We start from the raw sequence: 72089 nt of genomic DNA, 5'->3' as shown, positions 1-72089 counted from the left end.
TGGTGAAATTATCCCTGATTAGAAAGAAGACAGTTCAAACTGGAATAACCTGCTGATGATGGAAATGTTGACCTCACTTTGGATTTTATTATTCACAGGGAATTTTTTTTACTTGCTTTTGCTTTCCCCAGGCAGCCTGCATGTTAGAGGGAAGCAAAATATACTATTGATGCTTTGGTCCAAAAAAGCGATGTATTCCTCTAAGAGCGTTTCTTTAAGTTCGAGTTTGTAACATTCATCTTAGCGATCCCCAGAGGCTGCAGATACATTTGCTTGGAGACAACTCCAGCTGCCCAATCTTTAATAAAACAACTGGTGGACAATTATTTCATTTACTCCCCACTGCTCGCTGACTTTGATTCCTGTAGCTCACAGGCTCAAGTGCACCAAATTGGAGGAGATTGTGGCAGTGCATAATGTGGTCACAGGAAGTATATTGTTTGTTCTGCGAAGAGCACTGGGGGTGGCAGCTTCCTTTCATTAGAATGTCTGTTGAGCTGTAGAACTAGTCAGGGTAAAGGAGAAGCTTGTTCCCTTGGGCCCATGTTTCAAGGAGGAAGAAAAAGAAATAATCGGAAAACATGATGTGGAAATGTTTCCTTTCTTTCTCTGCTCCATGTCCTTTAGGATCTATTTGTTTGTACATATCAATCACTTTCTCAAATCTTATATAAGTGATTTCTTGCAGCTGTCAGCTAATTTATTTAAATACCGAAAGAGAAGGCATTTTAAATTAAATAGCTGTTGAGGGGCTTAAAAGGAAAATAGTCTCCATTTTTATCTGTTTAGGATCACCAAAATGCCATCCCAAGTTCAGTCAATTTAGAGGATAAATTATATTTCTGTAAATTCTGAAAGGGCCCCAAAGAACCCAATTGGTCATTATCATCTTTCAGTGTCTACCAAGCAACATGCATATATTTCCGGTGGGAAATTCAGAATGAGCAAAGTGTATGAAATGAGTGACTGTTAACTGCCTGAAAAAGGTTTTTCACTGAGCAATGCAAAGGTCTTTGCATAATAAATGAATAATCATTATTATAATCAAGTTTCATTTCTTTGAGTAATAGGTTACTAACTTAATTAGTAAAAATTTACTCCAGCCTGCAATCTGTAGAAAATTGCGTACAAATTAGGCAAGTCTCTGAACACTTTCATCCATTTTATCATACACACAATTACTTAAAATTGCCTTCATATTACTTCTTTATTATCTTGGGAGATATTTAACACCAGAAGCTGTTTCCCAGGACAGAAAATGCAAGTCCTTCTCATTAAAAAGCAAAATAATTGTATTTTTCTTTGATAGTACAATTTTGTTTTGATGAATGAACACTTCAGTCATTATCTGGGCCAAGGTTAGAGTAAGAAAAGATAGCACAAGAGATTTTCCTTTCTGGAGCTGTGTTCATACCAAGACTTATGGACTATTCCTTTGTTCTCTCTCTCTGGATTTTAATGGAAAATAGGAAAGGAAGAAAAGAAAGGTCACCAGAATCCATAATGATGATGACAATAGTAGGATGTGAATTTATTTTTAATTCTCATGGCTTCAACAGGGAAATGAATTTGCATTCCACTTTGCGAAACTGTGGGCTGAAAATTTTTAGTTTTTTTTTAGGTGGTTACAGATATCCCTATGTGGTCAAGAAACAGTGAAATGATAATATGGAAAATAGTTGCAAACTCTCTATGGAAAATCACCAGGAAAGCAGTCTAAACTGAAATATTTTTGGTTCATCTTAAGAGATCCATCCCCTTATAACTTCAGCAATAATGAACACTCTGGGGACTAATAGTCTCCAAGGTGTGACGGGCTATTAGCCCCGGAATGGTCAGATCTCTGCATTCCTCTGGTTCTCTCTGCACACTTATTTACTTTCTTTCTTCACATGCTTTCTCTGCTTCTCAGATCCCACAGTTCCTTCGTCTCCAATTTGCAGGTTTTTTGCACTTCCTCAGTCTTCTGTGAGCACCTGGTGAAGTTTGTAGAGAAAAAGCCTGCAGGAGGATGTAAACTTTCCTCTGCAACCCTTCCCTGGGGACCTCACCCTTTCTTGCCGGTGTACACTCAGCCAGCTTCTGCCGAGTTCATCCATTACCCAGCTGAACTTTCTTACTGTCCGGTTACATCCTGGAGATGCAGAAAACCCAGTCAAAGTTTCATCTGAGTGAAGGAGGGAGAGGAAGGAGGGAGGAGAGGAGGGAAGGAGAGAGATGGAGAGAGAGAGAAATATTCTTAATTTCTTTCTGTAGTCCCAGTTCTAACATTCTAGGAAAATGACTCGATTGGCTATTTTAAGTCAACTGTTCACCTCAGGACCAACAAGCCTTGTGGAGGGAGAGAAGACTGCAGGTTTTGAAAGGCTTTTCCCCTGCAATAACTATGCAAGTGAAAGGAGATGGATGTGGGCACAGTTCACAGGATGGTGTCAGAAGCTGAGCAGATGCAACAATAGGGACTAGTGTAGGAGCTTTGAAAATATGCCCAAATACTTTTGCTTTCCACTCGGATGGAGAGAGACAGAAAGAACCTTGCTCCCAAATGCTGATGAAAACCCAGCCTGACAAGCAGGAACTTCAGGCTTTTCTTGAGCTTTGATTTTCCTACCCATTGGTATGATGGCAAAGCAACCATTGTCTCCTGGAGTTGAATCATTAGATTGAAGGAAGTATGACCTTATTCTGTGGTCCCAGGCATATTTCATCTAAAGACAGGAAGCTTTTGAATACCTGTGAGCCTGTGACTCTGCCTGGGTAATGGATGTATACACTTCTATGTATCCATGTTTCTGGCTGCTATTCCTTCAGTAAAGCTAATTGGAAAAGATTGGACAGCCTTTCTTGGGAATATGACATAGGGACACTGAGAGACAATGATGAACCATGGAATTGAAAAGAATCAGGAGGCATGAAATCTGAAAGTCTTGGGAATTAAAGCCACAAGTTAGAAGAGGAAATGGACCTGCCCAGAACAGAATGAAAAATTTGCACAGAAAAAGCCAGAGAACCATGTTTCAAGAGAGGAGATGCCTGATGACTCAGCTGTTTATTTTTTTTCCCCATTTTTTGAGGTTATCCACATCTTTGCAATAAATACTTATTTAACTTGAGTTTGCTAATGTGAGTTTCTGTTCTTTGCAAATGATCCCCAAGTCTGTCTTCTTCTTACCCCCAAGTTTCCCCACTTGATTTTTCCCTAATTATCTTCCTTTTGAGAGGGTGAGTCTTCCTGAATTGCCCTGACTGGAGATAATTGAAGATTAAGATTGGAATTTGTGGGAAAACTAGGCTTTTCTGGATGGTTTTAACCACATGATCCAAGTCACACTCCTGAAAATCCATTAACATGTCACCTTCTTTCTTGGTTTATGTTGCCATTAAATTTATAGGAAAAATGGCTGCCTTCTTAATGGAAGAATCTGTCAACACTGGATACTAAACGAGCAAGAAAGAATCTGCAAAACATGTTATTTCTGATGTTTTTATTATACCATAACACTAGGAGAGGTACAACTGTTGCATTCTTCGTAAATTGCTGTTTTCAAAGACTACCACAACCAGTAATTGGGACTCATCAACACTAGAACAGACTGATCCAGCTTGTACCTCAAAAATGCTCTTCAGTTCTTTTGGCAAGGAGGTGTGAGCTTAATTGCAATTAGAAGCTAGAGCCCACAAACTGTATGTTATGTAGGTTTGCCAACCCATTCCCATCTGTGATTGTAGGAAGGTAACCATCATTTTACTCAGGTGCTTCTTTGAAGAATAAAAAGATACAGTTACACTATGATGCTGTTCCTTCTGCATATTGAAACTTCCCCATGTTTTCTTAGTCAGCTCAGGCTGTTGTAACAAAACTGTAGACAGCAGGGCTTAAACAACAGAAATCTATTTTCTCAGTTCTGAAGGCTGGAAGTCTGAGATCACGGGGTGGGTATGGTTAGGTTCTGATGAGAATCCTTGCTGGCTTGCAGATGGTCACCCTCTTGCTGTGTCCTCCTCTGCCAGAGAGAGATGGAGAGACAGAGAGATGAGCAGAGTGAAGGTGAACAATAAGCTCTCTGATGTCTTTTCTTATAAGGATGCTAATCCCATCACAGAAGCCCCTAAACCTCATGACCTCATCTAAACCTAATTATCTCCAAAAGCCAATCTCTGGGTCCAGTGAGTGAAATAAGTCAGACAGAGAAAGACAAATATCATGATGTGGCTTATATGTGGAATCATAAAATGGTACAAACAAACTTATTTACAAAACAGAAATAGAGATACAGATGTAGAGAATATACATATACACACCAAGCAGTGTCTATAAGAACATAATGTATAGCACAGGGAACTCTACTTAATACTCTGTAATGACATATAAAGGGAAAACAATCTAATGTATGTAAATATATACATACATGCAATTGATTCACTGCACTATATAGTAGAAGCTAACACATACACAACTTTGTAAATCAACTATATTCTAATAAAAATTAATGAAAAAATAAAAATTAAAAAGTATATAAGTAGATACCATCTTATTGAGGGCTAGGGCTTTAACATAAGCATTTTGTATCATGCTGCATCTTCAGTTATGTCTGACTCTGTGGAACATAGCCTGGCTGGCTCCTCTGTCCATGGGATTCTCCAGGCAGGAATAATGGAGTGGGTTGCCATGCCCTCCTCCAGGGGATCTCCTCGATCCAGGGATCGAACCCGGCTCTTATGTCTCCTGCCACAGGCAAGTTCTTCACCACTAGCTCCACCTGGGAAGGCTCAGCATATGCATTTTAGGGGGATACAGTTCAGTCCATAGAAGGTCCTAAGAGAAAAATAATTATGTCTGGGAATACCAAATCATGTTGGAAGAATCAGGAACCTAGATTTGTTTGCTAAAGGAGTTTGTTAGCATAGTTTTCCTTTAGGTTACAAATGTCACTGCCTTTCACTTTTCTCTTCTCTTTCCAGTCCTCCCCTCCCCAAAGTTTGCCAATATTTCAATTGGGTTGTGATTATTTCTGGTTTTGCTTGGATTGCCTGGTGCATTGGTGATCATAATCACCTTTCATACTTTTTACTCTACCAAAGATCCATGTTTACATTCTTTCTTTTGAGGAGTAGTAGTGAGTTTTTTAAAAAATGTATTAAATAGGTCAGTGTCAGGATCCTAATGAAACTGCATTCATATTAAGAACCTCAAGGTTTTCATAAAAGTTTTCCATTGCAGTTCAAAAGTGCTGTGCATAAGCTGAAAAACATGTTGCCAGTATTTTATTTATTTTGTTTTTGGAGGTTTGACCCTGCAGTACCACTAGCATTTTCTTATTGATTCAGTCACCTACAATAACAGCTTGAAAGCTGCCTGCTCTTTCTTGCTTTCTTTATTTTCCTGGAGAATGACAGCTTCCATTTTATGATCATTGGATTTCTACAGCAGCCCCTTTCCAGGAAGTTTACAGCTTCTAAATTTGAATAATTTGGTAGTCATGAAAATCATTAGGACAATTGGCTTCCTGAATTTTCAGAGGTTTTAAAATTTTGAGCCCTTTTCAATGAAAGGGCTCAGGTTTTGAGATCGGTAGGATCTGTGTGCTTTATGATTATGCACTGGTCATATAGCCAACAGATATTTATCTGTGTGTTGGGAATGTTCTGGGTTCTGGAGCTGCTAGAACTACATTCTAGTTGGAGAAATAGACAATACACAAATCCCTGCGAACTCATGTCTGTCTGGTAGAAGAATATCCCAAGTGTAAGAGCGATAGGTACAGAGAGCTTGAGGCTGGACCATGTTCATCATGTTCAAAAAATTTTGAGGAGGTCAGAGTAGCCAAGTCAGAGGGAGTGAAGGGAGCCAATGGAAACATAAAGGTCTGTAGGTCAAGGTAGGATTTTGGCTCCAGCCACACCAATCTTCTTATAACTCAAGTCTGTTTCCCCACCCCTGGGGCCTTACTCTTGATCTTATCCAGAAGCTATTCTCCTAGACTTTCAGATGAGTAGATCCCTGATTTTTTCTGGTGTTTATTCAAATGCCACCTCCTCAGTCACTGTCTTCCCTGCTCTGTTGCTATTATTATTGAGCATTCATTAATTGTGTTCATTCATTGCTTATAATTTGTCTTCTCCATCAAATGTAAGCTCCACCAGGGCTAGAACTTGTACTGTTTTGTTACATTCACAGCTGCTTCCTCAGTGCCTTGAAAATAGTAATTGCCATTTGCCCCAAACCTATATTTGTTGAATAAATGTTATGATTATATATTAAAAAAAAAAAACACCAGAAAGTTAACCTAATGCATAAACAATCAGAAGAAAGGGAATTAAGGTAAAATATTTAGAAGAAAAAAAATTAAGTTTTGAAGTTCATAGTAGGTATAAACTGATTCTGAAAGAAAGAGAAGGGGCCTTTCCTGGCATTCCAGTGGTTGGGACTTGTCCTTCCAATGCAGGGAGTGCAGGTTTGATCCTTGGTGGGGGAACTAAGATCCACATCCCGCATGTCACATGACATGGCCAAAAAAGAAAGAAAATGGTGATTGAAACAACGTGTGGCATCATGTGTCAGTGAGCTGCCACAGGAGTTGATACAGTGGGAAGATTTTGGTGGGTGGGGGAGCTCTGCAGTGCTTCTCATGAGATCTAATTGTAGGAACGTAAAGTTAGGCAGACCTAAGCCTTATTTAGTCTAAACCTTCCATTTCACAGATGAGGAAACTGCACCTGCTAAGTGATCCTCAGATACTTGAACTGGGATGGTAACTGAAGAAATGGGAAGGAGAGGAGATGTTTAAGAGGAGTCAAAGAATGACAAGTCAGACCAGCTGTGAGAATACTCTCTATTCACTAGCTGACAATACTGACTGATATTGAAAATAACTTCTTCTCTCAGGAGAGTAATAAATATTGGAAATAAAATTACGCTGATTTGGAAGAAAAATTGTTTGTAGGGATTCTGGGCCAGAATCACCCGGAAAATGTGCTTTGTGAATAAACAATGAAAATGCATTGTCTGATTTCATGAGGCTAATTCACAGATTCAGAGCTTTCTGGTATAAAGCACAGAATATGAGGATGTACCTAGAAGAACGCACCATCATTTGTGTTAGGCTAAGATCACAATCTTCCAATGGGAGATGAATTCAGAAAGTTCTAACTCAGGAACGTTGGGAATGCAATTACCATGTTTCTTTTTAATCACTGCTTGCTTGAGGTTAATGAAAAATTTAAGAGATGTGTTCTAATCAATGAGCATCTCCTCTGGTAGTAAGTGGAAAAATTAATTTCTCCATGGCCATCAGTATTGTTCCTAATTTTATAGCAACAAATCTTCAAAATAGACATAAAAGTATCTATAAATTATGCAGCAAATGCATTTATTTTTTAGAGTAACTTAAAGAGGTCTGACTATCATTTTTATTGCATGAGAAATTTGATTCTTGGTAGAGTGGCCATATGTCCAGTTTCTCTGGGACAGTTCCAATTCGTGCCTGTTGCCTGCTCTAATAATTAATAGTCCCTCAACTGTTCAGTCTGAAAAGCATTCCAGTTTAGATGATGAATTGTATGATTTTTAGAGCTACAGAAGAAGCTCCACTGTAACTGTAACTCACAGCAGGCTTTTAATTTCAGGCCATTCTTCTCTCCTAGTCTACACATCTCACACTTAAGAATCTATATAACCTTTAATTATACAAGTTTTTTTTCCAGTAAAGAAGATTAAAAAATGTCTCTCATTAGTTGAAGGCATATATTTTTCTAGAATGAAATTCTTCACAAGAGTGACTAAAAAGGAAAACAAATGATCTTTATCATTTGTGTCCTGGGAATGGAAAATCACGACTTCACCAGACTTGCAAATGCAATCCCTAAGTCGGTTTTTAACACTTGAGGCTTTCCTTAATAGCTGAGCACCCAGACCTGTTGAGGGTAGCTGTATTCTCCTGGTTAGTAATTTAGGGTATACATCAAGAAACACTGTAGCTTAACAACAACAAAAAAGACAGTATGATGTATTATCAGTGGGCATGGAGTAAATTCTCTCTTCGAGGATTTTAAAGTAAAGGGTGAACAGATACTTTCAGGGGTCCTTTGAACCATTTGTCTGGAATGGATCACAGAGGAAGATTCTTTGGAGTTTCTTTCAACCTCCTTATCGTATGTCACATACTTTCAATGTGGATGAGTGTCACAAAACTCTGACAGTGACTGATGACTTTCTCTTCAGAGATCCTCTGGACAGAAAGTATGGTGCCTTCCTTAGAATTCCTTGTTTAGTGCCTCTCCAGAAAATGTCTTTATTTCCTCAGAAATCTCTCTGTCTTTAGGTTAGTTTTATTGTTTATACCTGGTTGTTGTAAGCAACAGTCACTAGGTTGTGTCAGACTCTTTTGTGACCCCGTGAACCATAGCCCACCAGGATTCTGTGTCCATGGGATTTTCCAGGCAAGAACACTGGAGTGGGTTTCCATTTCCTTCTCCAGGGGATCTTTCCAACCCAGGGATTGGACACATGTCTCCTGCATTGCAGGCAGATTCTTTATCACTGAGCCACCAGGGAAGCCCTTATACCTGATAGTGGCAATTAAAATCTTCCATTGTTTTTCCCATTGAAATCCTTTTTATTTTGAAGTCAACTATTACTTATTTCTTAACCTTCTCTCTTCTAGGCTAACCTATACATTTTCTTTGTTTTCTCCTATCATTTTTCTTGGTAAGACAAGACATCCTTTGGGTTCCATTTTCTTTTGAGGACTCACTTCTCAAGCTGACACAATTTTAGATTTTTTTAAACTGAAGATGTTTCCTTCATGTTTAGTTCATTGAAAGTGTTTAATGCCTTCAGCTCATTCTTAAATGAATAAATGTTGACTTTATTTGTATTTATCTTAAGGTAAAAGACTCTATGATTATTATACTGAAATTTGCATTTTAATAAATTTTGACTTCCTTTTCCAATGACTTTGGTGCTGGCTCCTGGTTAATTCATGGTTAAATAAGACCACACAAGGTTTTCCTCATTTTTTGATCACTTTGTAGCCAGCAGGTCTTCTTCCTTCCTGAATTTAAAATTTGCCAATTTTGAGACAAACATAAACTTACTTTGACATCATCACTGCAATTAAAAAATTATGTTTAAATGCACTAAAAATAATAAAACCTATGTTGGAAGTTGAAGGAGGAGAAGAGTATGACAAAGGATGAGATGGTTGGATGGCATCAACGATTCAGAGGACAGGAACTTGGGCAAACTTTGGGATGTGGTGAAGGACAGGGAGGCCTGGTGTGCTGCAGCTCATTGGGTCGCAGAATCAGACTTGACTTGGCAACTGAACAACAACAGCAATAATGTTGTAAGTTTAGTAGACTCAATTTACATTATAACTTTCATTTATTCATATTACAAATGGCTCCAAGGAGAATAAATATTTCTTGAATGAAGAAAATGATAAAAGAAATATTGAACAACATTTGAGGTAACACCATGGAGAGAAATTATAAATGGGATGTGGCACCAAATAATAAGGCTTTTCTCCAGATTCCACATCCTTTTAGAAAAAGGATGGGCATGCTCTGTAGATTTCTCACTTCAGCAGAGTAGAAAGGAGGGGGAAGGGAAGGGAAAATGAATAATAGCTACCATTATTTTGTACCCCTCTTTTTAATAATGAAATCTCTAAATTCTCCTAATGCTTCCATTAGCCAAGTATAACTACTCTCATTTTACAGGTGAGAAAACAGAAGCTCCAAAGTTAATCAGTCCCCCAAGTAAGCATCACTCTGTATGAAGCTTATGTCCTTTGACTTGCCCATGAATTGAGAGGACCCAGAGCTGTTACAAAAGCAGAACCCCTTCACTTTACAACATGGACAGTGACTTGAATTATAGACAAATAATGGGCAGACATCGTGAAGATGTAAAGGGCGCACTGGACATGGTTAAGGAAGGAAGGACATGAATGAAAATAGAAATAGCTTTTGGTTTTGACACACAGACACTTCTCAGTTTCCCATAGAAATGGAAGCCAGCTATGGTCCCTGAAATCCAAACAATACATCTTCATGGTGCATAAATAATATGGATTTAGTATAGAACTTTTGGGTATTATAATTGATTATAGGTTTTTTCTGGCACAACAAGAAACATCAATACCCCAATATGATGTTGAAGACAGATGATACATAAGGAACTGAGGAAAAGCTTCCTAAACAATTCCACCCACCTGAGTCTTTTCCCTAAGTCCAGGGTATATAGAACATACATTAGTCTAGTCAGCTTGTTGTTCAGTCTCGGTCATGTCCAACCAGGCTTCCCTACCCTTCAGCATCTCCTGGAGTGTGCTCAAACTCATGTCCATGAGTCAGTGATGCCATCCAACTATCTCATCCTCTGTCCAGTCAGCTGGACTGACCTTAAGTCTAAAATCACATATTTTCACCTATATTTGTTAAACGTGTCCTTCTTGAGTTGGGGTAAAGGTGGAAAATGTTTAAATGACTTCCTGCTGAGTAGCTGAAAATGTGGAGAAGTAAAAATAAACAAAAAAGAATTCACTGGATAAATAGACAATGACCATGATATCAGTCAGTGGAATTTGGGAAAGAAGCTCTGATGTGAGTAATTTATTCACTTTCCAAAAGCAGTGTGTTCTGAGTTTAAAAAAAAAAAATAGCATCAAAAAATAGTATGATTCCTGTCCTCCAAGAACTTAAAAGGAAAAATATGAAGCAGGAGTTTAAACCTACCTGTAAGTGCTAAAGAGAGGAAGGGGTGGAAGTGCAAGAGGATGGAGGCAGACACAGGAGAGCCCACGGGGAGGTGTAATCCTTAGACCTGCGTCTCCAGATATTTGAGTGGCTTTTTACTGATTTGCAGAGATCAGAGCTGCTTATTAGAGACTTGGGTTCAATCTAGACTGCCAGTATGTTTTTTCTGGCTCATGCAATTTTTAAACATTTTTAATTCGTTGTAAATATTTAAAAATTAGGGGAGTTTCCACCAGATATCAGAGTTCTGGCTTCTCTCAAAAATTTTTAGGATCTGGTCACTATGGGTCTGTGTATCTTCATGGCCCACCAGAGCTGTGGCATTTGAGCTTGTCACCTTGATATAAAAACAAGGAAGAAGCAGGCAGGATGATGGGCAGAAAGGCAATTAGCCAGGGGCCTTCAGACTAATCTGAATTAGACAGAGGGTTTCCAGGGAGAAAACTTTGAAAAGACATTGGAGCCAAAGTGAGGGCATTTTGAAGGTCAGGAGAAGCAATTTGGGTTTTATCTGATAGATTCTTCACACCATGTTTCCATGGAATGTTCTTATTTTGTGACTTGTACTGAGGTATTCTGAGGTTAAAAATCAAATAACGGCAGACGTTTTCAGCTTGCTGAAATCCTAATTAATGAGTATTCTTCCCCCAATTTTGGGGGGCAATTTTTCTAGCCAAAATATTTTCTTAAAACATTTGGCACCCACTGCTACTGCTCATCTACTAGCAAATGTTTGTCAGGGTCAGCATAAGAAAAAATAGCAAAGGAATGATTTACCCTAAAATGTAGAATTAGCTAATTGGGTTTAGTGTAGTAGCTTTTTGCTTGAGAACTTGTCCTCATAGTTTATATTTTGTATTACGTAGTCACAGAGTCTGCTACAAATATTACTCTAGTCTGAATGATGAATATTTCATGATTTTCTGCAAAGAGCACAGTTTTTCACTAAAGAAGAAGGAGAGAGTCAAGATTTCTGAGTCCAAGTGCCAGGCTGGGCTAAACATTTTTTTTTACATGTAGTATCTCATTTTATCCTCTCAATAAAAGCTGCAGATTAGGGGACAAAGGCTTAAAGAAGACATGCATTCTTCTCAAGGATGTGGAGCTCAGAAAGTGGGGCTTCAGAATTTAATCCCAGGTGTATTTTTATTTACTCCTGAAGTAACATGACTTCCAGTTACTTGTCAACCTAATGTTTGAGAAACATGACTGAAGGCAATGACTGTAGCTGTTGACTATTTTGTTCTTCTTCATTTATGTTTTGATAAGCCAGTGTCCTGCGTGTTGACAGAGTGGGTTTGGTATTGCCATGCAGGACTGATGCTGGAGAAGAGAAGTGAAACAAGTGTCCTGATGCCCAGAGGGTAAATGGTATCCAGAGACAATGCACTCTGTTCCAGTCCTCTCCCCACACCCGGGCTTGATAATTGCTGAGAAATGGTAAATACATAACAGGAACACTTTTACATACTCCATGCATAACAGATGTAAAGTTAGTAACTGAAGACAAAATTGGAATGGAAACATTCTCTGGCATCTTTTACCCACCCCCCCAACACACACACATTAGTTGGTGCCTAGAGGATACATATACGTCTTAATACCAGCTTTGCCTCACCTCTGAGCAGACAGGAATGACCAAGAGGTAATTACAATGTGTTAGAAGTACAATGTGTTCCCTACAGGCGAACCTTCAGGTTGCTAGCTTTCAAAGAGGCAAACATGCGTGCCAGCCTCTATATGCCCATTATTGTACTACTGCACTTTTCAGGGTCCTGTACTGTAAGATTAAAAATGGTTTATTATTTGTGTTTGTTTCCTATGTAAGTATTTGTGTTTGTATTTTTATGTAAGTATGTGTGGTTATAAAGAGTCAGACATGACTGAGTGACTAAGCACAGCACAGCAAATAGAAAATAAGTAAATGGATGGGGGGGCTGAGCTGGATAATGGTCCCCAGATGTGTCCATCCCTGGACCCTGTGAACATTACCTTACATGGAAAAGAGACTGTACAGATGTGATTAAATGAAGGACAGAGAATCCTGGATTGTCCAGGATGATAGTCCTTATAAGAGAGAGACACGAAGTGTCAGAAGAAAAGGGGATGCGAGGACAGAGGCAGAGATTGGAGTGTGCTTTCTGAAGATGGAGGGAGGGGCTGCAAGCCAAGGAATACAGGCAATCACGAGATGCTGCAAAAAGGCCAGGAACTAGCTTCTCCCCTCAGAGTCTCCAGAAGGAATTAGCCCTGCTGATAACCCAATGAAACCCATTCCAGATTTCTGAACTGTCAAGATGTCAGAAAATAAATTTGTGTTGTTTTAGGACATTGAGTTAGTGGTCATTTGTAATAGTGGCAACAGGAAACTCATACAGGGAGTGAAATTTCTCAATGAAGAAAAATGAGAAGATTCATGAATGATCATCTTCAAGTAGGCAGGAGATGGCCAGAGATGATGTCAATGTGTCAGCTCCAAGGAGCATGACCTACAAGCTGGCCATTGTGTTTCAGATAGGGGTGTACCAGAGAGGGGTATATGGGAGATGCCAAAATACTGGCATTGATCTTTGCCTTATGCCAGGTGGCAGGTACATGAGTATTGGTGTTACTGTTTTTTATTATAAATATATATATATATATGCACACACACAGACAATTTTTAAAAAACTAAGTTTGACAGAAAGAAACAGACTCTCAGACTCAGAGAATGAACTATGGTTGCCAGCGGGGGAAGGATGGGGGAAGGCGTAGTTAGGGGGTTTGGGATTGACATGTACACCCTGCTATATCTAAAATGGATAACCAACAAGGACCTACTGTATAGCCCAGGGAACTCTGCTCAATGTTACGTGGCAGCCTGATGGGAGGGGAGTTTGGGGGAGAATGGATACATGTATATATATGGCTGAGTCCCTTTGCTGTCCACCTGAAACTACCAAACATTGTTAATCAGCTACACTCCAATATAACATAAAAAGCTTAAAAAACAAACTAACAAGCAAAAAATAAAATAAATTTAAAAAATCAGGTTTGAGTGATTGAGAAAGTGATGTTACCAGTAATAGAAACATCAAACTTCAGGGGGAAAATTGGAAGACATATAAATAGCTTAAGCACATATTATTCATCAAATCCATAGTACTTAACTAACCTCATTTATAGGAAAGACTGGTCATTCCTAAGAATTCTGGGTGGATGACAGTTAGAGGGAACAGTTTTAAGTACTTAATATGTGCCAAACACTGGGCTAGGTGCTTGACCAGCATTTGGCATGAAATTGTGACAACCTGGAGAACTGTATTGACAGACACCAACATACTCACCAGAAGCCAAGAGCAGACTACTTGGGTTCGCAGCTTTGTTCTACCAAATACTAGGGGTGGGACCTCAGACAAACTATCGAATCTCTCTGAGTCTCTTTCCTTACCTGAGAAATCAGAAGAGTGATAATGGTAGTACCTACTTCATAGAGTCGTTGTAAATAATGAATATACCTCATGAAAAGCCCTTTGAAGAGTGCCCAGTACACTGTAAAAATCAATTACTGGGCTTCTTCTGGTGGCTCAATGTTAAAGAGTCTGCTTGCCAGTGCAGGAGACACAGGTTCAATCCTTGGTCCGGGAAGATCCCACATGCCTCTGAGCTTGTGTACCACAGCTACTGAGTCAGCGCTCTAGAACCTGGAAGTCACAATTACTGAGCCCATGTGCTGCAACGACTGGAGCCCACACACCCTAGAGCCTGTGCTCCGCAAGAAAAGCCACTGCAATGAGAAATCTGAGCGCTGCAACTAGAGAGCAGCCCTGGCTCACCACAGCCAGGGTAAAGCCCAGGCAGCAAAGAAGACCCAGCACAGTCTAAATAAATAAATAAAATTGTATTATAAAAACAAACAAAAAATCAGTTATTATAATAACTGTGATAAACAGAGGGCTTCCTCTGTGGCTCAGCTGGTAAAGAATCTGCCTGCAATGTGGGAGACTTGGGTTCGATCCCTGAGTTGGGAAGTTCCTCCGGAGAAGGGAAAGGGTACCCACTCCAGTATTCTGGCCTGGAGAATTCCAGTACTATGAGGAGACTCTTGAGAGTCCCTTGGACTGCAAGGAGATCCAACCAGTCCATCCTAAAGGAAATCAGTCCTGAATATTCATTGGAGGGACTGATGCTAAAGCTGAAACTCCAATACTTTGGCCACCTGATGCAAAGAACTGACTCATTGGAAAAGACCCGGATTCTGGGAAAGATTGAAGGCAGGAAGAGAAGGGGACGACAGAGGATGAGATGCTTGGATGGCATCACCGACTCTATGAACAAGAGTTTGAGTAAACTCTGGGAGTTGGTGATGGACAGGGAAGCCTGGCCTGCTGCAGTCCTTGGGGTTGCAAAGAGTTGGACACGACTGAGTGACTGAACTGAACTGATGATGGACAGAAAATCTGAGACTTAGACAATGACCTTAACCAAGAGAATCCAGTTAGTAAACAGTAGAACTGGAATTTCAATTCAGGCAAACTGTGAACACTGATAGAGCTAATTCAATCCAACAAACAACAAATTCAGTGTAAACAAATCAGCCCAACCAGGATTTTTTTTTAACCTCTTTGAATTAAATCTGTTCTTCTAGCTTGTTGACATTAAAAATCCTTTTTCTCCCTTAAGTAATTGTGTTTGTTCAGTCAGACACAATTTTATTCTCTTGATTTTTCTTCAGAAGAACAAAATAATGGTGATCCATAATTTTCTAAAAAATGCAGGTAGAGTTTCCTTTTACTGCCAAATTATTTTCATTGTATTCCTCAACTATTGAGAGAAAAATTTGAAAAATCCTTAAATATTTCTCTAAGGTGCAGAAAAAAAAAAAAAAATTTCATGCTATCTCGGTTTCTCCTTTGCTGGCCAGTAATAGTTAAAATGGAAAGTGAAAATGTTAGTTGCTCAGTCGTGTCCACTCTTGTGCCCCATAGACTGTAGCCCTCAGGCTCCTCTGTCCATAGAATTTTCCAGGCAAGAATACTGGAGTGGGGAGCCATTCCTTTCTCCAGGGAATCTTCCAGATTCAGGAGCCAAACCCTCATTTCCTGCATTGCAGGCAGATTTCTTTATTGTCTGGACTATCCGAATGTTGGGACCAATTTGTTATTTTTATTAAAATAATATCTACTCCTATTAAAATAACATCTACTCCTGAGTTCCATTTGCTTTTTCCATATAGTAAGGAATTAGCCATGGCCAGAACGAGTCTGTGCAAAAATTTTTTTTTAATTTTAATAATTTTCTAATAATTAAGACCAACATTAAAGACAGTCAATTTGTGCAGCTTTAAAATTTTAAATCACTGGGAATTTTAATCAAACCAGATGTGTTTGAGTAAAACTAGCTTTTCTAGTTGAAAAAACAGTGATTTTGTGACTCTCCAGTCCAATTCACAGAACTCGGTATTAGCTCTTTTCATATTTGTAAAAAAAATTTCACTTTTTGAAGCAGATACATATTGAAGGAATCCAGATACCTCTTTAAACTGACTTCAAATAGCACAAATTAAATTATTTTTTCCTCAGTGGATCAAAAGAGGCTTTTGTCCTTCCCCCTCTGCAGCTCTCAACGTACACACAAATACGCATATCAAAACAAGTGGTTAACTAGCTGTTGGCTGTTCCCTAGACTTGAAAAGTAATGCAAAGCCTGTGGGTTGAAATGCAAAACCATGGCTCTCAGGATACTTATTCCAACTGTGTCTTCAATCAAAAGTAATTCAACCTTTTTTCTTATTACAGTAGTGTTCAAGGCGATATAGCATCAGTTTCTTTTCATTCTTCAAAGCTCTCCAGATAATTTTTACCAAGCTGAATTCATGATTGGCAGCTTTAAGAACACTCAAGGATTTACCACTTGAATAAGTGAAACTCCCACCTTATTGCTTCTAGGTGGCTTCTATTCCAAGGTGCTTCTATTGCTTCACATAGCGAGATTGGTTGGGGAATTTCTCATAATAGCCTTGTGCACCTAACTTCCACCAGATCTAACGCTGTGACAACTTCAGAAACCAGCTGCCCTGAAGAAGGAGAAGACCAAAATAACAGCTCTCAATTTGTAGCCTGGGGGATTTTTAGATTCCTTTATGTGTGACAAACATTTAGGGGAGTCTTTAAGAAGAGAAGCTATGGACACAGCGAGGGGGAAGAAAAGGGTGGGACGGAATTAGAAGGTAGCATGGAAACATAGACACTACTACGTGCAAAAATAGATAGCCAGGTGGGAATTCGCTGTATGACGCAGGGAACTCAAACCAGGGCTCTGTGACCACCTAGAGGGGTGGGATGGGGTGGGAGGTGGGAGGGAGCTTGGAGAGGGAGGGGACATATGTGTACCTATGGCAGATTCATGTGGATGTATGGCAGAAACCAACACTATATTGTAAAGCAATTATCCTTCAATTAAAAGTAAATGATTTTTTTTTTAAGAGAATCATTAGATGTTACCAAGAACTAGTCCTGCCGGAGGATAGAGGGCAGACAGAGGGCAGATGCGTTTTTGGCTCAAGAGTTTCATTTTGATGCTTGTGTTTAGAACTTACCGATGAGGCACTTCTACTCCGGCTCAGCTGTTGTCTCTCATGGGGGAACTGTTGTATGGCCTCTTCATTAACAGAAAGCAGTAAAGAGGTTTTTATTGCTAAGGGAATGCTCCTTAAACGATAAGCACTGGATTTTCAGCTGCTGATTAGTAATGGTAAGTGAAAGATTTTAATGTTTTTACTGACTATTGCAGTAATGGAACCAGTATAGTGGTGGAAATGAAATCTAATAATCTCCTTATTTTCCTTGAATCAGTTCAGTTGCTCAGTTGTGTCTGACTCTTTGCAACCCGATGGACTGCAGCACTCCAGGCTTCCCTGTCCATCACCATCTCCTGGAGCTTATTCAAACTCATGTCCATCAAGTTGGTGATGCTATCCAACCATCTTGTCCTCTTTTCCTCCCACCTTCGATCTTTCCCAGCATCAGGGTCTTTTCTAATGTCAGTTCTTTACATCAGGTGGTCAAAGTATTGGAGTTTCAGCTTCCGTATCAGTCCTTTCAAAGAATATTCAGGACTGATTTCCTTTAGGATGGACTGGTTGGATCTTCTTTCAGTCCAAGCAACTCTCAAGAGTCTTCTCCAACACCACAGTTCAAAAGCATCAATTCTTCAGCGCTAAGATTTCTTTACAGTCCAACCCTCACATCCATACATGACCACTGGAAAAACCATAGCTTTGACTAGACGGACCTTTGTTGGCAAAGTAATGTCTCTGCTTTTTAATATGCTCTCTAGGTTGGTCATAACTTTTCCTCTAAGGAGCAAGCATCTTTTAATTTCATGGCTGCAGTCACCATCTCTGGGCAAAAGGCTCTAAAGAACTTTTGCTAACAAGTATCCAACATGCTCATATTTATGATGAAGGGAAATATATTACTAGCAAGGCTTATCTTGTACAAAGTAGAATAGTTGCTAACAAAGTTAGTAGTATGACAATCTAGAGAGATGTTGTTCTTTTAGTAATGAACTACTGTTTTGTGACCTGTGTACTGTAACCCACCAGGCTCCTCTGTCCATGGGATTTCCCAGGCAAGAATACTGGAGTGGATTGCCATTTCCTTCTCGAGGGGGTCTTCCTGACCCATGGATTGAGCCCATATCTCCTGTATTGGCAGGTGGGTTTTTTTTTTTTTTAACTACTGAGCCACCAGGGAAGCCCCAATCTATAGAGATATCCTGTGTTAAATCCTATTTCCATTTCTTCTCCCTAATTCATATATCTCTTCTTTTCATTGTTTTATATCTTTTCTACCTCGTTTTGTGGGGCAGTTCTCCATGGTGATAGCGTACTGGTGATAGCATTTGTTCAAGACTACCTTTTGAAGGATGTTTGTATAGCAAACACCTTGGAAACTAGACAGTATCTCCATCTGGGTCAGAGGGCAGATTTGTATCATAAATAGTATACTAAAATGATATCTCCCTTTGGGGTAAAGTTTAAGCAGGTTTGCTTATAGAACCTCTTTATAAGATTGGGTGTTTCCACAGATCACCAGCCCAGGTTGAATGCATGAGACAAGTGCTCGGGCCTGGTGCACTGGGAAGACCCAGAGGGATGGGGTGGAGAGGGAGGTGGGAGGGGGGACCGGGATGGGGAATACATGTAAATCGATGGCTAATTCATTTCAATGTATGACAAAAACCACAGCAATATTGTAAAGTAATTAGCCTCCAACTAATAAAAATAAATGGAAAAAAAAAAAGATTGGGTGTTTCCAGGTTAGGGATCCTCAACTGGGACACAGACCCACTGGATGCCTGGCACACACCTGCATCCATCTTTCTATTTTATTCTCTTATTCTCAGAATCCCTCTGACCCAAGGCACGCTGACAACTGCTTGCCTGTGTTAATTTACTCAATATTGGGGGGGGTTCTTTTACAAAGGAGACAGATATCAAATCATCATGTTTATACTTTATATATCTTACAATTTTATTCATCAAGTAATGAGGTCACATGGGGTGTGCGTTTATCCATTTTAAAAGAGTGAATTCGGACCTTTCCTTTCTCACCATGCTAAACTGGGCACACACAAGCTGGTTTTATCCCACAGGACTATCGATGTCCAGGCCCTGGAATTTTGTAGTTTGCCCAAGTGTTCAAATGTAGCCAACACAAGCTGCGCTCTCTGAGGTTTGGTCTACGAAGGTTCCCATTTAATGAACCGTACAGCTGATCTGCCTAAGACCAGACTGAACTCCTCAGGATCAGGTCAGCTTAACAGAGGGTGCTCACAGGTTATTTGTCTTCAAAGAGAAAAACACGCTAGATGAAATCCTTTATTTTCTAATTTCCTCTTTTTTCTAGAAGGGAGATGAATGCTAGCTGGTCACTCCCCTTCATCTATGACTCATATTCACAGTCCTTTAATCATCACTGTGGTTTTCCCCTGGGGTGATTCCAAAGTCTCCTCATTCTTCTTTGGTTGAGAGCTCATAATTGGGCATTTGCTCTTCCCCACGCCTGGGAGTCTCTTCTCCAGATTCTTCCCATACTTGCTCATTCTCATCCATCAGGGTTTAGCTTAAACCACACTCCACTGAGTGACTGCCTCTCAAACATACCCCAGCCACTGCAGACCTCGCAGGCTCTACCACCCAGCTGCCGAGAGAGGGCGCCATGCTCACTGAATTGCTCCTGCGGAGTCCATGAGGTCACCAACAGTCGGGCACGACTGAGTGAGCACTCACGCACGCGCGCGCACGCACGCGCACGCACGCACGCACGCACGCGCCCGCGCGCGCGCGCGCGCACACACACACACACACACACACACACACACACACACACAGCAGGGTCTAGGTTTCATGCCTGTACCCTGGCAGCAAAGAAATCCAGAAGAATCCATTAGTTTCTTACTTTAGGGATCGGAATTCATAATGTGGGCTACTCTCAAACAGAGGAAGGGTGTCCCGAATTGTTAAGGAGCTACATGCATGAGGATTGTCTTCTCCAGATAGTTATGTTATTGTTGTTTTAGTTGCTAAGTCGTGTCTGACTCTTTTGCGACCCTATGAGCCATAGCCCACCAGGCTACTCTGTCCGTGGGGTTTCCCAGGCAAGGATACTGGAGTGAGTTGCCATTTCCTTCTCCAGGGCATCTTCCCAACTCAGCGATGGAGCCCACCTCTCCTTCATTGGCAGACGGATTCTTTACCACTGAGACACCAGGGAAGCCCAGATGATGAATTATATATATATATATATGTGTATATATAAAGGTGGCTGGCAATTTCAAACAGGAAAACTAGCGTCAATAAAGGTCGAATGATGTACTGCCTGGGGAATTGTGTGTAGAACTCACTAAGTTCATGTAGATAAAATCATGATGATACAGCTGCATCAGTGAAAACAATGTTGAATGATGATATCAAGAGGTTACATGACCTTGAACTTTATGTCTGAGATTTTTGGAGACCTTGCTGATAGAAACTGGAACAACAGTCGTGAAAAGCCTACATGAAATTTTCTCCATGCATGAGAGCGTAGGCATTAATCTACTTGCAGGGCAGACTGACTTGTCCAGTTGGTCTAGAAAGAAAGTTAGCTCCACCAGGATAATAAGGGTGAGTTTAATCCCACAGGTGATAAGAAATCTTTGAAAGGATTTGAACAGGAAAATGGCAATTTTCACCACACACTCCCTCAGATTAAACCAGAGAGATGAAAGCTGGATAAGAATGAGAAAGAGACTCAAGAGTATGTAAAGCAACACGGTACTCAGATTAATGATTTTCTCTGAAATATATGTATTTGTGAGAAAAATATCAAAATACAAAATGTCAAAAATAACAAAATAGCAAAAAGATCAAACTACAAGTTTAGATAATCACATAAGGGTTATTCCATCAGTAGACAATATTAATGCCAATGAAATAATTTCATTATGTAAAAATGAAAGGCACATGGTGAATTTAGTGTAAGGAGACCTCATCACGGTAGGAATCAGATGTCCATTGAGTCTGACCTGAATTCTAGGTCTAGTATTTTAGGAAATACGCCACAGGCGAATGACTATGAAAGTGAAAAGCTCCTTTTACCTTCTGGTCTCGGCGTTCCCTGTTTAGGACTTCAGGTCATGTTCTGTGAGGATGAGTGTTTTTTCCAGGCTGTGTCAACATCTCAGGGTTGCCCTCTGGTTTGTCCCGGCTCACTCCCAGTCTCTACCCTTTCCATGGAGAAATGAAGAAGGCGGGGACGGGATTCATGGACAGAGGGGTTCACTGCCTGCATCTCTGATCCTGGTTCCACCTTCAGCAGTTTATTTAATCCCTCTGGGCCTCATTTTCCACAGTATCATCCTCAATAAAATAACAATAAAGCCCTCCTCATTCATCTGTGCCAGTGTCCCACTCTGCTCTAAGCACACGTAAAGCTCCAAGGTCAGGGCCAAACACAGAAGCTGTCAGCACTGTCTCCGTTATTTTGGAGCAAAGAGTGGAAGGAAAGTTCCATCCCATCTTCTCTTTGTGGTTTCCCACATCATTTATTTATGAATATATTACCTCCTGTTATGACTGTCAACTGCCATATCAATCAACTGCCAGGAAGTATAGAGATTTTATCAATGTCTATTTTGGCTTTTACTTTCTCTCTTTTTAAAAAGATTTTTAAAATGTGGGACATTTTAAAAGTCTTTATTGACTTTGTTACAGTATTACTTCTGTTTTATGTTCTGGCTTTTTGGCCATGAAGCACGTGGGATCTTAATTCCCTGATCAGGGATTGAACCTGCAACCCCTAAATTGGAAGGTAAAGTTTTAACCACTGGACCGCCAGGGAAGTCCCTTTATTTCCTCTTTTGAAACTGCTTTATAAATGACATATTGTACATCTCCTCAAAGGTCACCCCAAAGGAGGTAAGATTTTAATGAAATGGGGGAGGAGGTCAGCTATTAACCAGGATTCTCACAGGGCTCACTCAGTCACTGTGCCTTTCTGAGCCCAGAAGGCAAGTTTTCTGAATGGGAAAGGGAAAGAAACTATATTCTCTCTTCCCTTCTCTCGTAGGTGAGTAGAGGAAAAGTCAATGATCTCCAGCCACAAAATACATGCCTGACTGTGCACCCCACTCTACTGGGCTTCCAGTGTCATAACAGTAAAATCCTAGGCTGCCTCCTGTGGAGAGGTTAAAATGCCTGGGGGATCAGCTCAGTGTGGGATCTTTTTAAAAATAGAATTTTTTAAAACTCTAGAGGATGTGTAGATTCCGAAACAAATAATTCTCAGCAATTAGTGCTGTGGGAGGTACATTCCCAAATACATAAATGCAATTATAGCTCATAATTTACTCCATTAAATGCTATAAAGGATGCTGAGTGTCACTGCCTCTGAAACCAAGTGTCAAGAACAACAAAACCTCTTGGAAATGTGACTGTTGAACAATTGGCTAAGTTCACTCACGAGGTAAGTGGGTGCTGTTTTCAAATTTATGCCTCAGATATATTTCAATTTTGTATACATACTGACTTTTGAGATCGCAGATAACTGTTCTATATTGCAGATGCCAGTGAGATAATATAATGATGGTCTTTGTGTAAGAAGAGGACAAAGAGCTAAGTGTAACAGAAGAAATGCAACCAAACAAACCTGGACAAACAAAAAGAGGATACCAATAAGAAATAAGGCTAAGGGCCTAGGACATTTCCCTATCTGGTACAAGTTGGTTCTTCTTTTTATTTTTACTAAATACTGAATACATAGAAATACATATTTATAAAGCAAGTGATGTATCTAAACTAAACATTAAGAAAAAACACATACAGTCATATTTATATTTAGCTCAGAGATATTTTGGGTTCGGTTCCAGACCACCACAATAAAATAAATATCGCAATAAAGTGAGACACGTGAACTTTTTGGTTTCTCGCTGCATGTAAAAATTATGCTTCCATGATACTGTAGCCTATGAAGTCTGCAGTAGCATTATATCCAAAAAAATATATACACACTTTAATTAAAAAATACTTTATTGCTAAAAAATGCCAAAACAATCACAATGGTACAATTAAAGATCACTGATCACAGATCACATAACAAATAAATATAGTAATAATAAAAATGCTTGAAATATTGTGAAAATCATTAAAATGTGACACAGAGACGTGAAGTGAGCAAATGCTGCTGAAAAAGGGGACTAATAGACTTGGCTGATGCAGGGTTGCTACAAAACTTCAGTTTGTAAAAAGTGCATTATCTGCAAAGTGCAATAAAGCGAGGTATGCCTGTATTTTTTACCCAGTGTAATAGAATGAGAGGAATCATCTAGAATTCCCTAAATGCTCCTCCTCCATGCTGCTCCCATCCCACCCCTGTCCACCCTACAGGTAACACTGTTGTAAACCTTAATAGTCTGGTATATTCATCAATCCATGGACATTTTGGATTTTCCAAAAGAAATTAAAACATCTGTTGTTAAAAACTTATCATTTTTTAGCTTTACTATCAAAATGCAGAGCTGGTGGATTTTGTAAGCAACTTATAGCCTCATGAAAAATTTATTATTAATCTGCATCTAAATGAAATCTGATTAGAGAAGCTGACATGAAACTATCAGAATTAAAAAGAATATTAGCATTAAAGGAGAAAAGGTAAAGAAGTTTCAGGGAAAAAACTCAATAGACATATATACACATAAGTATTTGCCAAATGTAGAATTTACAATGAATGTGACAAATTGAATTTTTTTTTTTTCACACAGTCCTGAAACTGTGTGGAAACTTGAAAGTAAAAGAGCCCAACTCTGAAGTAATTATGAATGCTTTTGCATAAGTTTTCTTAAGTCATTAAGGCAGCTAAATGAAGCACAGATAATGAAATAAAACAACTGCAATTAATGTTCTAAAAGATGTATGGTCTGAGGAGCAAGAGAGCATTAAAGTTCTTTTAAAAAGAAAGTGTGTTTCTTAGAAATGAAATTGAAAAAGCAGTTCTCTGAAAATAACTTAAAGTATTTGCCCAGAATTGAAACCACCCCAACTCTGCTCTGCAAAAATCTCTAAGTGAACAGAACTAGTCTTCTTAACGTGAAATGTGGTTTTCTACAAGAGAACTTGGTGATTATTATGGAAATGAAATGCTGTGCATTTTTCTAAAAGTGAGTATATATTTATATCATACTCATTTCCCTTTGATAATGTTGCTGTTTTTTGACAACATGAAATTTTAAGCATTTGAATATCATAATTTAAATGCAATTGGAAGTTTCATTATGCAGCTGGCAAATGCTAGGCATTTGTGCTGGTAATAAAGGAGGGAGCCAGGCAATCATTTCATGAACCTCTTGTTGATTATGTGTTTGTATAAGCAGCTGATCAGAAGGCATGAACTTGTATTGGAAATAGTTAATACAAAGTAGTGACTTATTTCATCGTTTACATCAGTTGACATTAATTGTTTAACCTATTGGATATCAATAGTCTTATTCAACGTTTGGTCTGTCAAAAATAGATATAATTTTAAACACTGGTTTTGTATTTGCCCATTAATTTAAAGTCAAAAGTGTTTTATTTATTTTCTAGATTTAGTTAGAATGTGTTGATGGATCTGAGGTAAACAAAATTGGAAGCAGATGTGGGAGTAATGTGGGGCTTCCCGGGTGGTGGTAATGGTAAAGAAACTGCCTGCTGATGTAGGAGATGCAAGAGATGTGAATTCGATCCCTGGGTGGAGAAGATCCCCTGGAGGGGGAAATGGCACTCTATTCCAGTAGTCTTGCCTGGAATATTCCAGAAGCAGAGAATTCTGGCAGACTACAACCCCATGGAATGGAGCTGCAAAGAGTCAGACACAACAGAGCTCCTGAGCATGTCATGTAGGAGTAAATTCTCAGCTCAAATGATAACCCGCCTGAGGGTTTTGCCTGTTTCTCTGCAGCAGAACTACCTGGAACCCGGGGGCTCCTCCAGGATTTTCCCAGCAATCACTGCTGCTCATAACATTAGTTTCTCTTTAGTCTGGTCCCTCTTCCTGTTCAGAGTCACAAGCCCCCAAAGGAGTCAGAGCACACCACTTTCTTGCTGACAATCCTCTTGAGTCCCCATTGCCTACAGAAGAATGCCAAGGTTCTTCCCAGTCTGCAATGAACGCCACCCCAGTCTCATCTCCACCGGCCACAGTAGCACTGAACCTCCCAGCCAGATGGCCTGTCTTGCCACCCACAACCATGTCAGACATTTTATGTCTCCACATTTTGCATTGTGCCCTCTAACTTGTGGCCCCCTCAAATATACTTCCCCCTGGAACCTCAGAACTCAACCTACTTTGGAAGAAGAATCCTTGGAGATGTCATTAAGATAAGGCTCTTTAGATCTTTCTGGGTTAGGGCAGGCTCCAAATCCACAGATGGGTGGCCTGTAAGAGACAAAACACAGAGAAAGACAGAAGGAGAAGGCTGTGTGCAGGTGGAGAGAGATGCATTGTAGGTAATGCACCTACAAGCCACCGAACGCCAAGGACCGCTGGAAGTCATCAGAAGCCAGGAGAGAGACAAGACGTGGATTTGCCTTGAGAGCCTCCATAAGGATCCAGCCCTACCAATGCCTTGATTTTAGATTTCTGGCCCCCAGCACCATGAAAGAATACATTTCCTTTGTTTTAAGTTACTGAGTGTGTAATAGTGCCTTATGTAATTCAGCCCTGAGAAACTAGGTCAGCTGTCTGCTTGGGATGTCCTTTCTCTTTTCCATGAAGCAAATGTTCCTTAAGATCCAGCTCAAATGTCTTAATTAATGGCAGAGAAGGAAGAGGAAGTTGGTATATCTTCTTGATAAAAGCAGTATTTATATCCTTATCTTCTCATTTGCCAGATTGGGGATGCCATTTATCAGCCATCTGCCAAGTCCTAACTCTTGTACCAGGGAAACAGAGTTTTTCTAGAGGTGGGGGCAGTAATTCAGTAGTCATTTTCAGTTCACTTTTGAACACCTACTATGTGCCTAGGACTACCAGATATATCTTCTGGTCTACTGCAGCCATACCTAAGGTTAGCTAGAAGGGAGTGGGAAAAGAAAAGGATAAAAATTCATACAAATTGTGTGCTACTTATATGCCAGAATTGCTGTGAAATGCTTTATGAGAAAAATTTTAAGGTACTTTTGCACTGATCTCTTGTCAGTTGGGGTTCTTTAGCATCAGAAACTTAAGTTCTTTAAACATAACAAAACAGAAAGAAAGAAAGAGAAAAATACATTAGAAAAATAAAGTGAAAAGCTGAACAACTACTGGATTTAGAAAAGATAGGAACCAGGGAAATTCTGGGGATGTAGGTAATGTTTATTTATTCACCCCTTCACTTAATATGTTTTCTTATTGTCTATGTCCTAGGCAAACACTCTTCTTAAGAAGCAAGACAGAACAGGTACCTGCCCTTTTCCATATGAGAGAGAAATAGAAGAAGTAACTCAATAAGCATACAATAGAAATTTCATTTAGTAAAAACAACAGTGAAAGAAATAGAGCAAGAATAGGGATAGAGGGTGACAGGGCAGAGATGTGGCGTTTCCAGGAAAGTTGTCTCTGAGGACATGATTTTTCAGCAAAGACTAGAATAAGATGCGAGAGGAGACCACAGAAGTGTCTTGGTGGAATCACATTCTGGTTAGAGAGACAGACAATAGCAAGAACACTCAATCAGTACTCAACTTGAAAAGCCTCAGAAGACAAGTGATGCTGGACAAAAGTGGAAATAGCCAGTAGGACTGGCTGCTTTCAAATTTTATTGCTGTGTTTATATTTAGATGTGTTTTTTATTTTATTTTGTTTTATTTTAAATTGGAGGATGATTGTCTTACAATACTGCATTGGTTTCTGAGGCGCAATAATGAAAATCAGCCATAACTGAGAGTTCTGACAAAACATGGTCGACTGGAGGAGGGAATGGCAAACCACTTCAGATTCTTGCCTTGAGAACCCCATGAACAGTATGAAAAGGAAAAAAGACATGACACTGAAAGATGAACTCCCCAGGTCAGTAGGTGCCAAAAATGTTACCAGAGATCAGTAGAGAAACAATTCCAGAAAGAATGAAGAGATGGAGCCAAAGCAAAAACAACACCCAGCTGTGGATGTGACTGGTGATGGAAGCAAGGTCCAATGCTGTAAAGAGCAGTATTGCATAGGAACCTGGAATGATAGGTCCATGAATCAAGGCAAATTGGGAGTGGTCAAACAGGAGATGGCAAGAGTGAACGTCAACATTTTAGGATTCAGCTAACTAAAATGGACTGGAATGGGGGAATTTAACTCAGATGACCATTATATCTACTACTGTGGGCAAGAATCCCTTAGAAGAAATGGAGTAACCATCATAGTCAACCAAAGAATCCAAAATGCAGTACTTGGAGGCAATCTCAGAAATGACAGAATGATCTCTGTTTGTTTCCTAAGGCAAACCATTCAATATCACAGTAAACCAAGTCTATGAACTGACCAGTAATGCTGAAGAAGCTGAAGTTGAAGAATTCTATGAAGACCTACAAGACCTTCTAGAACTAATATAAAAAAAAAATGTCCTCTTCATTCTAGGGGACTGGAATGCAAATGTAGGAAGTGAATAAATATCTGGAGTAACAGGCAAATTTGGCCTTGGAGTACAGAATGAAGCAGGGCAAAGGCTAATAGAGTTTTGCCAAGAGAACACACTGGCCATAGCAAACACCTTCTTCCAACAACACAAGAGAAGGCTCTACAGATGAACGTCACCAGATGGTCAATACTGAAATCACATTGATTATATTCTTTGTAGCCAAAGATGGAAAAGTTCTATACAGTCAGCAAAAACAAGACTGGAAGCTGACTGCGGCTCAGATCATGAAATCCTTATTGCCAAATTCAGACTTAAATTGAAGAAAGTAGGGAAAACCACTGACCATTCAGGTATGACATAAATCAAATCCTTTACGATTATGCAATGGAAGTCACAAATAGATTCAAGGGATTAGATCTGATAGATAGAGTGCCTGAAGAACTATGGAGGGAGGTTCATGACATTGTACAGGAGGCAGGGATCAAGACCATCCCCAAGAAAAAGAAATGCAAAAAAGCAAAATGGCTGTCTGAGGAGGCCTTACAAACAGCTGTGAAAAGAAGAGAAGTGAAAAGCAAAGGAGAAAAGGAAAGATATGCCCATTTGAATGCAGGGTTCCAAAGAATATCAAGAGACATAAGAAAGCCTTCCTCAGTGATCAATGCAAAGAAATAGAGGAAAACAACAGAATGGGAAAGACTAGACATCTCTTCAAGAAAATTAGAGATACCAAGGGGTCATTTCATGCAAAGATGAGCACAGTAAAGGACAGAAATGGTATGGACCTAACAGAAGCAGAAGATATTAAGAAGAGGTGGCAAGAATATGCAGAAGAACTATACAAAAAAGAGCTTCATGACCAAGATAATCATGATGGCATGATCACTCACCTAGAGCCAGACACCCTGGAATGTGATGTCAAGTGGACTTCAGGAAGTATCACTTACGAACAAAGCTAGTGAAGGTGATGGAATTCCAGTTGAGCTGTCTCAAATCCTAAAAGATGATGCTTGCTCAATATGGCAGCAAATTTGGAAAACTCAGCAGAGGTCACAGGACTGGAAAAGGTCAGTTTTCATTCCAATCCCAAAGAAAGGCAATGCCAAAGAATGTTCAAACTACCGCACAATTGCACTCATCTCACACACTAGCAAAGTAATGCTCAAAATTCTCCAAGCCATGCTTCAACAGTATGTGAACCATGAACTTCCAGATATTCAAGCTGGATTTAGAAAAGGCAGAGGAACCAGAGATCAAATTGCCAACATCTGCTGGATCATTGATAAAGACAGAGAGTCACAGAAAAACATCTACTTCTGCTTTACTGACTCACCAAAGCCTTTGACTGTGTGGATCACAACAAACTGTGGAAAATTCTGAAAGAGACGGGAATACCAGACCACCTGACCTGCCTCATGAGAAATCTGTATGCAGATCAGGAAGCAACAGTTAGAACTGGACATCGAACAACAGACTGGTTCCAAATAGGGAAAGGAGTACGTCAAGTCTGTATATTGTCACCATGCTTATTTAACTTATATGCAGAGTACATCAAGCAAAATGCCAGGCCAAATGAAGCCCATGCTGGAATCAAGATTGCTGGGAGAAATGTCAATAACCTCAGACATGCAGATGACACCACCCTTATAGTGGAAAGTGAAGAAGAAGTAAAGAGCCTCTTGATGAAAGTGAAAGAGGAGAGTGAAAAAGTTGGCTTAAAGCTCAACATTCAGAAAACCAAGATCATGGCATCTGGTCCCATGACTTCATGGCAAGTAGATGGGGAAACAGTGGAAACAGTGGCTGACTTTATTTTTCTGGGCTCCAAAATCACTGCAGATGGTGATGGTAGCTATGAAATTAGAAGATGCTTACTCCTTAGAAGGAAAGTTATGACCAACCTAGACAGCATATTAAAAAGCAGAGATATTACTTTGCCAAGAAAGGTCCATCTAGTCAAAGCTATGGTTTTTCTAGTAGTCATGTGTGGATGTGAGAGTTGAACTATAAAGAAAGGTGAGCACCAAAGAATTGATGCTTTTGAACTATAGTGTTGGAGGAGACTCTTGAGAGTCCCTTGGACTGCAAGGAGATCCAACCAGTCCATCCTAAAGGAGATCAGTCCTGGGTGTTCATTGGAAGGACTGATGTTGAAGCTGAGACTCCAATACTCTGGCCACCTGATATGAAGAACAGACTCATTTGAAAATACACTTATGATGGGAAAGATTGAAGGTGGGAGAAGAAGGGGATGACAGAGGATTTGATGGTTAGATGGCATCACTAACTTAATGGACATGAATTTGGGTAAACTCCGGGAGTTGGTGATGGACAGGGAGGCCTGGCGTGCTGTAGTCCATGTGATCACAAAGAGTCGGACACGAATGAGCAACTGAACTGAACTGAACTATATATATGTGTATATATTTATATATATATATATATGCACAAACACACAACTATATATATATATATTCTGCCTCTTGAGCCTCCCGTCCCTCCCCTCATCCGTCCCCTCTAGGTCATCACGGAGCACCAGACTGGGCTCCCTGCACTATACAGCAGCTTCCCACTATCTGTCTATTTTCCACACGGTAGTGTATATATGTCAATGGTACTTTCTCAATTCATCCTACCCTATCCTGCCTCCACTGGGTCGACAAGTCCATTCTATTCATCTGTGTCTCTATTTCTGCCCAAAAAAGAGGTTCACCAGTACCATTTTTCTAGATTTCATATAGTAATAACAAAAGCTAACACTCATATAGATCTTGAACACCTAGCAGTGTTCTAGGTGTTTTATTTGTCAAGAAGACTTATAACAATCTCAGAAACAAACTATTTGACTATCATTGTGTTTCTGATAAGTAAACTGAAGAATCGAGAAGTTGCATAAATATTCCATAGCTGTATGGCAGGGGACACAGTTGCAGATGGCAAAGCAGATAGTTTGGCTACAACATCTATGTTTAAACTGCTTCACTATTCTCTATATGTGATAATTGCTGGGCTTCAAAATTTTATCTGTGTCATTTTTAAGTTACTCTCAGAATGTGTGTAGAATGGATTGGAGTTCTACAGGGGGATAAATTCATTTTTATCTGAACTTGGAATCTCCAACTGTGTTTCTGTCTGGATTTCTTTTAATCTCCCATTGATCCATGCATTTAAATCTGGGGATTGAACTTTGGATCAACAGGTCACACGGATGAATGCCAGAGTCAGGTCTGGCATATAGTTCAGCCACACCAACAAGAAGCCAAAAATGCTCTTTGGGGGTAATTAGCAGCCTCACCTACGTATGTGTTCTCAGTCAGTCTGGTTATCCCAGAGCTCAGACTACTTCCCGGAGATAATTAGGGGCTGCTGAAGGCTGCATTGACTCTGCCAGGCCACAGGGGCATTGTAAATGACGACTTCTCAGAGAGACTTACCGGCTTTCAACAACTTGCCGCACCTCAACCTAATCCCAGAAGGATCCAACATGGACTGCTTGGATCAGTTCATTCTTATTTGGAGCTTTTGAACCTTTTTTTTTTTTTTTTTTAAATAGAGATTGATGTCATTTTCATATGTGAAAGGCAACTTTGGGGACAGCAGGAGAGTTAATGCCACACATCTGGAGAAGCCTGATTAAAAGATGAGAATAGAGTTTAAGGCCTGGGAAAGAGGATTCATCCAGATCTTTTGGATCCATGATGGCTCATATTAATTTTACAGCCAGCTTTCCTCTCTGTTTTTCTCAAATCATCCAGCACTCTTAATTAAGGTTGCAGAGTTGTTGCTTTTAAAATTCCAATTGAGTGCCACATTTTTCATGTATTATTTCTAATCCCAGGATAACTATGCTATAATAATCCTAGGAGCAAATCCATAGTGGAAGGCTAAGAATGTACTGGGTGTTATTCTGAGCACTTGCATATTTTACACCATGGATTACCCGAGAGACCAAGCCTATATGTTTCATGTCTCCTCAGGAATGTCTGAACTACTCTTATGTAACACCAGTTAGATTCTTAGAATCTAACCATTTGGCACTGGGGACTGGTTTCGTGGAAGACAATTTTTCCATGTAGCAGGGTGGGGGGTGATGGTTTCAGGATGATTCAAGCACATTACATTTACTGTGCACTTTATTTCTATTATTATGACATCAGCTCCACCTCAGATCATTAGGCATTAGGTCCTGGAGGTTGAGGACCTCTGAATTAGAATATTCTTTTTCTAAGACTATGTTGAGTTTAAGAAATAAAAAGGCTTGCATAACCACAGCCCAGAATGGCAACTATTAACATTTCATATATGTTTAAAGACATCTTCTATTACTTAATATATCTGGCAAACTTTATTCTGCCAAGTAAGCTACAACTCTTGTCTGTCCTGCATGCCAGGATGCATTTCTTTCCTGTCTCTTGGAACAATCCCACATGATATGGAAAAATCCTGTCCTGTGTTTACATTGATTTATGCAAGTGTGTTGGGTTAGCATGTTTTAAAGTCACATAAATGGTTTCATACTTGATATATCATTCTTCACCTTTCTTCACTGAACATGGTTTTTGAGGTCTACTTGTATTACCGCATCAAGATCTAGCCCATCCTGTTTACCACCATTAGAGGGCTCCAGCACATCAACATACCGCCTTCCACTTGCTCTTCCTGTAGTTGGTTATTGGATGTGTTTCTTATAGCGCATTATTACTAATAGAGAATCTATGTTCATCCTTTTAAGTATCTGTATTATAGACATACAGTTTGTATGGCTACCAAACAAAACTCCATAGCTAGATGGCTTAAATAACAAATTTATTCTCCCACAATTCTAGAGGCTAAAAGTCCAAGAAAAAAGTGTCCGCAGGTTTGGTTTCTCCTGACGTCTCCCTCCTTGGCTTGGGGCTGACGGACTTCCCTGTGTCTCAGTGGCCTTTCCTTTGTGCATGTACAGCCCTGGTATCTCTCCTTTTTCTTCAAAGCACACCAATCCTACTGGGTCAGGGCCCACCCCTACAACAAAAGGAAACTTTATCTCTTTGAAGACCCTATCTTTAAATACAGTCTCATCGTGGGATGTATTGGGGTTAGGATTTCAGCATATGGATTTTGGAGAGGATGCAATTCAGTGCCAATAAGGATACCACTGGGCTTCCCAGGTGGTGCTAGTGGTAAAGAACCTGCCTGCCAATGCAGGAAACGTAAGAGATGAGGGTTCGATCCCTGGGTCGGGAAGATCCCCTGGAGGTGGGCATGGTATCCCACTCCATATTCTTGCCTGGAGAATCTCGTGGACAGAAGAGTCTGGCAGGCTACAGTCTGTAGAGTCACAAAGAGTCGGACATGACTGAAGAGACTTAGCACACAGGCATGCAAGGATACCATTGGAGGCAGTCTCGACTAGGGGTTCCCAGCAAGTGTGCCTGCCTGGGTGGGATCCTGACTATCCATGTGCTAGCCACATGAGTTTAGCATCCTACCCAACTTGCAGCAATTCATCTACAATAAAACCCATCTGTCTCTTGCGTGATTGTTATAAGAGATTCCACACTGAGTCTTATTCAACATCAGCTATTTTGAGGTCTACTCATGTATATTAAGAGGAGTTTACCTAGAAATGTAACTGATTATGGAATTTCCAAAGCACAAGGAACAATTTTTCAGTTTCTCTAGATTCCACCACACTGCTCTCTATGGCAGTTACACCAATGAACACTTCCACCAGGAGTTCTTTTATCCTCGTTTCCTGGTTAAGAAGACATTTTTCCATCCTATGACAACATGTCTATCCCTGTGATCTTTAAGGAAAAGTATGTCATTGTTTAGTACATTCTTTGATATACATCTGTTTCAGGAGGTCTATAAACCATAAGGGAAAAAATACACAGGTGGTTCTATACTCTTCTCACAGTTATTTCCTTGGTATAGTCCAAAGTAAAGACATTCCCAAAACAAATGAAAATGCTCTGGTTAGAGTTAAGTGGGAGCAGAGGGTCAGTCAGTCTGGTTATCCTTCTCTGATCTCTGGTTCTCTTTCCGTGCTTTTAGGGATTTTTGCTTCTTTTTCAGGAAATAAAGAGTATATTTTAACTGGACACACTCCAAAGTTCAGGAAAGTGATATAACTCTTTCCCAGTTGAAGCCATCAACCATTGGCTCTCAAGTCGGTTTTGTCCAAAAATCATCTACAGAGATGGTTAATAAAGCCTGTTTCTGAATCATACAGTCAGAGATTCTTATTCAGTGTTGGGACAAGAGTCTACATTTTTCACAAGTACCTCTTGTGATTTATTTCAGGGAGTCTGTGATCCTCACTTGGAGGAAAAGCTCTAAAAATAACATATGTTCTGGATATGTTCCTGAGTATTATGCTATTATGTACACCCTTGTTAGTTGCTCAGTCATGTTTGACTCTTTGTGACCCCATGGACTATACCCCCTAGGTTCCTCTGTTCATGGGATTCTCCAGGCAAGAATACTGGAATGGGTTGACATTCCCTTCTCCATGGGATCTTCCAGACTCAAGGTTCAAACTTGGGTCTTCTGCATTGTAAGCAGATTCTTCACTGTCTGAGCCAGTAAGAAAGCCCCCATGTACACCCTTACTTGTATTTTAACCTAAATAAACATCCAGCCTGCAAACAATTGTCGCAGGCTTTGGAAACATGTCTTCTTGAGTTTTCAGTCAGTTCAGTCCCTCAGTTGTGTTGGCTCTTTGCGACCCCATGGACTGCAGCATGCCAGGGTTCCATGTCCATCACCAACTCCTGGAGCTTACCCAAACTCATGTGCATCGAGTTGGTGATGCCATCCAACCATCTCATCCTCTGTTGCCCTTCTCCTTCCACCTTCAATATTTCCCAGCATCAGAGTCTTTTCAAATGAGTCCGTTCTTCATATCATGTGGCCAAAGTATTGGAGCTTCAACTTCAGCATCCATCGTTCCAATGAATGTTCAGGACTGATTTCCTTTAGGATGGACTGATTGGATCTCCTTGCAGTCCAAGAGACTCTCAAAAGTCTTCTCCAGCACCACAGTTCAAAAGCATCAATTCTTTGGTGCTCAGCTTTCTTTATAGTCCAAAGCTCACATCCAAACATGACTACTGGAAGAACCATAGCTTTGACTAAACAGAACTTTGCTGGCAAAGTAATGTCTCTGCTTTTTAATATGCTGTCTAGGTTGGTCATAACTTTTCCTCTAAGGAACGAGCATGTTTTAATTTCATGGCTGTAGTCACCATCTACAGTGATTTTGGAGCCCAAGAAAATAAAGTCTCTCACTGTTTCCCCATCTATTTGCCATAAAGTGATGGGACTGGATGCCATGATCTTAGTTTTATGAATGTTGAGCTTTAAGCCAACTTTTTCACTCTCCTCTTTCACTTTCATCAAGAGGCTCTTTAGTTCTTCTTCACTTTCTGCCATAAGGGTGGTGTCCTCTGCATGTCTAAGGTTATTGATATTTCTCCCAACAATCTTGATTCCAGCTTGGGTTTCATTTTACCCAGGATTTTGCCTGGTGTACACTGCATACAAGTTAAATAAGCATGATGACAATATATAACTTTGACATACTCCTTTCCCAATTTGGAGCTAGTTTGTTGTTCCACGTCCAATTGTAACTGTTGCTTCTTGACATGCATATAGATTTCTAAGCAAGCAGGTCAGGTGGTCTGGTATTCCCATCTCTTTCAGAATTTTCCACAGTTTGTTGTGATCCACACAGTCAAAGGCTTTGGTGTAGTCAGTAAAGCAGAAGTAGATGTTTCTCTGGAACTCTCTTCCTTTTTCAGTGATCCAATGGATCTTGGCAATTTGATCTCTGGATCCTCTGCCTTTTCTAAATCTAGCTTGAACATCTGGAAGTTCATGGTTCACGCATTGTTGAAGTGTGGCTTGGAGAATTTTGAGCATTACTTTGCTAGTGTGTGAGACGAATGTAATTGTGTGGTAGTTTGAGCATTCTTTGGCATTGCCTTTCTTTGGGATTGGAGTGAAAACATCTTTTCCATTCCTGTGGTCACTGCTGAATTTTCCAAATTTGCTGGCATATTGAGTGCAGCACTTTCACAGCATCATCTTTTAAGATTTGAAAGAGCTCAACTGGAATTCCATCACCTCACTAGCTTTGTTCATAGTGATACTTCCTAAGGCTCACTTGACTTTGCATCCCAGGGTGTCTGTCTCTAGGTGAGTGATCACACCATCATGGTTATCTGGGTCATGAAGCTGTTTTTTGTATAGTTCTTCTGCATATTCTTGTCACCTCTTCTTAATATCTTCTGCTTCTGTTAGGTCCATACCATTTCTGTCCTTTACTGTGCTCATCTTTGCATGAAATGACCCCTTGGTATCTCTAATTTTCTTGAAGAGATCTCTGGTCTTTCCCATTCTGTTGTTTTCCTCTATTTCTTTGCATTGATCACTGAGGAAGGCTTTCTTATCTCTCCTTGATATTCTTTGGAACTCTGCATTCAAGTGGGTATATCTTTCCTTTTCTCCTTTGCCTTTCACACCTTTTCTTTTCTCAGCTATTTGTAAGGCCTCTTCAGACAACTATTTTGCCTTTCTGCATTTCTTTTTCTTGGGGATAGTCTTGATCCCTACCTCCTGTACAATGACACGAACCTCCCTCCATAGTTCTTCAGGCACTCTATCAGATCTAATCCCTTGAATCTATTTGTCACTTCCAGTGTATAATCATAAAGGATTTGATTTAGGTCATACCTGAATGATCTAGTGGTTTTCCCTACTTTCTTCAATTTAAATCTGAAATTGGCAGTAAGGAGTTCATGATGAGCCACAGTCAGCTTCCAGTTTTGTTTTTGCTGACTGTATAGAGCTTCTCCATCTTTGGCTGCAAAGAATATAATCAATGTGATTTCAGTATTGATCATCTAGTGATGCTCATGTGTAGAGTCTTCTCTTGTGTTGTTGGAAGAGGGTGTTTACTATGACCAGTGAGTTCTCTTGACAAAACTCTGTTAGCTTTTACCTGCTTCATTTTGTACTCCAAGACCAAATTTGCCTGTTACTCCAGGTATTTCTTCACTTCCTACTTTTACATTCCAGTCCCCTAGAAGGAAAAGGACATCCTTTTTGGGTGTTAGTTCTAGAAGGTCTTGTAGGTCTTCATAGAACTGTTCAGCTTAAGCATTACTGGTTAGGGCATAGACTTGGATTACTGTGATATTGAATGATTTGCTTTGGAAATAAACAGAGGTCATTGTCATTTTTGAGGTTGCATCCAAGTACTGCATTTTGGACTCTTGTTTACTATGAGGCTACTCCATTTCTTCTAAGGGATTCTTGCCCACAGTAGTAGACATAATGGTCATCTGAGTCAAATTCCCCCATTCCAGTCCATTTTAGTTAGCTGATTCCTAAAATGTCAACGTTCACTTTTGCCATCTCCTGTTTTCACCACTCCCAATTAGCCTTGATTCATGGACCTAACATTCCAGGTTCCTGTGCAGTATTGCTCTTTACAGCATTGGACCTTGCTTCCATCACCAGTCACATCCACAGCTGGGTGTTGTTTTTGCTTTGGCTCTGTCTCTTCATTCTTTCTGGAGTTATTTCTCCACTGATCTCCAGTAGCATATTGGGCACCCACCGACTTGGGGAGTTCATCTTTCAGTGTCATGTCTTTTTTCCTTTTATACTGTTTATGGGGTTCTCAAAGCAAGACTATTGAAGTGGTTTGCCATTCCCTTCTCCTGTGGAACACATTTTGTCAGAATTCTCCACCATGACTTGTCTGTCTTGGGTGGCCCTCCACGGCAAGGCTCCTAGTTTCATTGAGTTAGGCAATGCTGTGGTCCTGAGTTTTATGTTCTCTGTTTAACGTGACTAGGAAATTTCCAAAGGTTCTTTCTAGTCTTGATGTTCTGTGGTCCAGTTCTGTTACATATCCTTCTCATTTATTGCCAGGTGTTCAGAACCCAATGCAGCGACACACGGACACACTATCACACCCCATGAATCATTTAGCAGCAACAATAATGAATTTCTCTCAGAAACTTGAAGCACAGTTAAATAAGTATACCCATTGAAACTTAAATATTTGATTTAACTATATAATTGAACATGATAGATAAGATCATTACATTTGTAAATGTCCCTTCAGAAGATAGAAATCTCCCAGATTTAAAACAAAGAAACAAACAAAAAAACTGAAACTGGAAGCACAAGATCTAAATCTAATCAAAATTGTTTAGATCTAATCTAAAATGTTGAATTTAATATGACGTAAAGAAATAGCTATCAGTGTAATAAGTTTGGAGGAGATAATATGGGAATACAATCATACTGAATATATTCAATATATTCAAGAAAATATTGAAGTGACGTGAAAGTGAAAGTGTTAGTCGTTCAGTCATGACACTCTTTGTGACCCCATGAACTGTAGACCATCAGGCTCCTCTGTCCGTGGAATTCTCCATGCAAGAATATTCGAGTTGGTTGTCATTTCCTTTTCCAAGGGATCTTTAAGATCCTCTCTAAAGATCCGGTCAGAGAACCCAGGTCTCTTGCATTGTAGGCAGATTCTTTACCATCTGGGTCATCAGGGAAACCCAAGAATATATTGCATGTTCAGTTGCTTCAGTTGTGTCCAACTCTTTGTGACCCCACATACTGTAGTCTGCCAGCCTCCTCTGCCCATGGGATTCTTCAGGCAAGATTACAGGAGTGGGTTGTCATTCCTTTCTCCAGCAAGAATGTATTAGAGAATATCAAATACATTACAGAATATCAAATATCAAAGAAAGAGTCTAAAAAGCCAGCATGCCTTGGCCTATGCATCTCTTCTATCTGGCTGTTCTTGAGTTGTGTCCTTAATAATAGAGCAGGAATAGCACCTAACCTGTTTTCTTGAGACCTGTAAGCATTAGAGCAAGTTACCATGCCTGAGGAGAGGATGGTGCTGTCCCTGGCCTTATAGCGAATCAGCCAGCAGTATAGGGAACCCAGACTTGTGGTTCATGTCTGAAGTGAGGGTGGTCCTATGGGGCTGAGCCCTTGGGGTGATTAGTGTCACAACTGGATAGAATCCTTAGGTACCCATTTGGTGTCTGGAGTTAGAGAACCGATTGTTGGTGTGGGAAAACCCACAGATTCAGTGTTGAATGGATCCTGAGGGTAGAAGTAGATCCTAATAGTAGCAGCACAGCTGATGTGGGTGTGAGGGCCTTGTGAGCAGACAGGGGCATGTGGACACACAGCGCCCTAGTGTGTAGGTGGGTAACAGTGCTCCTCCAAATATTCAAAAAAATTCTGTTTTGAACCAACTTTACAAAACTGACAACTCTACCAAGGCAACATTATTGGTTTGTCCCTGGCCTCTTGGATGATGTCACTATTCTCTCATTTTTCCTTTTTTCTCTCCCTTTCTCTCTACCTGAATTCTCTCTCATCAGGAAGTCTAATGGAATGTCCCAGTGAAATTTTGTGACTATTTCTAGAATATAACAAAAAGTTTTTTTTCTTCCTATTTGTCTCTATTAAGTATGAAAGTGAAGAAGAAAGATGAAACATTCAATTAAAACATATTTTGATGCACTTCCATATTTGAATACTAGGTGGGATTGTGTGATATTTTATCACATGGCAGCATATCAACTTGAGAGTAATAGGTCTGCAATCTTTTACTCATCACTATACTTGCCAGATTAAATAATCATTGCCATAGTTGTGCTAACAGATGATGGCGTGCAATTTTGCCGTTAGTGGAAGAAATAAGGAAATTGGAATAAATCATATGTCTTAGTAATGAATTAGATTCCCCCCAAACCACAGAAACTAAGCTAAGCTAGTTAAGAAAAAAAAGAAAAAAATCTCACAGAACATTGCACAAATAATCAACTGAGAAAGTGAATCCTTTCTCTGGTATCAGGAGGACATTTTTAGTCAAACACTTATGAATATGTATGAACATATTTTTTCTTACAAATGGTAAGAGAACTTTACTTTAATAAAAGTGTTCACTTTTAAAACTGCCCCCTTCCTATGTCACTAGATAGCAGCTTTATTGCTAAAAACAATCCTGTGTCACAAGGACACATTGCATTATAAGGTCGCTTGCTGTTAACTGAATTCATCACTAGGTCTTGGGGTTGCAGGACATTTGTATTTTATTCTTTGCCCATGGTTGCATCTACCAAAAGTTTCATGAAGGACCTATGTATTTTTACAAGAAAAACACACAAAAATAATGTCATTAGGTGAAAGAGAATGTGTATTTTTAATATTCTACCTGCTCTAAAGTCTGAGCTTCATTGAGTTAAAATTCCACTAATAGCAATCTTATTTATAATAGGATCAGGACAATAAAAATAGATATTATTTCCTTTTATAGCACTTCATTTACTGATGAAGTTCTCCAGTGCTGCAGATTTTGTTGGTCTTTTTGCCCCGTGCTGAATAGCAGAGTGGTGAGACTGCTTAGGTTTCCGACTGACTCACTGGCAACAAGTTTTTTTTCTTGATTAGCAAAAAGGTATGCCCAGCCTCCCACCCTGACCCTTGGCAAATCCTTAAAGGGCTCAGGAAGTCTGCCCCGCAGTTCTCTTTTTTTGCCCCTCTTTGCTTCACAGACCTAAAATTATCTAGAGGAATATGTTAATGAGCAGTTGAAACAATGATGATTTCAGGAGTTGAGACATCTGTTTACATCTCTATCTAAAATGCTCTCGTACTTGCATGCTTAATCAAGTTCCACTCTTTGAGACACTATGTACTGTAGCCCGCCAGGCAAGAATACTGGAGTGGATTGCCATCTCCTTTTCCAAGGGATCTTCCCAACCTAGGAATCAAACCCGCATCTCCTGCTTGGCAGGTGGACTTTTTACCACTGTGCCACCTGGGAAGCCTAAGCCGCCCTCATTAAGGATCAAAGTCTGCAGATGCACTTCTGTTTCTTAATTCTTCTAGGAAGTGTCCTCTGCCTTTACTGTTCTATCATTTTCTAGTTATAAGTCTCAAACTGGGTCTTGTCTTCAGCTCTGCCACTTGTATTTGATGTATTTCAGCAGTTTGTCAAAATCGCCAGACCTCAGGAATAATTAAGCCACCAAAATTAAATTGGATTAAAAAAATTCTGAGGGATACTGATTGCTCACCTAAGACCTCCCTCCTCTTCTCTCACATATACAAGCCTATTTCCTTCAGATTAGGAAAACATCAGCATGTCCCACTAAGGAATTGATATAAAAACAAGTTCCAAATATGATACTCATTGGAAGAAAGTCTTATTGGCAGACTGCCCTTTAGTTCATGTTCATTTCTACCTGTCTCTCTATCATCCAACAATCTGCATTTTCTTACCAAATATCTGTTGTGAGATAATTTAATATGCAGATTTGAAACAATGGATTGACAGAAAAGGAAGAACTTTCTAAAATTTCAAATTGCTTGGTTTTAATTCCAACATGGAGGGATATTGCCACTGGGAGGCACAAAGAGGGTTACGGGTGAGATTTTCCTGGAAAACTGCAGAACATATTAACAAGTCACAGAGAAGTTAGCGTGCCCCTGAGAAGACACTCTCTTTTCTTCCCCTTGCTCTAGAGTATGTCTCAAAGTCTGGTGTGGTCAGGAAAGATTTATTCATGCCCATGTTGTGGAGAACCAAACCATTCTGATTTCCAAGGGTTGACAGGATCACAAAAGACTTAAGATAATGGATAGTTCTATTAGAATAAACTGGATTTCTGAAGATGGCTGGAGATGCTGAGAAGGCTCTGAACAAGAGAATCATACATTTCAGTGATGAAAATAACAATTCTTAGTGTTTTCACTAGGGACTCAATGCTCTAAGTACTTCACATGTTTGATAACCCTATAACATTGATGGCATCTAGTTTGGACCCTTGACTTTAAGCATGAGGATAATAAAGGCAAAAAAATTACATAACTCGGCTTAAGTGACTCAAGGACTCAGGGGGCTGAGATTGGGCTATACATGAGGTTCTCTTTTTTTAAATCAGGTGCCTTTTTACACCATGCAAGGATTACAGTTTAAGTTCGTTGAAACAGAGACATTTGGTAATAAGTCCAGGCAAGTGACATTTTTTAAGTCTTTATTTAAGTGCTTATAATGGGTTAGGGCTTCCCAGGTGTCTCAGTGATAAACAACCAGTTCTGCCAATTCAGGAGACACAGGAGATGTGGGTTTGATTCCTGAGTCGAGAAGATCCCCTGGAGGAGGAATTGACAACCCACTTCTGTGTTCTTGCCTGGAAAATCCCATGGACAGAGAAGCCTGGTGGTCTACAGTCCATGGAGTCACAAAGAGTTGGACACGACTGAGCATGCATGCACATAATAGATTTATGCCACTTTCCAAAAGCAAGGTGGCTCCAAACCTAATAAAAAACAGGTGGAGAAAGAACGCAGCCTGATCACTTCAGGTGAGAGCTTTCTTTTTTTTTTTTTTTTTTTTCCATTTATTTAGGGCGTTAATGCTTTTAAATGTTTTTCTCCCATCACTTGCACATTCCTCAGCTTCACCAAGCTAACTCCATTTCCTTACATTTCTAGGCAGGTCAGTTTTTTAATCAGACCAACCAAGATTTTGATAAACTATGTATTGCCTTAAAAAAAAAAAAGAATCTCAGCTATATAGATTTTACAATATAATTATTTTCATGTCTGTCCTCAATTATGTCAAAAAACTTCTTGAAATTTCAGATTGTAAAATGGTAACTTATAATAAATGTCTAAGAAATTGGCACATCCAAGCATATTTATTTTGGGTCCACTGCCATTGTTCTGCATTATATGCTGCCTTGAAGGAAGTCAGGCTTTTTTGTTCCAGTGGTGAGCTTAGCTCCAAAAGGTCATCACACAGTCAATGTTTTATACATTCACAATTTGGGGCTTATATGATGATTTTATATCTTGCAAACTGATAATAAGCAATCATATAACATTTTCATTTTTTTGCAAAATAAGATTTATTTTTGCAGAAAATGTCCAGACTGAACTTGTCAAGTACTGATATATATTTTACAACTGCTTTTTGTACGAGAGAGGCCTGACTTGGGCTTCCTTATAACTGACTAATGTGAATCAGTATTGGTTTTATAATTACAAGCCTAGATGACTTCTGGAGCTTTTATTTCGTGCCTTTTGGAAAAAAGGCTTGGAAAATTGAGGGATCCTCAAAAATCAATTTTATGTTGTATAATGTGAAAATTATCTAAAAGACATAAGTAGTTTCCCTGATAAATTGTCAAAAAGATTCACCTCCAACTAGTTAATACAGAATTAAAAAGAGTAAATTAAAGCAAATACAAATCAAGAGGCAAAATTTAATATTCGATCATGCAGATTTTATGAATCAGTAAGAGAGTAAAGTTTTATGAAGCACAATACCTGGACAATTAGTTTAAGCCCATTTTTCAGAGTTAGCCCTAAAATAAATTTTTGCATTATGAAAAAGTGAAATATATTAATAATAATCAGTATATAAAAATTAAGCATATTTTTTCATGAGTGTTATATCTCAGTGGGAACTAGATGGGGATATTTTTAAGGTAAACCAATAAAATCACTAAGAAAATAATAAAAATGACTTTGTTTTACTATACAAAACATATAAACCTTTCATATGACAGTAATAATGAGCTGATAACTATTGAGTGCTCACTAAATATCAGATAGTTGTTCTGAATGAGAACATGAGTTAACTCTTTTTCTTTTTTTACAGTCTTTTTTATAAATTTATTTTTATTACTTGGAGGCTAATTACTTTACAATATTGTAGTGGTTTTTGCCATACATTGACATGAATCAGCCATGGATTTACATGTGTTCCCCATCCTGATCCCCTCTCCCACCTCCCTCCCCATCTCATCCCTCTGGGTCATCCCAGTGCACCAGCCCTGAGCACTTGTCTCATGCATCCAACCTGGACTGGCGATCTGTTTCACACTTGATAATATACATGTTTCAATGCTATTCTCTCAGATCATCCCACCCTTGCCTTCTCCCATAGAGTCCAAAAGTCTGTTCTATACATCTGTGTCTCTTTTTCTGTTTTGCATATAGGGTTATCATTACCATCTTTCTAAATTCCATATATATGTGTTAGTATACTGTATTGGTGTTTATCCTTCTGGCTTACTTCACTCTGTATAATGGGCTCCAGTTTTATCCACCTCATTAGAACTGATTCAAATGCATTCTTTTTAATGGCTGAGTAATATTCCATTGTGTATATGTACCACAGCTTTCTTATCCATTCGTCTGCTGATGGACATCTAGGTTGCTTCCATGTCCTGGCCATTACAAACAGTGCTGCGATGAACACTGGGGTGCATGTGTCTCTTTCAGATCTGATTTCCTCGGTGTGTCTGCCCAGAAGTGGGATTGCTGGGTCATATGGCAGATCTATTTCCAGCTTTTTAAGAAATCTCCACACTGTTCTCCATAGCGGCTGTACTAGTTTGCATTCCCACCAACAGTGTAAGAGGGTTGCCTTTTCTCCACACCCTCTCCAGCATTTATAGCTTGTAGACTTTTGGATGGCAGCCATCCTGACTGGCGTGTAATGGTACCTCATTGTGGTTTTGATTTGCATTTCTCTGATAATGAGTGATGTTGAGCATCTTTTCATGTGTTTGTTAGCCATCTGTATGTCTTCTTTGGAGAAATGTCTGTTTAGTTCTTTGGCTCATTTTTTGATTGGGTCATTTATTTTTCTGGAATTGAGCTGCAGGTGTTGCTTGTATGTTTTTGAGATTAATCCTTTGTTGCTTCATTTGCTATTATTTTCTCCCATTCTGAAGGCTGTCTTCTTACCTTGCTTATAGTTTCCTTCGTTGTGAAAAAGCTTTTAAGTTTAATTAGGTCCCATTTGTTTATTTTTGTTTTTAGTTCCAGTATTCTGGGAGGTGGGTCATAGAGGATCTTGTTGTGGTTTATGTCAGAGAGTGTTTTGCCTATGTTCTCCTCTAGAAGTTTTATAATTTCTAGCCTTACATTTAGATCTTTAATCCATTTTGAGTTTATTTTTGTGTATGGTGTTAGAAAGTGTTCTAGTTTCATTCTTTTACAAGTGGTTGACCAGTTTTCCCAGCACCACTTGTTAAAGAGGTTGTCTTTTTTCCATTGTATATCCTTGTCTCCTTTGTCGAAGATAAGGTGACCATAGGTTCGTGGATTTATCTCTGGGCTTTCTTTTTTGTTCCATTGATCTATATTTCTGTCTTTGTGCCAGTACCATACTGTCTTGATGACTGTGGCTTTGTAGTATAGTCTGAAGTCAGGCAGGTTGATTCCTCCAGTTCCATTCTTCTTTCTCAAGATTGCTTTGGCTATTCGAGGTTTTTTGTATTTCCATACAAATTGTGAAATTCTTTGTTCTAGTTCTGTGAAAAATACTGTTGGTAGCTTGATAGGGATTGCATTGAATCTATAGATTGCTTTGGTTAGTATAGTCATTTTCACAATATTGATTCTTCCAATCCATGAACACGATATATTTCTCCATCTGTTTGTGTCCTCTTTGATTTCTTTCATCAGTGCTTTATAGTTTTCTATGTATAGGTCTTTTGTTTCTTTAGGTAGATATACTCCTAAGTATTTTATTCTTTTTGTTGCAATGGTAAATGGTATTGTTTCCTTAATTTCTCTTTCTGTTTTCTCATTGTTAGTGTATAGGGATGCAAGGGATTTCTGTGTATTAATTTTATATACTGCAACTTTACTATATTCATTGATTAGCTCTAGTAATTTTCTGGTAGAGTCTTTAGGGTTTTCTATGTAGAGGATCATGTCATCTGCAAACAGTGAGAGTTTTACTTCTTCTTTTCCAATCTGGATTCCTTTTATTTGTTTTTCTTCTCTGATTGCTGTGGCCAACACTTCTAAAACTATGTTGAATAGTAGTGGTGAGGGTGGGCACCCTTGTCTTGTTCCTGATTTTAGGGGAAATGCTTTCAATTTTTCACCATTGAGGATAATGTTTGCTGTGGGTTTGTCATATATAGCTTTTACTATGTTTAGATATGTTCCTTCTAATCCTGCTTTCTGGAGAGTTTTTTTTTTATCATAAATGGATGTTGAATTTTGTCAAAGGCTTTTTCTGCATCTATTGAGATAATCATATGGTTTTAATCTTTCAATTTGTTAATGTGGTGTATTACATTGATTGATTTGCAGATATTAAAGAATCCTTGCATTCCTGGGATAAAGCCCACTTGGTCATGATGTATGATCTCTTTAATATGTTGTTGGATTCTGTTTGCTAGACTTTTATTAAGGATTTTTGCATCTATGTTCATCAGTGATATTGGCCTTTAGTTTTTTTTTTTTTTGTGTGGCATCTTTGTCTGGTTTTGGAATTAGGGTGACGGTGGCCTCATAGAATGAGTTTGGAAGTTTATCTTCTTCTGCAATTTTCTGGAAGAGTTTGAGTAAGATAGGTGTTAGCTCTTCTCTAAATTTTTGGTAGAATTCAGCTGTGACGCCATCTGGTCCTGGGCTTTTGTTTGCCAGAAGATTTCTGATTACAGTTTCAATTTCCATGCTTGTGATGGGTCTGTTGAGTTAACTCTTGATTTGCAGCAAGAACCAAAGAAGTAGGTACAGGTATTATCCCATTCTACAGATGAGCAGAGGCACAGAGAAATTAAATACTTGCTCAAAGTATTGAATAACATGATATTGAAGAGAAGCTTTTAATTTTAATGTATTTAGATTCATAATTCTTTTTTCATGAGTGTCTTATGTCTAGCTAATGCTTCTTGAGTCTTGATTGAAAAAATCTGTACCCTTCCCAAGGTCAGCAAGATATTTGCCAACAAAACTAAAACTTTCAAAGTTTTATAGTTAAGTCCTAAACTGTCTGGAATTTATTTTTATATTTGGAAAGAAATGAGATCCTATTCTATTTTTTTTAGTATGTATAATTTTTTATCTAGCTTGAATCATTGAAAAATTTGTTCTGTTCCTCTTGACCTGCCCTGCATCACCATCATGAGTCAAAATTTTATATTTTAATGGGTCTGTTTCTATACTGCCTATTATACTGGTCACTTTGTCTACCTCCACATACACCCACATTGTCTTAGTTACTTGAGCTTCAAAGTAAATACAGATATAAAATAAAAAGGAATTTCCCCATTGTTATCTTTCTAAAATATTTAGTTTCTCCTTTGCTTGTTACTCTTCCATATACATTTAAGAAAACATTTCTTGGGACTTCCCGGGTGGTTCAGTGGCTAAGACTCCATGATCCCAATGCAGGGGGCCTAGGTTCAATCTTTGGTCAGGAAACTAGAGCCCACATGCCACAACTAAGCGCTGAATGCTGCAACAAAGACCAGATGCAGCCAAATAAATAAATTATTCTTTCTAAAGAATTGTTTCTCAAGTGCCATGAAAAATTCTGTTAGAACTTCTATTGAATTGCTTTGAATCCATACAGCAATTTTCAGAAAACTGGTATCTTTTGGATAGAAGCTATTTTCATTCATCAAATTAGCAAAAATTTTTAAAAATGAGATGACCTGACACAAATGACAGAAAGTGCAGTGTTTATTCTCATATCCAGCCTGAGGGAGTTTAAATTGGTATAATTATTTTCTGAAAAGAAATTTGGCAAAATGTGTGAAGTGCTTTAAAGATCATAACTTTAATCTCACAATTAAAGTTTTGCAAATCTATATTTCATAAGGAAATAACTGGAGAATCTATCATGGTTTTACATCTAAAAGATGTTTACTAAAGTCTATTAATAATTGAGAAAATCATAAATAATATAATTAAAACAATAGAAATGTGATTAATGGATTATGATGCATTTGTTTATGGAATAACATGTAGTCTTCCTGAAAGATTTTTAATGATATGGGGAAAAGCATGATGAAATGTTCAAGAAAGCATGCTGCAAAGTTGTGTGTGCTGTATGAGCTCAGTCTTTTAAAATTTCATAGGAAAAAGGCTAGAAAAATATACTTCAATGTCATCCATAATTTCCTTTGGATAATAAAATTATAGGTAATCATTTTTCTATTTCTTGTTACTTTTAAAAAAGTATGACAGATTACTTTTCATTCCAGAAAAGTAAAATGTCTCTCAGTAGCCAAATTTATTTGTGATGATATAAAATCGCAAATGGAATGAGGAAGACTTCGTGTTTCTAATGGTGAAGTTAATATTTGGGATCAGCCACCCTGAAAGAGAAATGGTTCAAAGTTGACTGAGTCCACGAGGTGCCTGGTCTTTCCTTTTGATGTGTCTCTGGAATATCTCAGAAGGAAGTTCATTTCCATGAAGACACCTTCAAATGCTACATTAATATTCCACTGCCCCATTTCTCCCAAGATAAAACTCCTCAGGGTAAAAATGTCCAAGGCTTTGAATGGCAGTAGAGTGTCAGAAAAAGTTTCATTTAGAAATCGGACTTGTGGATCTCAGGCTGCAGGAGCATAGATATATGATGAATTTTTAAACTGTGGGGATAACCCAAGAGAGCAGGGTGTCTGTGTCTTTGAAGTTTCAATGCCCAAGTGTCTTTACATGGATAATCAACACCAAATGCTTAAGTTCAACTCCCCTAGTCTCGTTGTTGCTATGCAGACTTTCGTGTGTTCTCCTGTGAAAAGAATGCTTATTATTGTGTTAGTCGCTGTCATGTCCAGCTCTTTTTGCAACCCCATGGACCCTCCAGACTCCTCAGTCCATGGGATTTTCCAGGCAAGCATACTAGAGTGGGTATGTGCCATTTCCTTCTCCAGGGGAATCTTTGTAACCTGGGGGTTTAAACTTGCATTTCCTGCATGGCAGGCGTATTCTTTACCACTTGGGAAGCCTGAAAAGAATGCTATAGAATGCCTTATCATAAAGCCATTCAGTTGAGCTGAGTGGGTCATATAGCGAGAATTGGTTAGATAAAATTCCCAAAGAAGTTGCTTTAAAGACAACAAAAGCAATGCAATTTACATGCATCTGGTACAGAAAGCTATTGCAGGGACCTCCAAGTACAATATCATCTGCTGCTGTGTCCAAGTGGGCTGGATCTTCTAGAGTTGGGTGAGCATGTGAAGAAGAGCCATAGAAATTGAAAACCCTGGAGGATTCAATCTATATATACATTGTTGCAAAGACTGTGTGGTTATGTTGCATTTTTAAGATATTTCCTTTTTTAATCAATAAAGGGTGGAATCATCTTTGCTTCTTACTAGTCATGGTGAGTTCTACTGGACATCTGTGGAAACTGTGGTGTTTTGTAACGTTGGTGAGTAGACACAAGTAATAACAGCTCCAACACCTGACACACCTCTAACTCACCACCTCTTATTTTGCATATCAGACAGTATAGGCATTTTAAAAGCATGAAGTAAATTCAAAGGCACAGGAACTCCGCAACACACAATAGGCTTCCTTCCCTTGAAGAAATACTACTTAAATAATACTTTCATTGGCAAAAGGGTCTAGAGCTGCCAGTTTGTGTCATTATCACCAGCATCCCTACTGGAGCATCTGGCATGGGTTCAGTTCAAAGTCAGGACAATGTTTCCTTCTTCACTTGGACTATATACTTTGTTAAGATCCAAGTTCCAATAGATGGATTCATGGCACAAAATGTGTGAGGCTGTAAAGATATCTCATAATTACTGAGATGTAGATTACAAGATACATACCATACAGTGAAATTAAATAGAAAGCTTATATTGGATCTTAGCCATAAAATATCCTAAATGTAACCATCAAATAGTCCTCAATATTACCATCTCTTAGGGTGTAGTGGTGCATCAGAGTAACCAGACAGCTATGTTGCAATGCTCAGTTGCCTTACTCCCATCTGGGGTATTTCAAAATGGTACCACTTTATGCCTGTGCTTCTTTCATTTGGTGTTGGCACATGAAGAATATTAATGAAACACATTTAACATAACAACTTTACAGCCATTGAGATGACTCTGCATCTCACTCAAGTGGATGAGACTGAGTAAGGATATAAATGTCTTAGCAGTTTATCTTCACGTATCCTTCACATTGCCAAATAACTTTCTTTTCCTCTCCAGGGTAAAAAAAGATTTAAAGGCTACAGTCCCAAAATGAAGATGCAAGGATTTGTATGTAAACTGGTATAACAAGCACATCAGTCTTGGATGAATGTCCATGTTTTTTTAGCTTCTCATCCTTAATAACTCAGCTATGATTAACAGTGTTTGCTATTAAAGGAACTTGCAGCTTCCTCTTCTGATTTCTGAAACTCAGAGGGGCTTTATCTAAATCTTGAGTTGCTCTTGTTTAAATTGTAGTTGTCTTGAGCATCCACAGTAATCCTCTGCTAGAGAGAATATATTTGGTGCATCCCATTATTGTACTTTAATTCAACAAGCTTTTAGAGCAATCTATGGTACTCAATAAATACAACTGCATCTTTGCAAGAAAGAAAGAAGGAACAAGGGAGAGAGGAAGGAAGAGAAAGAAGGCCTATTTATGTGAGGCCAGTACATTTTGTTTATTTTAAAGATTTTTTTTTTTTTGATGTGGACCATTTTTAAAGTCTTTACTGATTTTGTTACAACATTGTTTCTGTTTTATGGTTTGGCTTTTTGGCTACAAGGTGTGTGGAATCTTGGCTCCCTGACCCGGGATCAAACCCTCAGCCCCTGCAGTGGAAGAGGAGGTCTTAACCTCTGTAACACCAGGGAAGTCCTGAGCCCAGTACATTTTAAACAAAATATCTCTAATACCTTATTTTCAGAATTCTTTTCCCTGTAAATCTTGGCTTCTGTAAGGTCACCTTAGGTAGCAAGAGAAACTTGAATGCTCCAGACAGTAACTTGACAAGGAGCTTCCATAGGCATTTTGGTCCTTTGTATACTGGGCTTCTTTTTCTATTACTTAGTGAAATTACAGGAATCCAGGGAGATACTTGGAGGCTTGGTTTTCACTGGTGGCTTACAAAGGAAGCTGTATGACCTCTAATACTTGGTCTTGAGGATTTCACATGAGGCGTCTTGGAAGCACATATCTTGAAGGGCAAAAAGAAGGGACAGAGAGTAGAGAGTATGTAGAAAGTTTCAACCCAGAATTGTTGCTGTTTAGTGTGGTATTCAGAAATGTGCATTATCTTTGAAAGCCTTTTTTCCAGGAGTGAGTGAACATTGGGAGAGGCAGGTGAGAGGATGGGAGGTTGGATAGGAAACAGGGAAAGTGCTCCCAACCTGATCTTCTGCCCCGGATCTGGAAGTGACATACAAATGGGGAACACACCTCACTGGATAATGCCCAAATGCCATGATAGGGCTGATGATCTCCATATGGAGCAATGGTCCTAGAAAAGAGTGCAGGCAGCTAGGAATCAAAACGTGCATGTGAGCAGGCTAAGTTGTTTCAGTTGTGTTTGGCTCTTTGCAATGCTTTGAACTGTAGTCTGTCAGCTCCTCTGTCCATGGAATTCTGCAAGCAAGAATACTGGAATGGGTTGCCATACTCTCCTCCAGGGGATCTTCTCTAGGTATAGAACCAGCATCTCTTATGTCTCTTGTGTTGACAGGTGGGTTCTTTACCACTAGCACCACCTGGGAAGCTCAGGAATCAAAACAGGGTCTTATTTTTTTCCTCTCTTTTTTTATATTGAGGTTTAGTTGCTTTAGGGTTTCCCTGGTGGCTCCGTGGTAAAGAACCCTCCTTCCAATGCAGGAAACACAGGTTCAACCTCTGGGTTGGGAAGATCACCTGGAGGAGGAAATGGCAACCCACTCCAGTATTCTTGCCTGGAGAATTCTATGGACAGAGGCTCCTGGGGGGTGCTATAGCTCATAGAGTCGCAAAAAGTCGGACACAACTTAGGGATTGAGCGTGTGTAGTTGCTTTACAGTGGTGTGTTGGTTTCTGCCCTACAATGAAGTGAATCACCTGTATGTAAACATAAATCCCCTTCCTCTTGGACCTCCCTCCGACTCCAGTTCCCTCCCCACCCATCTAGGTCATCACAGAACTCTGAGCTGAGCTCCCTGTGCTACGTAGCAGCTTCCCACCACCTGTCTGTTTTACACATGTTAGTGTTTATCCGTCAGTTCTAATCTCCCAATTCATTCCACCCCCCAGAAACAGGGGCTTATTTTTAACAACTATTCTGATTTTGAGCCAGTGTTAGCAGTTTGATGGGTCTCAAGTAGCAAAGATTGGACTTTTTCTGTTAGTACATTATCTCCATGAACAAAGCATGTTTAATTGGGAACTGTACTTTGTTTATATTTCTGTGCAACTTCAAACAGAAAAATGATGGATTTCTAAAAAATGTGAGTACATTTATTATCCCTTTGTCCATATGCATCATAGCGAAAGCTAAGAATGATATATAATAAAACATGTCCGTTATTGTTTATTATTAAGAATAGAAATGTTTTCATCAATGAAACTCAAATCCACAAAGCGTTTTCAGATCCAGGTTTGTGAATAAGTTGCAAAAATACCATCAAACCCAACTGAAAAAAAACACTGCAACACGATTTTTAAATCTCTATAAAACTACAAAGAGCATCGTCTGGAAAAGGTGATGATTCCCCAGAGACTCAGTCTAAGGCTTTCCATGCAGACAGCAGGATTTAGTAGTTTACACAGTGCATTGAGGACGAGTTGACTTGGCCTACACACTGGGTTGCTTCACAACTCGGATACGGCATTTGCACAGTCTTACTTTCATTTCTCTGTCTGCATGTGAATTCCAGTCCGAAGTGTGTCTCCTCCTGTTTCTCTCAGGCTTATGTGAGATCAGAGCTTCTTGGCTCCTATCAGTCACCTAGAGGCATAAGTCTTGTATTTTGGGGTCATGTGAGTTGTATACATTATCTTTACAGGCATAACTGTGCCTGGGGGCGACCGATCAGGTGCCTTTGAAACTAGGGAAGCAAGAGACTGCCCCCTGCATCTCATCACCTCATTTCTGATTCTCCTCCTTAGGCTCTTTCAAATACCTTTTTTTTTTGCATTTCACTTAGCAAGTCCAGAAAAGTTAGGTGGAAGCCAAAAGTTCTTTATCCCCAACCTCCTGCTATAAATCTTATGTCTTTGAACATCTGGAAAAGAGTAAGTGTTCTGAAAGTTAGGGCTGCTTGAAATTGACTGAAATAATTATTAATATATGTCTTTGGGAGGAACTTGGTAGTGGAGAAGAGGTATCTGATTTGGATTAAATCTAATCAATAGACTTATTTGATTATTAGCCGTAGGGTAACACAGTGAATTTTCTTTACATAAAGATAATGGTGTATTCAAAACTATTATTATTATTTGGCTGTATCACATCAAACTTATGGGATCTTAGTTCCCCAACCAGGGATCAAACCCCTGTCTCCTGCAGTAGAAATGCAGAGTCCTAACCACTGGACTGCCAGATAATTCTCCCACATTATTGAACATATGTTATTATAGAGAAAATTAAAGTTGTTCGGAAGAAAGCCTTTCTGTGGCCTTCATACATTGGACCAAATAAAAAGACTCCCTCTATGTCAACTCTATGAGGCACAATAAAAATTTAATGTATATCAGTTGACTGACTGAATAAATGAATGAATGAATAAAACTGTGTCTACTCAGACTATACATGGTTTAACACTATGCTATTCTCCAGATGATTTGGTCATTGTCAGATGTTGTACAGAATAATTTAGGGATTCCCTAATAGCTCAGTTGGTAAAGAATCTGCCTGCAATGCAGGAGACCCTGGTTTGATTCCTGGGTTGGGAAGATCTGCTGGAGAAGGGATAGGCTACCCATTTCAGTGTTCTTGGGCTTCCCTAGTGGCCCAGATGGTAAGGAATCCACCTGCAATGTGGGAGATCTGGGTTTGATCCTTGGGTTGGGAAGATCCCCTGGAGAAGGGAAAAGCTACCCACTCTAGTATTCTGGCCTGGAATATTCCATGGACTGTAAAGTCCATGGAGTCACAAAGAGTCAGACATGACTGAGCGACTTGCACTTTTACTTTTCACTTTCAAACTCCCTTTCATTACTTTAATAATAATATAAAGTTATTTGGAATATTACCATAACTCTTTAATTCTCTTGGCCATCATAGACAGACAACCTTGAAATGAAGAAATCTTGATGGTGATCGAAGGACTTTGCCATCCAGCATCACTGTCAGTTACACATAGGGTTTGTGGCTGGTGGCACTATGTTTATTTCAATGTTTGGTCCATTTCAATGTTTATTGTCTAGAGCTGGTCTTGCCATTTTTGGATTGAATGTATATTTGCTCTGTAGGGATGGGAATAGAAAGACAAGCTTTTTGTTTGTTTGTTTAATGAAGCAGGTGACCAGGGAATTCAGGAGAAACACATTCCATTCCATACTCAGTCAATACACATCAAGATAAAAGAAAACTGCTTGTTTCTTTTTTTTAATCACAGCTTCCTTTATTATCATTTAATGGGACTAATTACCATTTTGGCCAACAATTTTCCTTGATTACTTCTATGAATCTGTTTTTCGTTTTCCTTAAAGGAAGACATTATTGTTAGAAGCAGCAAAATCCCTTAATACCCCCTCAGAGTTTATTCTTTTTTTCAATTACTTTTAAAGCAGAATTCAAAGACTTAAATTTTTAAAATGTTTTGAGAATTCATGCATCAAAGATTTTTATTTTTAGAAGCAAATGGAGATGGCACCAAAATAGCATACCATTATTTCTGGTAAGATCCCTGAAATAGCAATAACAGTATGCCTCAATTTTTAAATAAGAAGTAAGAAACATATCGGAGAAGGCAATGGCACCCCACTCCAGTACTCTTGCCTGGAAAATCCCATGGACAGAGGCGCCTGGTAGGCTGCGGTCCATGGGGTCACTAAGAGTCGGACACAACTGAGCGACTTCACTTTAATTTTTCACTTTCATGCATTGGAGAGGAAACGGCAACCCACTCCAGTGTTCTTGCCTGGAGAGTCCCAGGGACGGGGGAGCCTGGTGGGCTGCCGTCTATGGGGTCGCACAGAGTTGGACACGACTGAAGTGACTTAGCAGCAGTAGCAAGAAACATATACTTAAAAGGTGTAACATTTTTAAATGTTATAATTTGGTGTAATGGTATGTGTGGTATCATTTCTTTTTTTCATTTAAGAGTTCTTGAAGTCAGTATTCGAGCATGCATGTTAAGTTGCCTCAGTCGTGTCCAACTCTGCAACCGTGGACTATAGCCCACCAGTTTCCTCTGTCCTTGGGATTCTCCAGGCAAGAATACTGAAGAGGGTTGCCATTCCCTCCGCCAAGGGATCTTCCTGACCCAGGATCAAACGCTTGTCTCCTGTACTGGCAGGCGGGTTCTTTACCATTAGTGCTACCTGGGAAGCTCTGAATGTCGTATACCTTACTCTTAACAGGTCATTTCATTTTCTGTCAGTCTTTTCTTTACAGCTTCCCAAGGGCTCAGTGGTGAAGAATCCAGCTGCCAGTGCAGGAGACACAGGAGATGTGGGTTAAACCCCTAGCCCAGGAAGATCCCTTAGAGAAGGAAATGGCGACCCACTCACATATTCCTGCCTGGAAAGTCCCACGAACAGAGGAGTCTTGAGGGCTGCAGTCCATGGGGTAGCAGAGTCCAACGCACACGAGCAAGTCCTCTCTTTAATTACTTTAAAATTTTCAGAGTCTAACTATGTCCTCTGTAGAAAAAATTGGGTTGTGATGGCTTCACACCTCTGTAGATTTACCAAAAGCCTTTGAATTCTATACTTAAAACAGATGAATTTTATGATATGTAAATTGTACCTCAGTAAAGTTATTTAAAATGTGAGAAGGTAACCAAGGTCTAAAAGTTCTTTGTGTACTGATGTTCTTTGCATGTTGGATTGATGATCAGATTGATAATAAATCTATTTTGGATTTGAAAGGAGTAGAAGTGAAGGTTTCTAAAGCACTATTTTTGCCATCATAGTGATTAAAGCAAAGGTTCAAACCTCTCCTTTCCTGTTCACATTCTGGTGTCCTGTAATCATTCATTAACAGAACTTTTAGAAAAAGGATCAAGGAAAGTCAAAGTTGAGTGCTGAAATGTGTTCTGTTTCACTCCAGGGACATTTGGCTTCTTACTGTCAATTAGGGGACACCTAGAGAGTATTTTAGGCTCTGGTGAGATGACCTTGAACTTCTTCACTCAATCTTCTTAGCTTTGCAAACTTTCTCCTTGCTAATAGGATCCTTGCCCTTGGGTAGATAAAATGAGAATCAGATTTGGTGTATCTTAGCCGTCTTTCAGAGGAAGTTAAAAAGAGAGGGTAAGACTGGACAGGTTTTTCTTGTTCTGTTTCTTGTTTGTTTGTGAATTCCACAAGGAATAAAATCTAAAACATTTCCTGCAGTCTCTAAAGAAGAAAAAAATAGTGTTGTACAGTCTGTCAAAAATTTCCATTTATTTATGGTTGTTTTAAAAGAGAAGAAGAAAACAACTCGACTTGTTCTGAGGGAAAAATAATCTGAAAAGCAGCCCATCAAGGTGAACATTCCAATAGCACTCTCACCTCAAAACATTATTTCAAAGAAAACTCAGCAGCAAAATATTTTCCAAGTAAAGATTACATGTTCTCTGAACACATGTCCTGTTAAAATAAAGACTTTGTATGTAAAATACTATACACAAGCCCTTTGGTTATACACCTAGCCCAGACCTCCCCAGTAACCATGGTCCTGACCTCTTGCTAGTATCTTCTGCACACTGGTAGCCTTCTCATGTTTTAAAACATATTTATTCAGTAGTTATTTACATATCATAAAATTCATTCATGTGGCATGTATAATTTAATGATTTTTAGTAAATTTATAGACTTCACCACCACCACAATCTGAATTAGAGCATTTTTCATCACCCCTAAAGGAAACTATGCTCTAATTTTTTTTGTTGTTTAGTGCCTAAGTTGTGTCTGACCCTCTTAGACTCCATGGACTATGGCCCACCAGGCTCCTCCGTCCATGGGATTTCCTAGACAAGAATACTGGAGTAGGTTGCCATTTGCTTCTTCAGGGGATCTTCCTGACTCGGGGATCAAACCCACGCTTGGGAAATCATTAATCTGTTTTCTGTCTCTGTACAGTTACCTACTTATTCTGGACATTTCACGTACTTGGGCTCATGAAATACGTGGTCTTCTGTGGCTAGTTTTTTTCACTTAGTGTCACTTTTTCAGATTCATCTGTGTTTCAACTTGTATCTGTACTTCATTCCTCATTATTGATGATTAGGATTCCATTCTGAAGATTCATCTTTTCACTGGGTGATGGAAATTTAGTTTGTTTCTCCTTTTTTAGCTATTATGAATAATGTTGCTATGAACATTATTGTGCAAATTTTTATGTGGACATATGTTTTCATTTCTCTGGGTATACAGGTAGATGTGGAGTGGCTGGGTCTTATGGTAAGCCTATGTGTAGCATTTTAAGAAACTGCCAAACTCTGTTCCAAAAATGACCACACCATTTACAGTCCCACTGGCAGTGTATGAAGGTTCCAGTTCTCCACATCCTTGCCAGTTTTCTGTGGTGTGAAGTGATATCATACATGCATATACACACCCCTGCCACACACATACAGACACTGCCTTCAAAATGTTCCAAAAACTTTATTTTCTTAATGGAAATTCACTTCTTTATTTTTTAATTAATTTTTATTAGAGTATAGTTGATTTACAATGTTGTGTTAGTTTCTTTGTATAGCAAAAGTGATTCAGTTATACATACACACATGACCACATTTTTTTTAGCCATACATACACATGCATGTATCCATTCTCCCCCAAACTCCCCTCCTGTCCAGCCTGCTACATAACATTGTGCTATACAGTAGATCTTATTGGTTATCCATCTTAAATATAGCAGTGTGTACCTGTCCATCCCCAACTCCCTAACTATCCCTTTGCCCTTTGTTCCCCCCCATAAGCATACAAAAACCCTTTTAACATCAAGAGAGAAGTACACGTTCCATAGCCCTTCACAGTTAAACCAGTTCAGTTTCTCCCCCGTTCATGTTCAATCCATCAAAATTAGAATCAAAATAAGAAGATCAGTATTGGTACTTTTCCACTGTTAGGGAGGCCAGTTCAGGAATAAAACTTGTATAAGCTATCACCTAAGTAAATTCATCTTTAAAATATATAGAGATGCAGTTCAACTGCTGAAGTTTGGTGTAGCAACAGCCATAAACAATTGCAGGGTAATAAACTCCAGGATTTAGGTACAATATTTCTTCTTTCCCATTGAGAAGTCAAATAAAAAGTTCAAGAACATTAATAAACTTTGTCCTTACTTTCTGTAGGCAAAGCTTATGTCTAATAGATAAAAGAAGCAGAGAAGCATTTGTACTGTTTTCTCACTGATTTGAGTGCTCTCCACTCCTTGTATATTTCCCTGAAACTGCCCCTCAGCGTGTTGTTTTTCATTTCGGGAAACTTAAGCTCTAGATATTCCCTCCTGGTGTGCAATTAATTGGTCCAGGTATCCAAGACTATGGAAAACTCTAAGGACTGGGAATTATGACTATGGCTTTCTTTTTTTTTAATTGGGATATAATTGATTTCCAGTGTTGTGTTGGTTTCTTCTATATAGCAATACGAATCAGCCGTAAGTATACATATATCCCTTCCCTTGGAGCATCGCCCCTCCACATCCCACTCCTCTGGGTCATCACAGAGCACCGAGCTGAGCTCCCTGTGCTATGCAGCAGCTTCCTGCTAGCCATCTATTTTACATGATGACTACGGCTGTCTTAACACAAGTACTACATAATCACTAAACAGGTAAATTCCATGTATTTTCTTCAACAAAGATACCTCAACTCTTACATTATTTGACTTTAGTTGGCTTGTTCCAGGCTTAAAGTTAACTAGTATTTCCAATCCATTTGAAATACAGGGACTTGGAAGGCAGGAGGGAAGGGAGGATTGCAGCTACATTGAACATCCTTTCAGATCTTTCATATAGAAATAAATATATACTTGAGTGTGTGTAAAATGTATATGAATATGCTTGCATGTACACTTAATTAGTGGGTTGACATTATGCATTATACTTTCTGTATCTTTATGTTGTGCAGGAGGCTGAATAGCCAGCTTTTTTTCTTTACATTTTATCCATTTTAGATAACATTTCATATTAATGCACTCATTTAAAAATAGTTGTATAATCTCCTCTATTTCCATGTTGTACATTTAAAAAATTAGTCCCCTATTGTTGCACATCTTCCCCTGTGACTCAGTGGTAAAAATTCTACCTACCAATGCAGGAGACACAGGAGACCCAGGTTTGATCCCTGGATTGGGAAGATCCCCTGGAGAAGGAAATGGCAACCCACTCCAGTATTCTTGCCTGGAGAATCCCATGGACAGAGAAGCCTGGCAGGATACAGTTCATGGGGTCACAAAGAGTCAGACACGACTAACACACACACACAGATATTGTTGGACATTTAGAACACATACACACCCATACATATCACATCACGCTTATACAGTAAAAGTATAGAAGAGCAGAGTCTAAAGGATTTTTAATTTTAATGCATAATGCCCATTACCCTCCCCAAAGGATATGTTTCCACATTCTATGTACAGGAATGCATATTTCTCAAACTTTTATCAACACATTTGTGGCAGTCTGTATCTTTATGTTGTACGGGGCTCATTTTGCCAATGTATTAAGACCATTAGTGTTGACCAGAAATGAAAAAAAAGTCATAAATATCGTATTCCTAAATCAGCCACTCTTTGGCCTCTGAGTTGAGACATCAGATCTCTTATTTGGCAGCTAAGGGTGCATAGACTCAGGGAGTCAGTTACTCATCCAGAGCCCCAGATCTCTCGAGTCCTTTAAGAGCAAAGGTCTCCTTGACTATGACCCTGCAGGGCTTCCACAGCATAGTCCAGCATCTCTTCAGTAGGAAGAAGTGCTTCTGCTTCATGCCAGCCTGCATGAAGCAGGGGACATGAAGGTGGGGACAATCACCACATGGGCTATTTTCCATCTCACTCATAAATGAAGATGATCTGCATCAGTCTTGTTCTGTGGACCGAGGCAGACAACACATTTATTTCCATGGTCTTGGCAGTCAAGACTGTCTTTTCACCGCTGCCATGACTGGAAATATTGGTGGCATGCTCAGCCTCCCCACCATCAGCTTAACTTACCTCAAGGGAGTGACTGATGCAGTGATACTAAACATGGACACAGGAAAAAAAAAAGACCTTCTTTAAAGGACCGCAGTGAATAAAAGAACATAATGTGATCTAAGGATGACAGCCAAGACTGTGTTTACATTGGAGAGCATCTTAGTTCATCACCCCCAAGTTTATTTGGTCAAAGTGGCCTCCTCTTGAATATGGGATTTTCCTCCTGGTACCATTCTCTGAGGAACAGTGAGCTCACACAAGGAATGGATCCTGCTCCTTTGGGGATCAACTCTGAGCTCAGCTCCGTGGATTCAGATCCACTTGAATCTTGGATGTGTGACTCGGGCAAGTCACTCCAACTCTCTGAGCATCTGTTTTATACTCTATCAAATGGACATGACAATGCCTCCTTTTCAGAACACTGTGTGTCTGCAGTGAGTTCACATGTGCAGGGCACTTGGCCAAGACAATCTGAAACACACAATAAAAACTGCACATTCTCTGCTCTCTCCTCTTCCTGCCCTTGTCAAGGGAGCCCCAGATTCAGGGGAGGAAGATGAAAGCTGCTGCCTGGCTCCTGGGAACTGACAGAGATTTCTGTACTCTGGTTTTAGGAAGCCTTTGGCAGTAAGGGTGGTCTGGTTGGTGACAGTGGATACGGAGGGTGTGAGTGTAGGCAACAGATGTCAGATAAAAAAAGTTGGAAGACAGGTTTTAGGAGGATCTTTGAGAATAGACAGAAAATTTCTGAATTTTCAGTTTGCTTTAGGGAATGGAGGCTTTCAGTACCAGAAAACATAAACCCAATATGGATCCCCTGCGAGAGAAAGCATAGCTGATAGCCAAGGTCTTAAAGTTGATCAAGAAACATGATTTCTGGTCTCTGGAAACAGAGCGTGGCCTTAAACTCAGGCCAGATGAGGGCCAGCCAACAGTGAGAGCTGATGTGAGAGAAATGCCTCAATTTCACTCCAGCCATCCTTCTGAGATGTCATCCCCATGGCAATCACCTTACTCAGAGATCCCAGGGCTGGGTGCCAGCAGGCTCGGGCCAGTCAGGACCACATCAGGTGGGCCAGTGAGCTAATCTGATGGGCTCAGAGGGCAGAGATGCAGCCAGGAAAGACAGGACGTCAGGAAATTCAAGATCAAGGGGCAAGGATACCTGAAACTAGGTGAAGATTTCAAGTTAAAAGAGATCAGCATCTAGGTAGGCATGAGCTTCAGGGAAAACAAGCAGGACCCTAAAGGGCCCTTCCAGGCACAAAGCCTTTCTGTATTCCCTGTTTCCTATTTGTAGGACAATAGCTTTCAGCCTCCTAGACCTTCTGTGAGTTCCAAAGGGCAGATGAAAATAGTTACTAATTAGGAGAGTGAGGCAATGCAGGAAGGAACAACAGTGCAATATGGGAGAAGGAGAATATAAAAGAAATTTTAAAATGTGCTATTTGGGCTTTAGGAGATTAAAGTCCAGTTGTTGTTTAGTCGTTAAGTGGGGTCTGACTTTTTTTGCGACCCCATGGAATGTAACTGGCCAGTCTCCACTGTCCATGGGATTTCCCAGGCAAGAATACTGGAGTGGGCTGCCATTTCCTTCTCCAGGGGATCTTCCTGACCCAGGGAGCAGACCTATGTCTCCTGAACTGGCAGGCAGATTCTTTACTGCTGAGCCCCCAGGGAAGCCCAAAGAACCCAGTAGAGGGTACCAAATCTTTATTGCTGTATTTATTGTCTGTAGGTCTGTCTATCTGTCTAAAACTCTTTCTCCAAAAGCTGGGAGAACAGAATAAAGTGGTGAGCATTATGGGATAAGTTAGAGAAGTTTCTGGAAAGTTTTGACTCTTGAAATTATCCTAAAGGAAATAGGGACTGCCAAAGTGAATGGAAGAGAGACCGATAGACATGGAGTTTTGGAGGGAGTGAGCCCCAGTCATCTGGTTCAATAGCGAGGGAAAAGTGTTGTACGGAGCAGTGTGAGGATGTGAGGGGTGGTGTTTTACGCAGAATGGATCCTACAGATCCACAGGGCTGGCTTATGGGCAAATAGAGAGGAAGGTCCCAGAGGCAGCAATGCTCCAGTGGGACCGGTTGTTCTGACCAAAGCTGTGGCCCTCTCTGACTTATCTGAAAGAGCTCAACCCTGGAAGGGTGTTCCTATTTGCTGAAGTCCACAATGTTCAACCTTCCAACAACATCTTCTCTACCTGGGCATGCCAGGGTATCTCAGAGAGCCTATGGATAGGGGCCACGTGGATGTGGAGTCCTCTGAAGATCTGGCAAGTTTTCTTTATTGATTCGCCTTCTGGGGCTCTGCTGCTTTGACCAGTGTGAGTACCCTGGTTGGGGGAATTTGCCATGTGTGGGTTAAGAGTTGTTCAGATGATCACATCTTCACAGCCTCTGTACTAGGAGGAATCTTTCATGGGAGTGTTTATGTCAGATGAGTTCTGCTGTCAACAGCACCACCAGCAGTGCCAAAGGCACTCAGTTTCTCTGTCCATGAAATGAAGATGTGTGGGCTTGATGGTCAACAGGTGACTCAATTCTAACCTTCTTTGCTTTCAGACCATACACGTAGAGGTTGGAAAAACGGCTCTTGGGAGTGTGACCACTGAGTGAAACCTCATCTCTGGAGACAAGGATGAAGACTCCATCATAAGATGCTCCTCAGTGGCCAGGGACACATGTCTAGTGTGGGGCCAGGTGAGGGGTATTTTGGAAAGGGGAGCTGTGTTACCCTGGAAACCCTCAACTCTTTGGAGAAGATATTCATTGTCTGAGATTGTCAAGAAACAGAATGGACTAAACAGGAATTTTGTATACTTGCACATTATGCTGAAACTATCACAATTTGTCCCTTTTTTGTTGTTAAATCAAACTAGCATATCTATATTCTCATTAAAAAGCTGTGAGCTCAGGACTTTCCTGGTGGTCCAGTGGCTAAAAATCTGCCTTCTAATGCAGGAGATGCAGGTTTAATCCCTGGTCAGAGAACTAAGATCCGACATGCTGAGGAGAAATTAAGCCCCCGCCACAACAAAGAGCCCATATGCTGCAACTAAGACCCAACACAGTCAAATACATAAATATTTAAAACAAACCAACAAAAACCTGTGAGCTATGTGTTTTGTTGTGGCAAAAGGGTGCCGAGTTTTTTTTCTGAAAAGTATGGCAGAAGATTTCTCAAAAGTCCTATGCTCATATGTTTGAAAATAAGGTACAGAATATGTTTTTATTTATGTGTGTGACAAAATGTTACCAAATTATTCACATATAAATGGTGACGTATTCACATATAAATATCGAAGTATTCATTATCTGAGTTCTTGCTAACTTGAAGTTATGTAGAGAAACAAAGTCATCAGAATATTATTGACTAAGGAGTTTAAACAATTATGAAATTAGCACACATTCAAATTTTCCTTCCTTGCACCTAACTCTTAAACATCGAATTATTCAATGCAGGATGAAATTGAAAATCTTGTTTAAAAATATGGGGATGATGCATTTGATGAAAAGAAATGTTGCTGAACTCTTCCAACTACAGGTCACAGCACCGACAAATGAGAATCTGGCATAGTTTACCAATTAAATTGAGAGAGAGGAAAAATGCACAAAGTTGACTACAGAATAGTTATGTCAAAAGGGAATAATTTGATTATATAAGGATTAGACAAAACCCCTGGGAAAATTGATGAAGGCTTCAAGTATTTTTGCAAACATGACCCTCAGACATGAAGTGAAGGATCTTATCAAGTAATCATACAAATAAAGAAAAAACAAAATTACCACAACTTTTATTTTCTAGAATCTATACTAAGAACACAGTTCTAACAATATAGTTGTTTGTTCTTGGCCACACCCTGTGGCATGTGGGATCTTAGTTCCCCAACCAAGATGGAACCCATGTCCCCTGCATTAGAAGCCCTGAATCTTAACCACCGGACTACCAGGGAAGTCCCAACAATATAGCTTTATTTGCAACATAAATTTACTAATAACAATATGTAAGATAAAATAGATTTATTTTTATAATTATTGTCTTATTTTTTTGTTTATAATTTTTTATAAAGACCAAAAAAGTCAAAAAGTTTTAAATTTGATATTTCCTAACATGTTTACAAAATTGCAACCTAGTAATGTAATATTTGCACATGGTTTTGTTAACAAAGTCTTATGTTTTATTTGTTTTTTTTTTTTCTTTTTCCCTTTTTTCTTTCTTTCATTTATTTTTACTAGTTGTAGGCCAACCACTCCACAACACTGCAGTGGCCCTTGCCACACACCAACATGAATCAGCCATGGATCCACACGTGCTCCCCACCCCACCCCCTTCCTTCCCTCCCCCCGGGTTCTCCCAGTGCACCAGCCCTGAGCACTTGTCTCATGCATCCAACTTGGACTGATGATCTGTTTCACACTTGATAAAATACATGTTTCGATGCTATTCTCTCAGATCATCCCACCCTTGCCTTCTCCCATAGAATCCAAAAGTCTGTTCTATACATCTGTGTCTCTTTTTCTGTCCTGCATATAGGGTTATCGTTACCATCTTTCTAAATTTCATATATATGCGTTAGTATACTGTATTGGTGTTTATCTTTCTGGCTTACTTCACTCTGTATAATGGGCTCCAGTTTCATCCGTCTCATTAGAACTGATTCAAATGTATTCTTTTTAATGGCTGAGTAATATTCCATTGTGTATATGTACCACAGCTTTCTTATCCATTCGTCTGCTGATGGACATCTAGGTTGCTTCCATGTTCTGGCTATTATAAACAGTGCTGCGATGAACATTGGGGTGCATGTGTCTCTTTCAGATCTGGTTTCCTCAGTGTGTTTGCCCAGGAGTGGGATTGCTGGGTCACATGGCAGTTCTATTTCCAGTTTTTTAAGGAATCTCCATACTGTTCTCCATAGTGGCTGTACTAGTAAAGACTCAAGTCAAACTAGATTTTTAAAAATAAAAATCTGGCTTACAACTTAACATTCAAAAAACAAAGATGATGGCATCCGGTCCCATTACTTGATGGCAAATAGGTGGGGAAAAAATGGAAACAGTGAGAGATTTTATTCTCTTGGGCTCCAAAATCACTGCAGACGGTGACTGCAGCCATGAAATTAAAAGATGCTTGCTCCTTGGAAGAAAAGCTATGACCAACCTAGACAGCATATTAAACAGCAGAGGCATTAATTTGCTGACAAAGGTCCATCTAGTCAAAGTCATGGTTTTTCCAGTAGTCATGAATGGATATGAGAGTTGGACCATAAAAAAAGCTGAGTGCTGAAGAATTGATGCTTTTGAACTGTGGTGTTGGAAAAGACTCTTGAGAGTCCTTTGGACTGCAAGGAGATCCAACTAGTTGATCCTAAAGGAAATCAGTCCTGAATATTCATTGGAAGGACTGATGCCAAAGCTGAAACTCTAATACTTTGGCGACCTGATGTGAAGAACTGACTCACTGGAAAAGACCCTGATGCTGGGAAAAATTGAAGGCAGGAGGAGAAGGGCACTACAGAAGATGAGATGATTGGATGGCATCACCAACTTGATGGACATGATTTTGAGCAAGCTCCGGGAATTGGTGATGGACAGGGAAGCCTGGTGTGCTGCAGTCCATGGGGTCACCAAGAGTTGGACACGACTGAGTGACTGAACTGAACAGTTGATGTACAATATTATATAAGTTATAGGAATATAATATAGTGATTCAAAATTTTTAAAGACTACATTCAGTTTGCAGTTATTATGAAATATTGGCTATATTCCCTGTGTTGGACAATATATCCTTATAGCTTATTTTATACAAACTGAATTAAAAAATAGTTACAAAGAAATTCTGACCCTATCTAGGTACCGACTACTGTCATCTAGTAAAAACCTCCTGTAATACATAATTCTTGTAGGAAAGTTATAAAAAACAAACAGCAGCAAAACAGAGAATGACCATCCAGAAAACTCACTATTAACATTTTGGCCTAAAAGCTTTCAAATATTTTTTTTTCCATCAAAAATGTATATATAGGCACTTTTCCACGTCAGTGCTTTTCAGCTTTCTATTTCACATAAGCTATTTTGTTTCCCTCCATATTTTCTCTGAAGAACATTTGCTTAGTTCTTCATATTTAGAAATAACTCCACTTGTGCTGGGCTTCCCTGGTGGCATAGTGGTAAAGAATCCATCTGTGCCTGCAGGTGTGGCTTCCACACATGGGTTGGGAAGATCTTCCAGAGAAAGAAATGGCAACCCATTCCAGTATTCTTGCCTGGGAAATCCAGTGGACACAGGAGCCTGGTGGCCTACAGTTCATGACTTTGCAAAGAGCTGGACATGACTTAGTAACTCAACCACCACCACCAACTTGTGATACTTTTCTGATCTTCTCCAGAGAAAGCAAAAGATTCCAGTGCTATAAAACTCACTCATCCAAACATTGATTATGTCCACTGTTACTAAATACAAGTATAAGAGCCTGCATGCCACCTTCTAGGGCAATGTTTCTCCATTTTTCCCCATTATTGCCCTTATTTAGACAATTCCCCCTAATTGCTTACCAATTAGTACCATAGATACACTGTGTATATGTTTATGTTCTGTGGCCCAAGGGGGATGTATTAGATTTCTGTCGCGGCTATAACAAATGGCCACAAATTTAACAGTATAAACACACAAGTGTGTTATCTTGTGTCTGTAGGAATAGAAGTGTGACGCACCATGTTAAAACGATGACGGTGGAGGCAATGAATTCCTTCACAGAAACCTAATGGAGACTCTGTTTCCAGCTTTTAGAGGGCACTCACATGTCTGTGCTGTGGTCCTCTTTCTCCACCTTCAAAGCCAACACTTCATCTGTGACTTCTCTTCCTTGTCTTCCTTTCCTCTTGTACTTTTAAGGACCCATGTGATTACATGGGGCCCACCCAGATAATCCAAAATAACCTCCCCATTCTGAAGACAGTAAATTATCAAATTTAATTCCTGTTTTTCACATGACATAACATGTTTCCAGTTTCCAGGGATTAGGGCATAGACTCCTTTGATGGGCCAACGCCAGGGCTAGGGGGACATTTTTCTGGCTGCCACAGAAGGCCATGAACCATTGTAATACCTAACATTTTCTTGCCCTTTGAAAAGCAATTTTCACCCCACCGGGGGCTGTATCACCCCTCTGGGAACACAGGCTCTGGGTATCAGCTCTCCCATGATCTTCTTTTGTCTTTGAGGTTTTTGGCCAGTGTTTGATATCCTTCCAGATGAGAAATTCCTAGTAGATCATAACAACTTTTCCAGATACACCTGTGCATCTCAATGCAGATTTTTCAAAATGAGAAATTAGCAAAATACATTTTTTTTTAATCTAGAAAATCCACTCTTGACCCAATACATTACTGCCCACAAGTAAGGAGGTTTTTAATTATTCAGTCAGCCTATGAGGCTGTGATTGTACACAATCATGTCAAATAAAGATTTCTTTATGTCATCCTTAGAAATACTAGAAACCAAAATTTAGATTGAGGAAAAAAAGTGAAATGTACTTCAGGTTCTTTTGTCGATTGTTCAGTGTTTTTGTCTCTTAAATATACTTTTGCTATAAACTATCTCTGGGTTTTCTTCTGCAATATGGAATATAGAAACTGCAGGTAAAACCATGTAGTCTCCAAGGAAATGATCAAGCACATTGCTTCCTTTTTTTGCTACAGGTATTGCTGTGGAAGCAGCAAGAAGGCTGACATTTGAGGCCTGGAGGCTTTCCACATTGAAATCTTTTTCTTTAAAAAAAAAAAAAAAAGGCTTGAGGCAAATCATCAGATTTCTGTTCTCTCTGTTACATCAATTAATGGTACCTGAAAATCCAATTCAACTTAATTTTCTTGTAATGGAAACCTAGAGAAAAACTCCTCTTTTTCAAAGGAAATCCACCTGAAAAACTGTCCTGACTATCAAAGATGATTGTACTCTGGGCTTCAGGATGGCAGAGACAAAGTCACAATAATGGTGTCCGGAAAATGAGACAATTTCAAAGCATAGCTGTATCTATTTAGATAATTGCTTGGGAAGGAAGGCATTGATTTCTATGTATTAAAAATCAAATCACTTCTGATGGTCGGAGAGGTCTCTTCATGGAGATGAAGCTTCTCCATTTTTGTCTAGGCCATTTTAAAGGATCTGGCGATTCCACTCTCCTCCTCCCCATCCCACCTTTAAGATGATACTATGGAAAAGCCACAAGTCCATCAAGCAAGAACCCAATTCTTAATTAAATTGTACAATAGATCAAGTAGGTTTTCAATAAGCTTGGCTCCCCAAGTCCCTTAAGCTCAACCGCATATCTATTTAATAAGGAGCCCTAACTTGGCTGTCTCGATGCTGTGGGTGCTGGAAAATTCCTTCTTCCAGCTTAATTATACCCACAGACTACCCCAAAATTAAGCAAGCTTTCCCCATCCTCTAAAGAACACTCACTTTCCCTCAAACATAGCAAGTGTGGTGGCCTTGACTCTGGCCTTTGCACTTACTTTGCACTTTCCTCTGCCTGGAATGTCCTTCCCCCAGATATCTTTTTTTTTTTTTTCCATTTATTTTTATTAGTTGGAGGCTAATTACTTTACAATATTGTAGTGGTTTTTGCCATACATTGACATGAATCAGCCATGGATTTACATGTGTTCCCCATCCCGATCCCCCCTCCCACCTCCTTCCCCACCCCATCCCTCTGGGTCTTTCCAGTGCACCAGCCCTGAGCAGTTGTCTCATGCATCCAACCTGGGCTGGTGATCTGTTTCACCCTTGATAACATACATGTTTCGATGCTGTTCTCTTGAAACATCCCACCCTCGCCTTCTCCCACAGAGTCCAAAAGTCTGTTCTATACATCTGTTTCTCTTTTTCTGTTTTGCATATAGGGTTATCGTTACCATCTTTCTAAATTCCATATATATGCGTTAGTATACTGTATTGGTGTTTATCTTTCTGGCTTACTTCACTCTGTATAATGGGCTCCAGTTTCATTCATCTCATTAGAACTGATTCAAATGAATTCTTTTTAATGGATGAGTAATATTCCATGGTGTATATGTACCACAGCTTCCTTATCCATTTCTGAATGGTTTGTTCCTCTTTGTCACTCACCTCTGCATAATGCCACTGCTTTGGAAAAGTTTTCTCTGCTCATCTCATTTACAATGGCACATGTCTATTTCTTTCTCCCTTTGTCCAGTTTTATTTTATTTTGCCAGGCTCTTATCACCCTCTAATATACAATTATCTGTTTATAAGGCTTCATGCCTCTCCTCTCTGTAATGTGAATTCCACAAGATTAGGGTTTGGCTTTGTTGACTGTTCTAGGTCGAGTCTTGTGCCCAGCATGTGTTGCTCAGTGTATATTCTTTATGGGGCGAAGGTCTAATGCACATCATGTATGTTCATGGCACAAGGATGGCTCAGCCATGAGGGAGCCGCTGCACAAAGAATGATACTGCAAAGGAGTGAATGAATAGTATGTGGAGATGATGGGAGAATTCCAGCTGAACCAGTCCAGTTACGCAGCTTACCCATTTTGAAACTTTCTGCTCCTGTGAAAATTAATTGATAACATTTGCCACATCAAATCATTGCAAATATTAAATAAGATAAGGTAGATGAAAGTATTTAGCAAGGTGTTTTCTGGACTTGAACCAATGGCTTCTGACTTTTTAAAAATCAATTTATTTATTTTAATTGGAGGCTGATTACTTTATACTATTAGGTTGGGGTGGTTTTTGCAATACATTGAAATGAATTTAATCCAATACTTCTTTCAACCCCTGCGGGTGCTTGGGAGAATCAGACAGCTAAATCTGTTAAGAAATGATTGGGTTCAAAGCAGATTTATGCTCAAAATGGTGATCTTTGCTGTTAAGACTGAAAGCAGCTGGGTTCTCACCCTTTTAAAATGGCTGCTGTTTTTGAATAGCAAATTCTTTTTCATAAATAGAGAAAGAGATATAAATAATCACTAATAGCATTTTATGACCTACCAAATAAGAGTCCCTCTGCCATCATGACTTCCATGACATTTTACTTCAGCCATGACTATTGGTTACGGACGGATGAGGTATATTCCAGCACATATGCCATCCCACCTGTTTCATGTTCTGCAGTGTGAAGCTTACTTTCTGATTCCTTTAGTAGCTACTCTGTTACCTTCTGCAGCACCTAACCTAAGGGTTTCAATTTCATGCCTTTGATGTTAATCTAACGATTAGCATCTGAGTACTACTATCAATGCATAATCTCTTTTTTAGTAGTAGGAATTTCTCCTTTTGGATGGTACAAATCTCAGTAAGTGTTGTTTCTAAGTGTCTGTTTGTTCAATTCTGATGGTTCTGTGTTAAGAGGACATTTTCATTTTTATAATGGAAGTAATTTGACAGTACTCTTAGATAGTCCTTTACATAAACTGAATCGTGTCATCTGTGAAAAGATGATTCACACACACATTTATGTTTTATCTTCATTCACATAGCTGATTGATAATTTCTCAGCAGTACTGTGTGTGTGAGGGCATGCACTGTGGGTTGGGATAAGGATTCATTCTAAGAATGTATTTCTTACTTTATTGCTTCTTGACCTTGACAATCAGAGAAAACCTATAGAATTTCCCTCTCATATACATATATATATATTCCTACATATATACGACTTATCTTAATGAAAATTTAAGTTTGAATTTTATTACATTCATATGGAAGTTATGCACTTACAGTTTTAAAGTTACTTAATTCCTGGTGTTCTCTGGCTTTTAGGCTACATTATAGTAACAAGTAATAGCTATATTTGCATTTAAAAATGTACCAAACTATTATGCTACATATGGATTTTTCAGAGTAGATCGATATAAAATATATGGTATCTATTTTTTATATGGGCTGTGAGAACTATTCAAATGTGTTAATATGAACAAATGGATATTCCCTTTTTAAAATAAACAAATATAATAGGAAAAATCAAGAATATCAATTACATTTAATGATATCACAAAAATGTAAACTTTGTTTTTAGATGTAAAAGCTACCAAAAAAGAAAAATAACTCTCTTTCTCAGAGAACAAACAGTTCTTATTTGTAATTTATCACTTTAATTATCCTTTTAATTTTATATTCATAAAATAATGAATTGTTCCTTTCAACAAGGAAGGGAAAAGAGGTCACATAAAATTATTTTAGAAATTTTCAAAGTACATAAATAGTTCTGAAAAAAAGAAATAGTGGTGTGTGTGCCCTCAATCATGTCCAACATTTTGCGACCCAGTGGACTGTAATCCACCAGGCTCCTCTGTCCATGGAATGTTCCAGGCAAAAATACTGGAGTGGGTTGTCATTTCCTACTCCAGAGGATCCTCCCAACCCAAGGATTAGACTCGCATCTCTTGCATTTCCTGCACTGGCAGGCTGGTTTTTTTTTACCACTGCACCACCTAGGAAGCCTTTAAGGAAACTGTATATGACTCTAAATTACTGAATTTCTCTCATCTAACATTTATGTCTTTGTAGTTATTAGAGACCAAGAACTCCTACACTTTTTTTTTCTTGCTTACTCTTTTCTTTCAGAGAAGTCCAGTCATTTAAAAATTTGTTATACTTTCATCAACCATGAATATGAAACTCTTACAGATTGGTAAGAACTACATGTGCTTTGAGCAGTATTCTAATCTCAGTTGTCTGGGTCTGGTTCCCCATAGCATTTTGACTGAAACACTGAAGAAAACCTTAGATACTTATTTAATCATGTGGTATTACTAGTCTCTGAGTGCCTCTTCAGGTCAGTATACATGTGATATTATAACCTCATTTCTTTGAAATATATTCTGAATGGTTCTGAGGACTCTCTGCCTCTGGGAAATATAAAGCACAGCCATGACGATGAAGGGGGAAAATCTAGTGAAATGCTGAAGGTTTTGGATTTGTTCCAAGACTATATCAACTCAAATTTTATGACTTTTTTAGGTGCCCTTTAACTGCCCCTGAGTTCATTTTAAAACTATACTTTTATCTTGGTAATACCCTCTAGACAGTTCTTAAAGAGGAATTAGAGTAATTTACAGTCATGCAATTGAAGGAACACT

The sequence above is a fragment of the Odocoileus virginianus genome, chromosome 9 (genome assembly GCF_023699985.2).
Source record: "Odocoileus virginianus isolate 20LAN1187 ecotype Illinois chromosome 9, Ovbor_1.2, whole genome shotgun sequence".
Lineage (NCBI taxonomy): Eukaryota > Metazoa > Chordata > Mammalia > Artiodactyla > Cervidae > Odocoileus > Odocoileus virginianus.
The sequence above is the reverse complement of the archived record's forward strand: the minus strand, read 5'-3'. Positions refer to the sequence as shown.